Source organism: Microtus pennsylvanicus, chromosome 19 (assembly GCF_037038515.1).
Source record: "Microtus pennsylvanicus isolate mMicPen1 chromosome 19, mMicPen1.hap1, whole genome shotgun sequence".
Taxonomy (NCBI): Eukaryota; Metazoa; Chordata; class Mammalia; order Rodentia; family Cricetidae; genus Microtus; species Microtus pennsylvanicus.
In genome coordinates, this window is record NC_134597.1 from 9407866 (window position 1) to 9479954 (window position 72089).

The 72089-nt window shown below is 36.8% G+C and overlaps 1 protein-coding gene across 1 annotated transcript; it reads right to left on the reverse strand.

The window, feature by feature from the left end:
- Positions 1 to 648: 648 nt before the first annotated feature.
- On the reverse strand, positions 649 to 43629 carry Samtor (S-adenosylmethionine sensor upstream of mTORC1). The gene is made up of 5 exons (XM_075953593.1): positions 43338 to 43629; positions 30288 to 30429; positions 14915 to 15085; positions 5830 to 5944; positions 649 to 3806 (listed from the first exon to the last, which is right to left on the reverse strand). Exons 1-5 carry the CDS (start codon positions 43489 to 43491, stop codon positions 3177 to 3179), a joined length of 1212 nt encoding a protein of 403 aa, XP_075809708.1. The 5' UTR covers positions 43492 to 43629; the 3' UTR covers positions 649 to 3176.
- Positions 43630 to 72089: the final 28460 nt, after the last annotated feature.

The window sequence follows — 72089 nt, forward strand, 5'->3', positions numbered from 1 at the left end:
AACTCTAACCAGAAAACCTACAGGTTCAGTAAGCAATCATTCCCTACATACAAAGACAGAACAAGGGATGCTTGAATTTCCATTATAGTGTAAGTTCCAAGACAGCCAGAGACTATGATCATTCCCATGTCTGCGGTTTCCTCAGCATTCTGGACATGACAAAATACAAACAATTGTTCAATTAAAAATCTTTCATGAAAAAGCTGAATACTGCCCTACAGGGACAGATACACCTAACTCTAACAACTGCTATCACATTCATTTTCTTAGAGAATCAATTCTATATGGTTGACATACATGGAATGAGAATGTTGTTATTTGTTAAGAACCCGGCAGTGTTTGTTAACAGGAAGTCACTTGCACTCTCTGGATCTCTATTACACAAAGCGACTGGACTAGGTGAGATTCAAAATTCTAAGTCAAATTCTAAATTGCTTCCCAGCCTTCAAATTTGTTAGTGGAACACACCAAGGAGCAAAAGTTTTGCCAGGCAGTGGTGGCACACACCTTTTAATCCCAGCACATAGGAGGCTGAGGCAGGTGTTATCTCTGAGTTTGAGACCAGCTGATGCTAGGCTACACAGAGAAACACTGTCTCAAAAACAGTAAAAGAAAGCCTTTCAGTTTACAAGTAACAGACAAATAATATTAGAAAATTTAAATTTTTTAATAAATGTGCTTTGTTCACAAAATGTGAGAAAATACAACAAACACAGACGTACATTTTCAGATATACTACCTCCAACCACTTTGCAACTATGATAAAACCACATAATCTGTTCACAATCCTGATGAGCCCAACCAACAACACGATAGTCATGTTTTTGAAATACTGAATTATTTTTGAAAAATTGCTGTGAATGTAACGGGAAGGTCCTTAAATGATTTATATCCAAATGAAACCATTTTTAGCGTACCCATATAATATTGAAAGGACCTATCAACTTCACCGGTCATTACTTATATAATCTGGCGCCAACCACAGTGACTGCTCATATTTCAGCACTTACACCCTGAACTGGCCTTGTGGAATATGTATTGGTGTAAGTTCAAATTTGAATAAGCTAAGTTTACAGTAACAAATTATATAAAATCAAACATATTTATACTAAGTGGTAGTAGTTCTTATAAAGAGATATCTTTAAGTACTACTTAAAATACATCATGCACACCTTGGGAAAAAGCAGACTCAACATCAGTAAACAATCAAGAAAATTTATAGCACCAACATTTTTGCTGTAACACAAAAGCTGTCTTAAAGGTCATACCTAGATCAACCTTCCAAAGCACTGTTTTATTTACTTTCAAAGCAATTTCATTTGGTGTACTTTTCTTTGCTCTTAGAATTGTAACTAGTAAATAAAACAAACAATAGGTAAGAGGGATGCTATCAAAACATAGTTTTGTTTTATCCTGAAAATAGTGCCTTTTCAGTCTTTGTCTTTTCTTTAGAGGAAGCTGTAAGACATTATCCTGTAGTGCCTAAATGAAAAGAAATTATCAACTCTAATAATTATGGAACTGTATGCTATTGAAAGTAGATGAAAAATTTCAAGTTATTTATGGCATATTTGAACAACCAATGTTTATTGCATTTACACAACGAACTTTTCTAAAATTAGTTATAATCATATTACTTTCATTAATTTAGCATGTGAAACTGAACTTGAAATATTGGGTATACACAATGAACCTATCTTAAAGGGTAAGTTTTTGTATTTCTAAATAAAATTTGACATTCAAAGTTAACTATAACAATTCACAATAAGCACAAAAACATCAGTTTATCAGAGTAAAGAAGTGCAGTTTATGAAATTTAGGATTAATTATTGAAAATGCAAGTTTCCTTTAAAAATACACATACGCACCCACGTGCACGCACACACACACTCACACACACCATTAACCATGAAATCTGAAACTGTTATATTTCAGTGCAAAAACCTCAGTATGAGGTAATTTTAATGTAATAACCACTTGAAAAAAATCCACACAGTGGCACTCTTAAAAATGATAGTTTACATGACAATTGCTGGCTGACAAGACAACGTGGACCATGTTTTAACTCTTTAAACTTGTCTTGTTTGGACATATATTTCTTGTTAGTTATTTGCTTCTGATTCAGAAACACAGAAAGGGATATTTCCAGCAGCCAACTAATTGTTTATATAGTCACAGAAAAATTATCTGCTTGGGCTTAGAAAGAAATTAGGATACCAAAAAGTCAAGACCATTCTATGAGATTATCAGTAGAGGGTTAATTTCAAAAACGTTCATGTAATCCCAAACTTGTAGTGCAGCACCGCCTAATGGACAGGTAAGGACCCTATCAGCTGGTCTCAATAGAATATACTCTATAAGTGCAAACCCTTTCACAAAGGTGGTCTCAGTCAGCATTGAGTATTATATACCACTTCTTGCTTAAACAGAAAATTTTGTAAATGTTCTCTAAATTTTAAAAATAAAAACGAACTTTCACAGGTAAAACAGACTGAACACCAAAGCCTAAATCAGTAAGAAAGTCATAGGAATATTACTCTGGCAATGGTGTTTGCTGTACTGTGTTAATGAAATTAGAATACACTTTGGGCAATCTGTCTTTCAATGTCTAATGTTTCCAAACGAGCTTAATATTAAGAGTTGTCCTCAATTTCAAAAAGTTCAGGAATACTGCATCTTTAGATGAAACAGTGGAAAACGTGTTCTGTAACAGGTAACAATTTAAAGAAAAAGATAAGTGTACCACAAACAACTAAACCAACCTACGTGCGAAATGTTTAACTTGTGACTCATCAAAGTGCAATCTACAGCTTTCTACACATCTTAAGGTTCCTCATGACAATGGTGTACAGTCAACACTACACTGAAAGGAAAATACATAGTAAATCAGACTTCACATAGCACTAAAGAGAAAAGAGGTACCTTTTTAAATCTTAATGTAAAATGCTAAAGTAACAGTGGTTTCTGCTAAGACAAAGTCACTCTGCATGAAACTTTAAGCTTCCTATATAAGAATAAACTTTGAAATACAGAAGTAGAAAAAAATAGCGAACTCTGTAAACGTTTGCATTTCTCCTATGCAAACCAGGCTTTAAATACCGAGTTCCTGTTAGTATTCTGATTAGTGTAAGCAATTAGTTTAGGAGTCTGGAATGAAAGGGCCTTTTGCTTTTATATTAACTTAAAAGTAAGATGGGATCCTCTAGCTCATAGAATGGAATAGAGCTGGCTTGACTTTCTCCAGAATCTGAGTCATAAGGAGCATCAGGGAGCTCTGTGAAACCGTACGCTAATTGTTCATCTTCTATATCTGATCGGACATAGCAGGAAGGGCTAGAATACTCCTCATCTTCTACACTGTTGAAATCTTGAGGAATATATAACATCCCTGGATAGTTCCTACTAACCAAGTCACTTGTGGTCTTAAGGGAGGTTTTCCTAAAAGCCATGAGATGCATATGAGAAAATTTTGAATACTTGAAGCGCTTAAAGCCCAGGGATTCTATAGCAATCTTCCAGCTTTTCATCATCATAGCATGCCGGTTCTGATGGGAGGAATCAGGGGTGATGATGAGCAATAAGCCATTCAGCACTAACAGCTCATGGGCTTTCTTGCAGCAAATCCATCGCTGGTAGGGTGATGGAAAATAGGAAAGGAGGAGAGAGAAAACAACCACATGAAATAGTTCTCCAGGAAGAGAATCAATAGGATTTTTCAGCTGCTTCAGGAAAGCATCTATAGCATCTTGTGCAAGCTGGAGTGGCTGCTGAAGCTGCAGGTTCAGGAAGTCACACTTATAGACACTCTGTAGAAATAAAAACAACAACAAAGGCATATTAAGAATTTCAAAGGGGCTAGAGAGATGGCTCAGTGGTTAAGAGCATTGCCTGCTCTTCCAAAGGTCCTGAGTTCAATTCCCGGCAACCACATGGTGGCTCACAACCATCTGTACTGAGGTCTGGTGCCCTCTTCTGGCCTGCAAACATACACACAGACAGAATATTGTACCCATAATAAATAAATATTAAAAAAAAAAGAAAAAGAAAAAAAAGAATTTCAAAGAGTGCCTTATACATGCCTGTAATTTCAGGCGGTACTCAGGACTGCAAACGTTGGAATCAGCCTGGGTGACATAATTAGATCTTGTCTCAGAAAGGAAAAAAACAAAAACAATTTCAAGAATATGTCCATTATAAGTTTCACACCACAATATTTAACATCTCACTGCCTTTCAACAGAATTTAGTAATGACTATCTTTCTCTTCTAGCTCTACACAGATTTTCCTTTCTTTTTAGTATTTTCTATTTTTTTGAGACAGGGTCTCCTGTGGTCCAGGGTAGCCTCAAACTTCAAAGTCAAGGCAAACTTGGGGGTCCTGAACTTATCTCCTCCTTTCAAGTGCCGTGTTTGGATGTGTGCACTACCATACCCTGTTCTCAACTCATTTTAAAAATTCTGAGTAATTAAGTGCCCCTAATTTCTAAACACTTGAAATTATCAAGAATTTAAATCATCTATTTAAAACTGATGCTTATTTAGAATTTAATTTGGATAAGAACATACAGGAATGATTCATTTCTAATGTAAGCCACATTTATATTCAATTTATTATCACCAGTTAGCCAATAAGCAAAAAACAAAAACAAAACAACTCCCCCCAAAGCACAAAACAAAACAAAATTAAAAAAAACCTTTTAAGGAGATTATTAGAACTAGTAAATATTAAACAGTTTGTAAATGAAATGCCTGCCAAAGAGTGTGTGCAAAAATAAAGGCCTGCAAACCAGCTACTGGAACTCACATCCTAGATGGGAGGAGAGAAGGAGTCGCCAGAAACAAAAGCTAACCATGTTGCTGGACTGACTGGGTGATGGTTCCCAGGTGAATGGGCTACTGGGAGGTGAAGCTTAATTAAAGGCAATGGATGCTTTCTCTGTCTCCATTGCTATCTCTGCATCTGAGGATTGTCTGCCTTGCCTCAGGCTCAGAATGAATGAGCTAGTTTACGGCAACCTCTGACATCCTGAGACAAAAATAACTTTCCCTCCTAAATCTGACTTTGTCAAGTACTTTGTCACAATGACACAAAAGTAACTGGCAGGTTTGTAGGCACAGAATAATGCTAACACTCTTCAAAGATCAGTAAAAACTCTTAAAAAGTTAATTCCTGCCTTGAAGCAAATTGCACATTAAATTTAATTAACACCATCAAATGACTAAGGAAAATAGAACACACAAAGATATAAATATATCTTATTTGCCTGAACACTAAAATGCTACAAACACAGAATAGGAAAGAACTACGGGGTTTGGGAGATGAATCCATAGGTAAAAAACACTTGCAATGAAATCTTGCTGACCTGAATCTGAGCCCCTAGAACTCACATAGAAAGCAATGCACACACCTAGAATCTCAGCACCATAAAGTAAGATGGGAGGTTAAGATGGGAAACTTTGTGTAGATGTTGTTCCAAGGCAGACAACTATGGACCCTAAGCAGTACACTTATCTTTGTTGTTGTTTTACTTTTTGGAACAAAGACATTACAAAGACATCTTTGTAACCTACAGATTTTTAGATCACAGTGATTTTACTATAGTATGCCAAATCCTGGGAACAAAACAAATAAATATAATACGTTAATATTAGTTAGCTAAATGCTAAAAATTTTCAGAATATGTATTTAGTTTTGAATAAAAATAATTGACTACTTCCAGACAGGAAAGTATATGTTAGCTTTTTTTAAAGAATGTAAAGATAGTGATTTTTTTCTTTTTAAAGACACATGTAAAAAGAAAAAAAAATCAGGTCTTTAAAATTCACATACCTCTACAGCAGGTACAATATCTATCCCAACAGTTAGAAATTCTTCAAACTTCAAAAATGGATTAAAGCAGCTGCCAACATCAAGTAATCTGATCTTTTCTGAGGCTTGAAGCAACCTAAAAACAGACACACGTTTAAAAAGCAAACTGAAAATAACACAGGTAAAAATTTACCTACAAGAATAAATATTAGTGTATAGATTATCAGCTCTTGTCCTAGGAGGAGGGCTTGAAGAAATGCTGTTAATGTTAGTAACATCTATGCACTCTAGGGTAAAATAGAAATAATCTTAAATTAAAAATAGTTTTCAAGGCCGGGCGGTGGTGGCACACGCCTTTAATCCCAGCACTCGGGAGGCAGAGGCAGGCAGATCTCTGTGAGTTCGAGGCCAACTTGGTATAGAAGAGCTAGTTCCAGGACAGGAACCAAAAAGCTACGGAGAAACACTGTCTCGAAAATCAAAAAAAAAAAAAAAAATTTCAAAGTGGCTGTAAAACGCGAGCCTCTGTCTTCTATTTCCGAGCTGTGTCTGGTATCTGGCATGCAGTGGACTCCGGCAGCTATCTGAGCACTACTTAAGCTTCTGTAGTATTTCCTGGCATGAAGACAGGCTCTGAAAACACTACTCTCACAGAAAAAGCATAAAACATACACACAAAAACAAATGGCAACTTATTATTGTGAAAATAATTTTTCACTAGAAAAAGACTCCAAAAGTATCTTAAATCCATACAACACATTTTGAGAACTATTGTTGTACAAGACAAAATAAAATCAATTTAATTCTCAATAGTCAATAGAATCATATCTTTGGATTTAACTTTATCTCAATGACTTAAATGAACCAAAGGAATATAATGAAATAGAATTCTTATATCAGGGAAACTTCTTTATTATACACAAGCATTCCTCATTTCCAAAAATAGCAGAAAATGAATAGCAAATGTAATCATAATGAAGTTCAATATGGCTCTAGGCAGTAGACAATGGCCTTTATTTGTCCCAACCCTATAGTCTAAATAAAAACAATAATTAAAATAGTACAGCTTTTTCAACTTTGAACATATGCCACGTCAACTAACATTTCAATAATTTTCCCTACAAAGTTTATGAGCACACATTGGAAAAATAAAAGAAAGAGAACATAAATAATTGTGTAAGGACAGAATGTTGGTACTTTTTGAAGGCTAAAGTGTAGAGACTTGTCTAGCTTTTTCTAGCATTTACATTAGAGGGGTTCAGATTATATATCTAAAAGTGATGTTCTAGAGAAGAAATTTAATAAGGGGGTTATGTATTCAGCATATTTACTAATTCCTTTTGCTGATCTACTGGTACAAATTTTAAATTATACTTAATGAAGCATGCCTAAGTTTTTTCTTTGCATGTTAAAAGACTGTATTATAAAGGGCATTCAAAAATTTTCGCACTAATGCCAAGTTATGAGGCAGTGTGGGAAGGCAGTATCAGAACTTCAATTCACCTATGAAAATTGATCAAATACCAGTCTAGATATCATGAAGGTATTTCTTAAAGATAAAATTAATATTTATATCAGAAGTCTGAACAAAGCTGACTGCCCTCTACAAATGGGGAAGTTGCATCCAATCAGTTGTAAGCTATGAGAAAAAGAACAGACATGCCCAGCTGACCTGAGCTGGTGGAAACTCACTAACTCTGGAGTCTCCAGACTGACAATGGGGAAACCTTCATAGGCCCAAACTAGGCCCTCTGAATATGGGCGACAGCTGTGTTGCTGGGTCAGTCTGTAAGGCCACTGGCAGTGGGACCAAGATTTATTTGTTGTGCTTGAAGTGGCTTTTTGGAGCCTATTCTCTTTGAAGGGATACCTTGCTCAGTCTAGATATAGGCAGGAAGGTCTTGGTCCTGTCTCAAAGAGATGCACCAAACTTTGCTAACTCCCCATGGGAAACTTTACTGTCTCTGAGGAGTAGACGAGGAAGGGTGCAGTAGGTGCAAGGTGGGGAGAGCAGGAAGAGGGGAGGGAGAGGGAACTGGGATTGGTATGTAAAATAAGAAAAGATTGTTTTTTTAAAAAAATAAATAATGGGGGGAGGGAGGGAGGAAGGGAGGGAGGGAGGGAGGGAGAGAGAGAGAGAGAGAGAGAGAGAGAGAGAGAGAGAGAGAGAGAGTTGCCTAAGGAAAAATGAATTTTGCCTCCAGACTGATTCCAGACTCCAGCACCTCCAGTACTTCCTATTCCCAGGGTCCACAACATACTATTACAGACTGCAAACCAGGCAAACCCTATAGCCACGGGGGCCAGTTTCTTCACAATTCTTCTCACTGTGTGTATATATGCATATTCCATTGATCTTTTTAAAGAAACCCTGACTAAAATGCAATACCAACATAGTCTCTGTATGTGACAGTTCAACTTGTCTGTTATGTTGGGATTCCAAAGAGACAAAGGGGAATTCAAGCACAGAGGAATGATTGGGGAAGCCCACTGTTAGTTTCCTTGCAGTATACTGTAATGTGTTGTTTCCTTGCCCCAAAAGTAAGTCTGAAGAATGACTTAATGAACACGATTTCTTAAAAGGAGGCATAGTCATTAGGAATACTAGTAATTTTCATGGATGCATAGATCGGTCATTACCACTAATATGTCTACATTTTACTTCATTTCTCCTTTTATCCTGCCATATTTTAAAATTGACACACCTGAATTTCTGTCTTAAGGTTTCTAATATGCTAAACACAAAAATATTTTTCTTTGAGGCTGAATGTAGCTCACTTGTTTAGCATGCCCAATACCCAGGGTTTGGTTTGCAGAAAGAAGGGAAAGAAGTGTTTTCAATTTTAGTTTCAAAGCAATTACTTCAGTTGATCTTGTTTTCCCTCTGGTGGTTAAATGTAAGTCTAGAAAAGGTATACCTACTATCATATAACTAGGGAAAGGAGCTAAATCATAGATATTGATATTAGATCACCATTTTTAAAAAAATACAGACCTTTTTTAAAGGAGCGCATTTTGAGTAATTTATTCTTAAACATTTTAATCTAGCAATTTTTGGAGTTCCATCTTACTCTGCCAGCATTTCACTTTACTGAATGGTACACAGACTGAAAGATATTCTACGGTAACATGAAAATTAAGGGAAAAGAGCATTAATTTTTTCTGATTCTAGCCTCACCTGGTCTCCATGTTATAAAGTCAGACTTAACACAGTCCTGAGACTGACATAACTGGGAACTGCAGTATACTTTATTTCAAAATTTCTTCTAACAGAGATCTATTCACTGAATTACTGAGTTTCTTTATACATACGGTAACTAACTATGATAGACTTTGTTAGGCACAGCAGAATATCACACCACCTCTAACATCTCTGCTTCTAATGTCTAATACAGTGGTTACTTAGGAAGCCTACAATGGCCCTGGGCTAGGCACTAGGTTCACTAAGTCTCTCTTACCTTTGCAGCTCCTATGACGCTCTATGAAAAGTTTGGCATTACATAACAGTTCTCTTGTAGTTGAGAGAGTGGATAAACTTAGAATACTATGAATTATTTGAAAAAGAGGCTTTCCCACATTTTCAGAACTGCTATTACATTTGATGACTTGAACCTATAGCTAATCCATAATCGAAGAGAAATTTTTGAAGAAAGGTTTTTCCTATTGAGTGTTTTTAAGGCAAATAATATTATTTAGAAGTTTTGAAATTGAGGAAGACAATTCATCCTGAAAGACTCAATACTGTGACCACTATAATTGATGGCTGAAATAAAAAATGTATATAAGTAACAAACTTTTGTTAAAGTCCAAATGTCATTTCTCTATAGAACTGACAGAAAAATCCAGAACTCTTCATAGTTTGTATATTTCTACAAACACTTCACCTAAAGGTTCACATTTAATTTTGGTTAAGTTAATAATAACACTCCTAAGTTTAAAACATGGCATTTTCCAGAAATAACCATTCTCAAATCTTTATTTTATTCACTTATGCCCATGTTTATTCTCAGTTATTTAAATATTAGTGGATATTTATATGTTAGACATTTCATAGTTTTCAAAGATACAACAATGAGATAGTCACTGTCCTTCAATTACACAGCAGGAACTTATGGAATTGTTATATAAGCACACTGCTTTCTGAATAATTTTCACAAGCCCTTCTATACAAAGAGTCAAACTGATTGCAGATGAGAATTAAAAATAATAAATGCATGGGGACTATCATAAAGGATATTCTTGAAATTAAATGTATATATTCTTTTAGAAATATATCCTTATATACTTCCATACAGTTACTCAATCCTGAGAAATAGGCCATTATTTTTATAAGAAAAAATTGAATGCAGAATGTATTATAAAACTTGGTCAAGGAAAAAAATCTCACAATTCTGTGAAACACTATGGCTGAAGATGCCTGCTTTGACTTTGGCAAGTCCACAATCAGGTAGGGAGTCTTCACCAGCTAAGTAAAACACTGGGAAGCCACTGGGAAGGGAGAGGAAGGCTCTCCAGTAGCTTGGTAAAGCAAACAAGGGCAGATGGAGGGCGGAAAGTGCCAACGGGATGTTAACAATGTGCAGTGTCAGCTCCTACTCCAGCACTTTACACAGGGGCAGCTATCTCATAAGTTCATTGTAGAAGGCTTACACCCCAAAATGTATGAGTCATTGGCTAAAATTGGGTTATATACTACAGGTCTGATTCTGTATGAACCTGAATACTAGATCTCACAAGGATTTAAAAATTATCAAATGATCTCTTTTCAAGTGATCTCTTTCTAACACACACACACACACACACACACACACACACACACACACACACACACACATTAGTAGAAATTTTTGTAAGTATGTATGCTTTCCTTACTTGATTTTCCCTTCTTTTCAAACTTCTTTCAAATAATGTGAACACTGTATTTTTTCAAAACAGTAAGGCTGCAAGCAAAGCTGGGATCTTATTAGATTTAAAATTTTGAAGACTGGAGTTTATAAAGACAGTTTCTCATAACTGGACAAAGTGAGAGACCCTAGAAAACTCAGTTCTAAATGGGATGTCTTCATCTATTCCTTCCCCTCAGGGCTCAGGGATCTCTGCTGAAAATGAGGCAGAAAGACTGGTGTAGGAGACAGAAGAGATGATGAACTGTAGGAAACAAGGTCTTCTAGCTGTACCTATCACCAATTTTTAAGTACTTTCTCCAATGAAGTCTCACTGGGTATACAAACAACATTTAAGGAAAGCCCATGCCCAGCGGTAGATGGCTAACAAAAAATGAACTCAATAGCATTTCTGGAGGGATTTTGTGAGTCATAATCAGAAGCATAATGTTGTTACATATAGGGTAACAATTAAATTCTAGGCTATGTTATATGAAAAATAAATCCGATGTCCCACCTGGGTTCTATCTCTAAGCTATCTCATTTGTTGTGTATATAATCCCCCCAAATCAGAAATCTAAAGCACTGCTGTTCCCAACCATTTAGATATTCAACCTGCAATATACTTTTTACTGTGCATTATATCTTTTCAAAATAACATTGCAGAATGGTTGGCTTGTAAATCATGTAATAATACTCCTAAACTTTCATTTTTTTCTCTTGACTCAGCAGAAAAGAACTGCATTGAAATTTAAAATAAAAATGAGTTAGTTTTTCTATCAAGTCACCATTCTTACTATCTACAACAAAGAAGAAGTAGCTTTGCTTAGGGTTTTACATTTTTGCAATCAATTACATTTTTGTAGACTTGTCCAACACACACCCCAAAACAAAATACCTCTAACACACTGTTGACACTAGAAAAAAAATTAGCTTTGTACCTTGTATTCTCTTTCACAATTCTTGTCCTTTGGCCTGCATTTCATCCTCTGTCATTGCCTAATATTACCCTTTCCTGGTTTCTTTTCTAAATGTTACCTTACACCTACACTTACTAGCTGTTTACGTATAAATGATGATACACGTTGGGGAAAATCTGGTTATTTTCTTTGAATTTGGCTGACCTAACTTGATATACATTCTCAGTCCACTCATGTTCCAAAAATCTCATAATTTCATTTTTATTTTTGGCCAAACAGTATTCCATCTTACGTCCACACATTTTCATTATTGATTCTTCTATTGAGGAATGTCTACATTGTTCAATTTTCTTGCTATAGTAAATATAGGAGAAATAAACATAGATGTGCAAATACCTCTGTGGCAGGATATGGAATACTCTGTGGATATATCTAGGAGTAGAATAGCTGGGTTTTGTGGCAGTTAATTTTAAATAAATTTTTTGAGGAATTTCCATAATGACAATCTGCACATCCACCAACAGCGAATAAGGATTCTTTCTTCCCATGTCCCCTCTAACACTGGGGCAGATTATCTGATAATTTTCTATCTGGGATGAGGCAGAACCTCAAAGTAGTTTTCATTATCATCCCCTGACTACTGGGGAGTAGTTCTGAATAAATAAAATTCAGTCATTTTGGATCACCAGGATCCAAAACATAGCTCCAATCTCAAGTACACACAGATGACTCTGGTCAGTCCCAGCGGGACACGAAAAAAAACAAAAAAGACAGGAGAGACATGAATGTGGCGAAGAGAGTAACAGCAAGGGACAGCACCAGCAGGAAGAAGGGAGGAGAGTGGGGTGAAAGCAATTAGAATGTATCAGATACATGCATGAAATTATTAAAGAACAAATTTAATTAATAAAAATCATACAAAGGAAAGTGGTCCTCATGGGAAAATAGTAGGTGATGATTAAAATTCTAATGCTAAATATCTTACTCTTCAATCAACCTGATTCTGTAACCGACCTGTACATCTGGGCAGGAGTCTGAGGGCTACTCTCTGTCTTACAATTTTGTAAATATGATTATGCATTCAGCAAAGTAAATAAAAACCTTTACATTCAGGTCTAAGTGTACACTTTGTATTAATATTTTTATATATTAATACAAGGGATTGGCAATTTATTCCAATGTCAAAAGAGAAAACAAAAACATGAAAGCACTCAGTGCTGGTAGATTTGGGTAAGTGGACATTTACTGGACTCGATTCAACACTAACGTGCAAGAGCCTAGAGCCATCTACAAGGTCCTACATAGACAATCATACCATCTTCTCTCACATATGCTCTACTTAGTAATAGATAATCATATAGGACGTGTTTTTCTTAATATCTAGCAGATTTCGATCATTAGACTGAGACACACACACAGTGTGAAATTTTTATGAAGAATATTATGCAAAAGTGAATGTTTTATTGGCACAGAAAGAGTTTACAAAATTCTTTACGGGCATAGTGTTTACTGCACAAAAAGTCATAAGTGCCCTGCAAAAAACCTAGGAAGAAGTGCAATTAAAACGTAGCCATGACTGAGGGACCATTTCCCTTTCTTTTGTAATCTTTACAAGCAGAAGATGGGAGTCATCCTGGCCCAGCTTCTAATCTATCAGTGTTTAATCATTCAGCTGTGAAGATAGAGGTACAAACCCTAGAAAACTGACTTAAAATAATCAACTAAAAAAGAGGCAACACAGGCATCAGCATACACAAACCACATAACTTGAAGATGAATTACAATTAAATCTAGAGAAAAGAAAAAGAGACACAAGGAGGAAAGAGAAAAAGAAAGGAGGGAAGGAGGAAGGAAGGATGGAGAAAGGGACCCTATTCCTTGACCCCCTTCTTAGGAGAAAACCCCAAATGACAAGTTTTGTGGGAGATTAGGAACAATGTCCAATCCCAAACAGAACACTGTAAAACATGCAAAAAAATTATAAAAGTGTGATCCACTCAGAGTGAGTGAAAAGTATGAGATTTTGCAGATAAAAATTTCAAGACGATGAATGAAAAGGGGCCAAATGGGTATGAAGTATACATTTGCAGTCTCAGCTGCAGATGAGGCAACGATTGCTTGAACTCAGGAATTCAACTGAGTTACATAACAAGATCCCACCTCAAAAGCAAAATTTTTAAAGCATTTAGAGAATTAAAAGAAACTATGTCTAAAGAATCAATGAAAAATATGACAGAAATATAAAAAACAATCCTCAGAGACTGAAGCTAAAGAACCATATAGAAAATGCAGAGCTAAAGCTTTTCATAGCGACTTGTTTTGATGTAGCTATATAACTCCTTATTTTTATCAACATTTTATTTATTTGGCAGTATTGGGGATTGAACCTATGGCCTCACAGATGCTAGGATAGTACTCTACCATTAAGCTATAGCCTTAGTCAATAACTTAAAAATATTTTATATATTTCTTGACATCTAAGGTACAAGATGTTTAGTAAGTCATTATAAGCTTTGCAATAATTAAGGTAATGATTTATTCTTTCCTAGTGATGTAATCGATGATGTGTTGATTTTATTTATATAAAATTATTCATAACTAGGTAATACTTTTAACACAGTATTAAGGTCAGAATAACCAAAGATAATTCTATTCTGGCATCAACAGTTCTGAAATTGTTTGAGAATTTAATTTTGCTGTTATCAAATTTCAGCAATTATCAAGAATGTTTCTGTAACTCTCAAACAGTAAGTTATTTGACATCAAATTTATTCTGACAGTAATATGCATACATAATTTTAATACTAATGATTATTTGGACTATAATACTCATGTATGGTTTATACCTATATGCATATGCATACATATATCACCAACAGACACATTTTCAATTCAACAACATGATGATGGTTGGTTAGTATTAATATATTTTATTTGCAATTTCTTAGTAGCTAAATACTTTAAACAGTTTAATAGGTTTTTCACTGCTTTGGTTCTTTGACAAAATAGCATTTAATTGTCACAACATATAATTGTCATTATAACATTTAATAAACCACACTGTTTTCATTTTTATATGGACAACATATGCTATAGGAACACTAAGTTTTCCTATACTTAATATACTTAACATTATAAATTTTTGTTTCTGAAACTTACATATACCAGAGGAGAAAATAAATGGCCTGCTACTATGTATTGAGTATTACTCTATTTTATTCTATGTAAGCCACTCTATTGCATTATTCACATCAACACAGCTATCGGGGGAAATGTTGACTGCAACAGATAAAGTATACTTACTCAGTTATAAATTCAGGACTTGTGAAGCTGAGGTTTGTTAAACGACCTTCAAGTTTAGAAGACTCGTGCACGTTTAAGGCTGGAGTGGTCTTAGTGGCGAGTACAGCTCTTTTCTCATCTTTCTCAAGTGCTTTTCTCTTCCCACCATTTTGGAAATATTCTCTGCATATACTAGAAATCAAAATGAAGTTGTATTTTAAAACATTAGATGTGATGAAATAAAACAAACAAACAAGAAAACAAACAAAAACCCCACCATTCATTATTCAAGGTGGGAAACTTTCAAATAAAAAGGTCCCATTTTAAAAGGTCAAATATTACAGTGATGGCTATTCTTGTTTGTTAACTTGACTACATCTGGACAAGTGGCTGGGTACAACTGTGAGAGATTTTTCCTGACTGGATCATTGAGGTGAGAAGACCCACCCTAAATCCAGACCTCTGAGGTAGGAAGAAGCACCTTAAATCTGGGTCATGCCTTCTATTGGCAGCCTATATGAAGGACGGGAAAGAAAGAAGCACTTGTTCTTTGCCTGCTTGCCCCTGGGCTCTCTGGCTCATTCCTTCCTTGGTATTAAAGCCTACTGGATTTACAGTAAACTACTCTAATGAATTCTTTCTTTCTTTCTTTCTTTCTTTCTTTCTTTCTTTCTTTCTTTCTTTCTTTCCTTCCTTCCTTCCTTCTTTCTAGATAAGACTGATTGATTCAATCAGTTCTGTTCCTCTTGAAAACACTGATTAATACAATTACAATTTCAAAACATTATTGTATAAAAATGTTAAATAGGGTGGTTCTTAAGGCCACTCTCATTAGGTAAGTGACATCTCCATTTACTATCTTTCCCCATATATTTGCTATCTATATACAAGCATAGCTCAGACTGCAAGCTAAGATCCCTAACCCTTTCTTTCAAGTGCCACCTTTGCTGGGTGGATGAGCAGTTCTTTCTTATCCCATGATTCACCCTACCTGTTGTCATTTCCACACCCACAGCCCTAGTTCCAATCTGCTTGTTGGGCTTTGAGTCTGCTTTGTTCATGATCCATCTTTGACTGGTGAGATGTTCTTTAGCTATTCCAACCTTCTTTTTACTCACTGTAATCTCTACACCTACTATTGCAGCTCCAGATTTGTTGCCTGGTCCAGTTAAACAGCTCACCATCAGTTACTACAGTAGCCCAATTTAAGGCAGGCCCAATTCTTACATCAAAAACAAGAGTGTAGAAGAAAACTTCCCCAAACTAAGGAACGACATACCCATGCAAATAGAAGTGCACAGAGGAGCAAATAGACAAGACTAGAAAAGAAACACCTCATAACATATCATAGTTAAAACACTAAATACATGGAATAAAGAAAAATGTTGAAAGTTGTAAAACGAAAAAAGTTACATATAAAGGAAAAACCATCAGAATAACAGTTGATTTCTCAGTGGGAACTCTGAAAGCCTTCTGGAGCAAGATATTCCAAGTTCTAAAAGACTATGGCTGTCAACCTAAGCTACTGCAACCAGGAAAACTATTTGCCACAGTTGAAGTAGAAAAAAAAACTTTCCTTGACCCAAATAGTCTAAAAAACTTCATATCCAATCCAATAATAAAAACACTAAGCAGAATACTGGAAGCAATACTTCTAACAGAAGAGAGTCTAAACACAGCCAAGAGACTCTAGAAATAAACAAAAATGAAGCTGTAATTAAAGAACTACAAAGCACAACTAATGATTGCAATCTATACAAACCTTTCTGTAAGAACTTAAACATCCATCATCAAGACATAGGCTAGCTGAATGGATAAGAAACAAAATCCATCTTTTATTTTATACAAGAAACTCAGCTTGAAAAATAGGCAACATCTTAAAAGGAAAGGATGGAAAAAAGTATTCCAGGCAAATGGGATCAGGAACAAGCACACATAGTCAACTCAACATGTAACAAAATATACCTCAAACTAAAAGCAACGAAAAGAAACAAAGGGCACTTCACTACAATCAAAATACCAATTAATCAAGAAAATAACACAATACTAAACATAAATTCACCAAACACTGATGTACCCAATTTCATAAAAAGCATACAAATAGAAGTAAAGACACAAACCCCAATTATAGTAAGTGATTTCAACACTTTAATTCATCCAATAGACAGGGTATCTGGACAAAACAAACAAAATGAGAAATCTCAGAATTAAAAATATTATATCAAATGAACCTAAGAGATAACTACAAAATATTTCAACCAAACATCAAAGAATCTACATTCTACTCAGAAGCCCATGAAAACTTCTCTAACATAAACCACATGCTGGGACCCCAAACTAACCTAAAAAATACTGATAATTTCATGCATCCTATCTGACCAGCATGATGGAGGTGGGTCTTGTATCTTATCTGTTGCTTTCATTGGTTAACTAATGAAGAAAACTGCTTGGCCTGATAGGACAGAAAATTAGGTAGGCAGAGTAGACAGAACAGAATGCTGGGAGAAAGAAGCCGAGTCAGGCAGTCGCCATGATTCTCCCAGTCCAGACAGACGCAGGTTAAGATCTTTCCTGGTAAGCCAGCTCATGGAGCTACACAGAATATTAGAAATGGGTTAGACCAATATGTAAGAGCTAGCCAATAAGAGGCTGGAACTAATGGGCCAAGCAGTGTTTAAAAGAATACAGTTTCTGTGTAATTATTTCTGGGCATAAGCTAGCTGGCGGCCAGGAGCCGGGCGGCAGGAACGCGGCCCGCAGCTCCTTCAACACCAGTGCGCAAAAATAAATAAATAAATAAATAAATAAATAAATAAATAAATAAATAAATAAAATTGACAATGAATAAAACTTTAGTAAGTGTACAAATTCATGAAGACTAAACAACTCACTACTGAATGAGGAGGAATGGATCAAAGGGAAAAAGAATCAAGAAAAAATAATCAAACTATTCTAGAACTAAATCAAAATGAAAAACAACAAAACCTATGGGGCACATTAAAAGCAGCTCTGAAAGAAATATTTATAGCCCTAAGTACCTACATATTACATAGCTAGGAAGAGCACCAATAAATGACTTAATGGTTCAATTCAAAAATTTAGAAAAACGAGAAGAAAACTTAAACCCAGGAGACAACAAGCATTAAGAAAAATCAAAGTAAAAATTAATGAAATATAAACATACAATATAAGGAATTAATACATTTAAGAGCTGGTTCTTTAAAGAGATAAACAAGACATATACTCAGCCCAACGAACCCTACCCTTCCCAAAAGAAAAGAAATGATCAGGGAAACATTACAATAGCTCTCACACACACGCGCTGAGAAATTCAGAATGTGACAAGAGAATACTTGAAAAAAACCTGTACTCTGTTAAGTTGGAAAATCTAAATGAAATGGATAAATTTCCAAGCTACCAAACTTAAACCAATGACTGGTCAATAGTCTAAACAGATCCATAATAACACAGGAAATTCAGTTACAGAAAGTCTTTTGACTAAGAAACACTCAGGCCCAGATGGATTCACAACAGAACTTTACCAGACTTTCAAAGAACCACAACCAATCATTCTTACGTTACTCAAAAGAGTAGAAATAGGAGGAACATTCCTAAACTTATTCTATGAGTCAGTATTACTATACTACCCAAACCAAATAAAAAACAACAGCAATGAAACTAAAACAGACAAATGACAGGCCGATATGCCTGAGGAACACAGACACAAGCATTCTGAATGAAATACTGTTAAGCTTAGTACAGAGCAAGTCCAGGAGTAGTTGGACAATACAAAAGGGGCTCTATGTTTGTCTTTTGTAGACTTCTTGTTTCATTTTGTTGTTATTTTTTGGTCTTACTAGCTTTTTATTTGTTTTCATTTTCATTTTTTGTTTACTGTTTGTTTGGGATTTTTGGAGGGGTGGGGAAGGGAGAAGTTGAGGGAAGGGAAATAATATAATGAAAATATACAGTATCAAGATATATTTTAAATGAAAAGCAAAGATGATCATCCACGAAGATCAAGTTGGCTTTATCAAGAAAATGCTGGATGGTTCAACATACTTAATTATATATCAATAAATATAATAAATGAAATAAGAGAGCTTAAAGACAAAAACCCACAATCATCTCAATAGACACAGAAAAAGCATTTGACAAAATCCAAAGTATTTTCATGATATATGTCCTAGAGAGTAGGACTGGAAGGAACACAACTCAACAGTAACAAAGGTTCAGGATGACAAGCCCACAGTCAGGACTGCAAAATACCTTTTTTTTCAAACAATATTGGAGGCATGAGCTAGAGCAATATAGCAAGAGATGGAAATTAAAGGAATACTAATGGGGGAAAATTATCTGTATTTGTAGACAATATGGTATAATACACCAGTATAGTGGCTACTCTTGGTTGTCAACTTGACTACATCAGGAATCAACTAAAACCCAAGTGGGAGGGCACACCTGTGAGGGGTTTTCCTTAATTAAATCATTTTGAAGAGATAGACCTACTTTTAAAAGACTCCCAGTGTTCAAAGATTAGTAGAATTAATATTGTGAAAATGGCTATAACCAAAAGCAATTACAGATTCAACGAAATCCCAATAAAAGAAACCACAACATCCCACATAAAACCAGAAAAGATTGCATAGCCAAAGCAACCCTAAGCAGAAAAAAACAATATTGGAGGGATCACCATCCTAGATCCCAAAATATATTACAGAGTCACAGTAATAATAATAATAATAATAATACCACTATGGTACTGGCACAAAACCCAACATGGAATAAAAGCCAAATGGAATGAAACAGAAAATTTAAACAGGAGTACCCATAACTATAGCCATCTGGTAGTAGACAAAAGAGGCCAAAAACCATATCCTGGAGAAAAGATGGCATCTTTTGTTAAATATTAAAAATGCTTACAGGCCAAGCCTGGTCTCTGGATCTTTGGGTACAAGGAGTCATTTCCCAATAGTTATCTTCTGATCTCCCACTCTCACAAATATAAATAAAATAAAAACTGTGGGGGGCTGGAGAGATGGCTCAGAGGTTAAGAGCACTGACTGCTCTTCCAGAGGTCCTGAGTTCAATTCCCAGCAACCACATGGTGGCTCACAGCCATCTATGGTGAGATCTGGTGCCCTCTTCTGGCAAGCATACATGGAAGGAATGTTGTATACATAATAAATAAATCTTTAAAAAAAAAACTGTGGGTGGGGGAAAGCAAGGAATAAAAGAAATCTTACATAATAGGAACTAGGAAAAGCTGAAGCCTTGTTCCTTGTCTCCATCTCCTTTCCTGTTGCTGTGATAAAATCTTCTTGACAAAAGCAATTTAAGGAGAAGGGTTCATTCTGTGTCATAGTTCGTCAAGGAGCCTGACACAGTTGCTCGTATTGTGTCCATACTCAAGAAACAGACCCTAGAGCTGACAAGATGGTTCAGTGTGTAAAAACAAGGAGCTGGGTCAAAGGAACTGGAGAGGAAGGAATAAAACAATGTATTCAGATGGTACTGTGAATATCTGGGCAACCTAAGAGAATCAATCACACACAAGCAGTAATAAAATTATGTAAAATGGTGATATATATGAAACACAAAATGACAAGCATCCATAAACATGTTCAAAACAAATACATACCCTAGGCTGTTAGAATATGTAATGAAATGGAAGTTCATATTTATAACAGCAACAAAACTTAAGTTACTTAGCAATAAAGTAAGAGCTATGCATAACCACCATGGAGAAAATTTTGAAATACAGACTAAAAAGTAGAAAAAAAAAACAAATGAAATACATTTTTCATGGGCAAGATGATGCAACAATGTGAAAGCATCAGTTTTTACAATTTATAATTTCATCTCAAACACTTAAAAAATGAGTAAACCAGCTTATTCTAAGATAAGCATGGAAAAAACAAATAATCAAGAAATTCTGGGGCTGGAGAAATGGCTCAGAGGTTAAGAGCATTGCCTGCTTCTTCCAAAGGTCCTGAGTTCAACTCCCAGCAACCACATGGTGGCTCACAACCATCTGTAATGGGGTCTGGTGCCCTCCGCTGGCCTGCAGGCATACACACAGACAGAATATCGTATACACAATAAATAAATAAATAAATAAATAAATAAATATTTTTTTAAAAAAGAAATTCTGAAAAACTAAAAGGGTGGGTAGGATAAATGACAACCAATAATGTTAAGATATTATGTAAGTCTATAATTAAAATACTGACATTAGTCATAGATCAATAATATAGATCAGTAAGTGAAAAAATTGTAAAACAAAATCAACTGTCAGGTAGACAGTGAAACATGTGCCAAGTTATGATACTCACTGTGATTTAGTTTTCTGCTTAAGTGGTGTTGGGGAAATGGAAAAATCATATAGGGGAAAGTTAGGGAGAAAAAGGAGAGTGATGCTTCACAACATCTGATGAACCCCAAACAGGTGAATTACATAAATACAAAGCAATGAAGTTACAAAAGCCTAGTCTGCAACTCAAAAAACTTTTTCTAAATATATTTAATTGGCACTGTAAGGAAGAACATTTAAGACTATAGTATGACATTTCAATATACTAATACAATAAATATACGGTTCTCCTTTAACAGATTATGTAGTCCTAGCCAAAAAGCCCATAATCTCCAAAGCCGGAAAATCAGTTTAGTTTGATCCAGATGGCAGGAAAAGGTGGAGTTCTTTGAAGATAGGCAGGAGTTTCTAGTTATTTAAGGAAATTATTCTGTTTAGACTTTGGACTCGCTGGATTAAACCAGGAACAACCTGCTTTACTCATCTAACAGTTAAAACGAAGGTATTAGGATATATAAGACTTCCTAATTAAATGAGTCAGTTCTTTGTAGCCAATCTGTTACTATATACCCACACAGAAGTGCATAAATGAGTCGTGTACAAATACACACACATTGCTCCTATTTCTCCGGGAACATCTATCATAATAGCAAAGAGCATGATCTCCACTGTTAAGTAATAAAGGGTAGGAACCTACATATAACATGCTATTACCTACAGTTAATAAAGGATACTGGAAGGCAAATTAGTACAGGCACTAAGGAGATCAGTGTGGTGGCTACTCAATTAAGACAGGTACTACCAAATGAAAGGGCTGTATTTACCACATGCTCTTTCCTGCTCTATTCACAATAGCTAGGATGTGGAAATATCTAGGTGACCAACAACTAGTGACTAAGAAATGTGATAACTATATACAACCAACTTTTCTTCGTCTGTTAAAGTCAACTGTTGCTATGTGGGCTGCTGCAGGGGCAGGGGTGAGATCATCAACACTCTGAACTATAATAATAAGTGGTATGGCAAGTTATGACTATGGGTGCAATAGTAGAACAAATACTATGAGAGGAACCAACTACTTTCTGAATAAAGGATTTGAGACCTGTTCCACGGGAGGAAATATGCCTGGCAGTGCAAATCTGACCAAGAATCCATGCTTGGAGAGCACACAAGTCACAGGTGTAAACTTACTGTTATAATTCTGTTAAATGGACACAGGCTCACACTACTAATAGACAGTATCATAGACTGCTCTCTATTGTGATAAACACCAAGAACGGAAGCAACTTGGGGAGAAAAGGGTTTTCTTAAGCTTACATATTGCAATTGCAGTCCAGCGTGAAGGAAGTCAGGAAAGGAGTTAAAGGCGGAAATCTGAAGCAGGAACTGAAACAGAGGTCATGGAGCTGTGGTGCTTACTGGCTTGCAGACTCAACCCAGAAACACCTGCCTAGTGGTCGAACTGCCCTGTGGGCTGGGCCTTCCTACATCCATTACTAAACAGGAAAATGCCCTCCAGGCTTACCTACAGGCCAAACTGATGGAGGCATTTTCTCAGTTGATTTTCTCATTTGCTTTTTGCAGATAACCCTGACTTGTGTTAAACTGACAAAAGATAATAACCAACATGGCTATATAAATGGTAATTTTACATCGTACTTTAAAATTAATTTTTCACATTTTACCATGGCATTTCCTTACATTTTTACAATTACATTTTACTCTAATTTGCACTCCTTTTGTCTCCTGCCCTAGAAATAGAATGGGTGGATCACATGCGCATGCTTGTAATTTTAAATCTAGGTTGCGCATTGGAGAGAAATCTATCAGTATTTGTCTGAGTCTGGCTATTTCACTTACCATAATGACTTCCCAACTCCACCCATTCTCCTACAAACACCAATAGCAAAGTTTTTTTTTTTTAAAAGACCTCTCCACCACACGACAATAAGCCAAGGAAATTATAAGGAAACATCTTATTTGTTCTTTATACAACCAAATACCACTACCTGCATGAAGTAACCCAAAGGGTACTCAATGGACTAAAATCTAGCAGACGGATAGGTTCCATTTTGTAGAGTCTGGAAAACTAAAATATGTTCACCACACCATTAATACCTATTCAGGTTTTCAATGGGCAACTGCTTTGAGTTTGAAAAGGCTGATTCAATAATTACACATTTCCTAAAAGTTATGGCCATCATGGGTATACCTGTGAAAATAAAGACAGACAATGCTCCAGCATATGTCTCTAAGAAAATGAAACAAATTTTGCTTATGTACTATAAAGCATATTACAGGTATACCACACAATTCTATAGGGCAGGCAGTTATACAAAGATCAAATCGAAATCTAAAGGATATGTTAAAAAAAGAGAAAAGGATGATAAAGACACCAAGAGATAGATTAAATAATGCTTTATTAACTTTGAATTTTCTGAATGATAATGAGAAATGAACAACAGCCATGGAGGGACATTTGATTGTGGAAAAAAAACTACAGAATCAGCTGGTATACTTTAATGATGTGTTGACCTCAAATTGGAAACCAGCATATGTGTTATATTGGGGAAGAGGTTTTGCTTTTGTTTCCACAAAAGAAGAAAAGCTATGGATACCATACAAATTGATATTTGATTTGAACAAGACACCCCTCTTAATTAGAAGAGATAATAGTCCATCAAGCAGAATAGCAGTTCAATCTAAACTAACTTTAAAAACTAACAAATGCTTTTCATTTGATCAGATATAACTTGCCATAATGGAATGTCTGAAAATCTTTAAAGAACCAAACTACAGATATAATAATTCATATATTCTTTCTGATTCTTGGGCAGCAGCAGCATGAGAGACTGAGAATAGAATGAAAACTCAGAGAAGGATCTTAGTTCCTCTTCTCCAAGAGCTGTCTCTCTGCAAACACAGAGCATTCATCCCCTCACTCTTAAAGCACTGGAAACCAAATGGGAACTGACGCTTCCTAAAGAGGTAATTTAGCTCCATTCCAGATCAATTACTACTGATGGCTCTAAGTGTTCTTTCTTTCATCCTAGCTCCTGCATTAGAGAAAAACAAAGCTGTGTCCTTTCTGGGGAAAACAGTTATTCCAGTGTCTTTTAAGCACAACAGCAATATTTAACAAGCTGCCACACACACAATGAAGCAAGTTAAAAAAAAAAATGGGTTATAAAAGAAATAGACCTGCAGCTAAATTATGTTAAAGTAAATAGAGAAAGTCTTAACAACGTTAACAATTATAAATATAATAAGCAAAAGTAGAAAAAATAGTTAAGCAACTTTAAGAAATTTGGTGAAATTTATCTTATAACATTTCTCAGTAATTAATAAAATAAGACACCAAAAAAAGAAAAAAATCGGTGAATATATCTAAATATTTGAACAAGTCAATTTGCCACTTCTAAGCAACAATCAAAATTAAACTATGTGAGATTTTCTAAAAAGCTGACATTTTGGCAAAAACTCAATGTTATAAAAAACAAAGTAAGAACACAGAGATAACACTACCAAGGTCTCACTGTTTTTAGGAAAAAACCTTGGAATCTTGTCTTACTGTTCTACTGCCATAACAAAGCACCACAACCAAAGAAAACTAGAAAAGAAAGCATTTAATTTGGGACTCCTGGTTCCAGACTGTTAGCCCCCATGACCCTCGCAGCCAAGAGCAGGGCAACAGCAGGCAGGCATAGTGCTTACAGGAGACAACCATAGAGCTAACTGGGAATACATAGGCTTTTGAAATCTCCAAGTCCCACCCTCCCCCAGTGACACATTTACTCCAATAAGGCCACACCTCCTAGGCCTTTCCAAATAGTTCTACCAACTGTGGGGCAGTATTCAAAAGTATGAGCCTATGGGAGCTAGTCTAATTCAAAGCACCACAAAACCCTAAGATTCATTCTGGATACAGTAAGAAAAAGATCTGAATTTATGAACTAGATAAGTTTAGTAAATTGGAAGATTACTGATAATTGTCTTAATGATAATGGTGTTGCAGTTATACAACTCCTTAGGAGTTGTGAGTTCAGGGATAAAATGGCATGCTATTTGTGAACTAATTTCAAATTGTTCAGGAAAAAATGTGTTTATGTATCTTTGGTGATATACATAAAAATGCTTTACTTCATATTAAGTTTGAAATCTAATTATTTTTATAAAAGAAATAAAAAAATATTAAATGAAATTTATGCCCTGGAAATACTGAAGCATCATGGGCAGCCCATATATGGCAGTTCTGTTGAATACATCCATATTGGGTTTCATGGTCTAAGGACATTTGACCAGGTCTCTTCCTCAAAGGGGAACCAGATCTCATTATAGATGGTTGTGAGCCATCATGTGGTTGTTGGGAATTGAACTCAGAACGTTTGGAAGAACAGGCAGTGCTCTTAACTGCTGAGCCATCTCTCCAGCATATTACATTTGAAATCTAATTATTCTTCTAAAAGAAATCCAATACTTAATTATTCCTACTAAATGACCATTAAAAAATCTTAGCAGAGTAAATAAGTCAGTAAATAAGTAAATTTGACACCAAATTTCTTTAAAATTTTAAGTATAACTAAATGGAAGCAAACTTTTGACCAACTGGTATTTAATTCCATATTAGCTTTAAAAGAAATACTGATCTCTTATGCAAGAGGGAAAGAAATTATACATAATTTAAACTAAGATTATATATAACTGCAAATTTAATATTGTTTTGAAGGCTTGAGGTTCATAGACAAATACCGTTCAACCTCTCTTACAGACACGTTTTGTTTTGAATCAAGATCTCAGTGTATAGCCCAGGCATGTTCAAACTCACAACTCACTTGCCCTGCCTTCTAAGTGCTTTTCAAAGCATGTGTCATCATGCTAAGCTCAATCTTTTTGTTATTGTTATTTTCTAAAACCACATCTTCTACTTGACTATTGTTCTTCAGAAGTTTGAGTTAAATTCTTATCAACTATTTTTAGCAGTTTGACCTAAAAATAATTTCTTTCTGAACAAAGTCCGCTCAAAAACAGGAGGAGAGTTTGCCTCCTGGATTGTCCTGATAATTGAAAATCCAAGGCTGTGGAGTGGAACAGTGAGGTTCTGTTCCTGACTGGAGGGCACTGGAACCCGCCCCCCCCCCCCAGAGAGGGGTCTAGCCTAGTAGTATAGCTCTGTAGTTCTTAGTTGGGAGGGTGGGGTGAACTAGTCAACTCTATAAATATTTTCTCTATAGAGCTAAGCAAACAGAACCAAGCAGTTAATCACAAACACCCCATCATTCTTTTTGGGGGGATGAGGGAGAAAGGGGATCCTTCCTTTATTTCCCCAACTGTACAGTTCTTTGTTCCACAATCCATTGTTCTTATTTTCTCACTACTTTCACCTACCTCATATATGTATGAATGCATGTATGCACATAAATATATATATGACTCTCAAGTGAATTACACATAATTTAATATTAAATTATATATAACTGAAATTTTAATATTTGGTTGAGGCCGTTTTGGCCAAACTAGCTTTAGGTTTAAATAAAGACCTGTATAGCCACTCTTACATACACATTTTGCTCTGGATTACACACACAGACCACACACATACACATATAAACACACACACGCACACACAATTCTACTAATTATAGAACAAGTCATAAAATTGGCGGGGGGCAGGACATAGGAGGACTTGGAGTAGGAAGGAAATGGGGCAGAAAGGATGTAAACACGTATACAAGTCTCAAAAAACTAACAGATGATATCTCAAAGAATTAAGTTTGTATTTCCCTGATGGCTATGGATGTTGAGCTTCATTTAAGTGTTTCTCAACCATGTATATGTTCTTTTATAAATACTTCTAATTACAAACAAACAAAAACAAAAAATTACTACCAGCTTCATGACTGACATTTTAATTTTATTATTATTATTGTTATTATTATTATTATTTTGATGTCTTACCATAGTCAGAGTGCCTAGGATTAAAAAAAAGGAAGAAGAAGAAACAAACAACAAAAACAACATCCAAATGAAGGAGATAACGTAGAGGCTGTAGAGAAAAAGAATATTTACTCACTGATGGTGAGTGTGAAAACTGATCAGCCACTATGGAAATTAGTGTGGAGATTTCTCAAGAAGTTAAAAATAGGTTTACAACGAGATGTAGTTTTATCTTACTACAGAGATACTTGCTTACCCATGTTCATTGCCCTCTATTCACAATACCCTGGAAATAGAAAACAACCTAAATATCTACTAAGAATGGATAATACAAATGTGGTATGCATACGTAACAGAGCATTATTCAGTTGTTAAGGAAAAATAAAATTTACAGGCAAATGGATGAAACTGGAAACAACCATGATCAAGAAGGTAACCCTTTCAGTATGGTTAATTCAGAAGAACAAGCATTATAGGTTTCCTCTCATATGTCTCATATTTGCACTTAAGCTTTAAAATTTTATATTTCATTTGGAATACCCAGAGGTTAAGTAACTAGTAAAGACCACTGCGAAGGAGGGATCTTTCACGGAATGGGTAACAGAAAGAAGCACTGTTGGGTGAGAAAGTTGGGAACTGGAATAGGAAGGATTGGGTAAGGTGGGGAACAAGCAGGCAGGGTGAAAGAGAGAATATGGGTAGATAGCTAACACTGAAGGCTTTTTGCAAAAGCAATATAAAAACCTACTATGCAGAAACTTTCTAAAATGCATACACAATATAAAAAAGGTCCAAAGCAGGAGCCCTATAATGAGGGTGGGAGGCAGCATGGACACAATAACCCAAGTAGACACAATAGGCTACCAAACAAAAGCCTCAGTAATTGGAAAAGGATACCTCTTTTTGAGATGTTGGCCTATCGGGTCCCATAATTACCCCCGTGTCCCATCATGCCAAATACAGGCTACTGTCAATAATATTTGTTACCTCTAGAACTTGACAGTAAGATCTACAGCTTTAGTCAAGAGAACAAGGAAAACTCTAGCTAGTGCTGGCCTGGAAGATTCATCCTTACTAGCTAGTGTTCACAGGGCTAAAATATGCCATTCACATAACCAGAGGCAAAAAGTAATTGGTATCCTTCCTCAGCAGCTATGGATCCTGAACCCCGCATGTTGCACTAGGGATTTTTCTACAACAAATCCCCATTGGTATGATAGTGGCACAAACACTATAGGTGCTACCAGTTACTTTTTGATTGGCAGCAAAGCCCACTACAGGAGATGGAACCCATACATACCTGATAGTGCCAATGAAGCTAAAAGCCTGTGGCTAAATTCTAAATCACTCCTGAGTCCTAGGAGAAAAACCTATCACTATTACTGCTACATGGATAGAACAATATAATTACTCCTAAAAACTTACAAGGTTACCCTGTTATCAGTGCACAACTCTATCTTCATTGGAACAGTTGGGGTGGGGAAGAATAATCAGAATATATCTTACAAAACAATCTACTTTCAATAAAATACAAACATTTTAAGGGGTGGGGACTGATGGCTTCACTTAAGTGCCCTGGTTGATTGTACTTCCACAGGACTTGAGTTCAGTTTCCAATAGCCATTCACTCTTCCTTTCTCTACAGAAAAGGGCAGACCTCCCATGTGTAATGCCCAGCCATTCCATATCAAGTAGACGTAATAATAGACTTAAAGCCATATTTTATAAAATGCTTCGAAAAATTAAGCATGTGAAAGGTAAAACATTTCGATTAAGAAAAGGAAACTATAGTTTCTGAGATCAGATGAGATTGGGCGTGTTCATGGTGGTCCAATGAATCAAAGCCCTCAACATAAAGCCAGCCACACTGAACCTTACAGAAGAAAAAGTGGGAAGTACACTTGAACACATTGGCACAAGAGACCACTTCCTAAATATAACCCCAGCAGCACAGACACTGAGAGAAACATTTAATAAATGGGACCTCCTGAAACTGAAAAGCTTCTGTAAAACAAAGGACACGGTGAACAAGACAAAATGACAGCCTACAGAATGGGAAAAGATCTTCACTAACCCCACATCAGACAGAGATCTGATCTCCAAAATATACCAAGAACTCAAGAAATTGGTCATCAAAAGAACACATAATCCAATAAAAAAAAAAGGAGTACAGACCTAAACAGAGTACTCTCAACAGAGGAATCTACAATAGCTAAAAGACACTTAAGGAAATGTTCAGCAACCTTAGTCATCAGAGAAATGCAGATCAAACAACTCTGAGATTCCATCTTACACCTGTAAGGATGGCCAAGATCAAAAACACTGATGCTGGAGAGGGTGTGGGGAAAGGGGGACACTTTTGCATTGCTGGATGTCAGTGTGGTGATTTCTCAGAAAATTAGGAAACAACCTTCCTCAAGACCAAGTAATACCACTTTGGGGTATATATCCAAAGGATACTCAATTGTGCCACAAGGACATGTGCTCAACTAAGTTCATAGCAGCTTTGTTTGTTATAGCCAGAACCTGAAAACAACCTAAATTTCCCTCAACAGAAGAATGGATAAAGAAAATGCGGTACATTTATACAATGGAGCACTACACAGCAGAAAAAAAAATGACATCTTGAATTCTGCAGGAAAACGGATGGAGTTAGAAAACATTACTTTGAGTGAGTTAACCCAGACACAGAAAGACAATTATAGCATGTACTCACTCACAGGTGGTTTTTAAACATAAAGCAAAGAAAACCAGACTACAAGCCACAATCCCAGAGATCTTAGATAACAATGAGGATACTAAGACAGACTTACATAGATCTAATCTACATGGGAAGTATCTCCTGAGTAAATTGGGAGCACAGGGACCTTGGGGGAGGGTTGAGTGGGGAAAGGGGAGAGGGAGGAAGGAGAGCAGAGAAAAATGTAGAGATAAAAAAAAAAATCAATAAAAAAGAAAAAAAAAAGAAAAGCCAAGGAAACTGAAATAAACCTAGACAAAGTGAAACACAAAGGAAAAAGAGGATCTTAAAGACATCACTTAAGAGTATTTATAGTTTCCTCTGTGGTATAATAAATAGCATATCATTTTACACTTAAGTTAAAGAATATATTCGAGACCAAAAGTGCCTGTTTATGAAACACTCACCTACAACACCATTCAATGCGACCTTCACCCTCACAAGTTTTTGCCCAGTGATTATCTGCCAAATTTTTCATTGCAACAGCATATTCACAAAGTGTTTCCGCATCTTCACAGTGTTCTCTCCAGATCTTATCAAAGTCTCCCACTGTATACAAAGAAAAGATGATCTAAGTTAACTTTATTTTTATGTGTCAGCTAATTTTAGGAAAATAAAGATAGTTTATAAAACAAGAATAAAAAAATTATGAATTAAAACTTAATGAAGTTTTAAACACTGCTTTACAATTGATGATCTGACAATCAAAATTTACCCTTTCAAACAGACTTATTAAGTTGAACATCGCTAATTGTATGCACATACCCCCCCCCAGATATACATATATGACCTACCAATTCATAAAGTAAATGTGTGCTGGTAGGGTACAAGTATGGCTGGAAATTTGGCATTAGTTAAAAAATTACCATTATAAATGTGAGTGATTTGTATAAAAATTCTATTATCAAATGTATTTCAAAGAACCTATGTGTAATGAAAACTCATTTAATTCCTGCAAGACTTGATTTAGACTCTCCATGGTAGTAGGTTGATGTGGGAGTCCCTTCTGTATGCTGCAAATACCACTGGTTAATGAAAAAGCTGCTCTGGGTCTATGGCAGTGCAGAACAAGGCAAGGTGGGAATTTCAAGTAGATAGAGGAGGAGAGAGTATGGAGCCAAAGAGATGCCATGTAGCTGCCGGAGGAAACAGGTGCTGGAACTTTGCCTGGTAAGCTACAACCACATGATGATATACAGATTAATAAAAATAGTTTAATTTAAAATATAAGAGCTACCTAGCAATATGCTTAAGTGATTGGCCAAGCAGTGATTTAATTAATATAGTTTCTGAGTGATTATTTTAGGCTTGGGAGGCTGGAAAACAAACAAGCAGCCTCTGAAAACAGTAGGTAAAATTGAAAGACTTGAGTATTTGTACTTTATTTGGAAGAAAGCCCTAAGCAACAACAGTAAGGGGATGGGGGAAACCTAGGAGAAAAAAATTGACAAAGAGTACAGGGGTTGTTAGTGACATTGCTAGTGAAGACATCATATCCACAAGGTTAATGGACCTAAGAAGGGCAAGAAGCTTCAGCGCTAGCTTTCCTAATTCCCATTAACCAGGGAAAGTTATAAACCTTGGATTCTAGTATGTACTTATTAAGGACATATCAACCAAAGGCTCCAAGGTGCTGGAGAAAAGTAACAGAAAAACAGAACACACACAAAGTGGAACTCTTGTCACTAATGGTGACTCAGAGCTCAGTGTTTGCCCATTACAGCTGAGAATAAGGGGGTATGTGAGACACTACTGTCCTCTATTAAAACTTCTTAGTGTCCTTACTATGTCATATCAGACTCTGAAACTTGATTTACTCTGTAACTACTAGCTAGAAGGTGGAAAGATGACTGTACTATAGAGACCTGTTTCTGTATAGCCTCTGTATTCTTCACATTCAACAAAATTGTCTTTGAAAGTGCTTTTGGTGTAGTTTTGAGGTTTACTGCTTATCTGACATTTAAAGGATTCAAACATTTGTCTGTGTGTTTAATTGACTTTAACTGCAAACAACTTAATATTTTAGCATTTTTATTAACAGAAGAGTTTACATACCCTCAGAGTATGCTCACACTGAAAGTTAGTATGTGATTGTAAGCATAGTGCACTAAGCTATATACCTGAAACCAAACAATAAATTTTATTTATTTATTTTTATACCATATTTGCTGAAAAGGGTTTTGCCTTTTTGAAGATTATTTTAATGTGTGTGCGTAAAAACACTCATACACACACACACACAGGAACGAACACATGCATGCCATATGTGTGCGGATACCCATGGAAGACAAAAGAGGGTGTAAGATCAACTGAGCTGGAGTTTTTAGGCAGTTGTGAGCTGCTTTACATAAGAGCTGAGAAGCAAAGAAGGAATCTTGGAAGAGCAGCAACTTCTCTTAACTGCTAAGTCATCTCTCCAGACTCAGAAAAAAAAATACTGTTAAATGCAACTTGAAATAACAGTCAATAGGTAAGAGAGAGAGAGAGAGAGAGAGAGGGAGGGAGGGAGGGAGGGAGGGAGGGAGGGAGGGAGGGAGAGAGAGAGAGAGAGAGAGAGAGAGAGAGAGAGAGAGAGAGAGAGAAGAGTGCCAAACATACAAATAAAATGTGAGTGAGGAGGCTATAACAAAACAGACATGAATTTAATATACTCCTTATGGCCCTTGTACGTATCCTGAATCATAACATTAATTCAAGTCCTTACCCAACAAACATTTATCAAAGCCTATTAAATATGTATTACAGTAAATGTTTAATGGTTAAAAATGGACAAAACATAGTTGAGGTTTTGTTTTTCGTGTTTTTCAAGACAGGGTTTCTCTGTGTAACATCCACCGCTGTCCTGGAACTCTACTCTGTAGACCAAACTGGCCTTGAACTTACAGAGATCTGGCTGCCCCTGCTTCCTGAGTGCTGGGATTAAAGGTGAGTGCCACTACTGCCCTGACCCAGAGTTGATTTTTAATTTTGAGAAAAATTTACTCTCCATTATATTCCTGAAAGTTTATTGAGGGTGCTTGTTAAATAATTTATAGAGAAAAATGGGACAAGTTAATTTTTCATAGTGTTCTCTTTTATAGTGTTTAAAATACTAAATATTAACAAAATATTTAAGCACATTATAATGTGGGTTCTGAAAGCACTGCTCCTCAAATTGATTTTTTAAAAAAGTCAATAAATGCCCAGCATGTATACTCAAATTTCTTCTGCACACTCAAACTGTATATACATTAAACGTATATTAAAAATTAAAAGTTGATTCTAACGACTTTGTCAGCCACCTGGTTATTAGGCCAACCACAATTTTAACTACTGCTTTGTTTCAAAGGACAATACACTCTGCTTCCTGGCTGCCACTGAAATGTAAGCAAACCAAAAACCAGGGACAGGGATCGCCCCTTCCACATGAACTCTGCTACGCTTTCCCTGAAAGAAACTCTGAGCTTAAATAAACCTACTTCCTCAAAAATTACAGTAACTTGCAGCCTGGGGAAATGGCTTCATAGGTACAGTGCTTGCTCAGCACACAGTCAAAAGAAAAGCTCCAGTGTGTTTGCCTATAACACCACACCAATGGTCAGCATATAGGAGACTTGAGAAAGCTCACTGGCCAGCTAGTCTAGACAATCAGTGAGCTCCAGGTTCAGTCAGAGAGCCTGGCTTTTAAAAAAAACAATGGAAAGCAACCAAGAAAGACACCAAACTTTAATTCTTGGTCTTCACATGGGTACACTTGGGTGTGTGTGTGTGCACCTGCTTATACATGCATTCAGCATGTACAAAATAAATGATAATATTTTCATTATCAAAAGGCAAATCAGAAAGAAGAATTTAAGATCTGCTTAAAACTGTAGTTCATTATATCATAACAAATATTTTTAAAATATTCAAGACCAAAGTTGGCAATGAGCTTATCTTAGGATTTATTTCAATATAATGTCATTTATGAATAACTCAATACCACTGTGACTAACAACCCATTTATTTTTATTTGTTTTTATTCATTATTCATTGTTTGAGCACCTCATACATCATAACATCAATTTCACCCATTATTCTCTGTCCTACAGTTTCTCTATATCCTCCTCCCACCACTTATCTCTCTCAGGTTCAAGTGCTCCCTTAAAAAACTGGATTCTCCCTCCGTAATAGCCACTGACTGTCAATGGCTTTTCAGCTAGGGGTGAAACTTCATGAGCTTCTCCCCCACCCATGCTGGGGATGGAGCTGCCTTGGACTGTGTGCATGCAATCCCAGCCCCTGTGAGCACATGTGTGCAACAGCATTTTTATGTCCCTGGAAACAGTCACTATCTCTGGCTCTTAGAACCTTTCTGGCCTCCTCTCCCATGATGATCTCTGAACTGTCAGGGAGGAAATGTGACAGAGATGTCCTATTTGGAGCTAAACTCCCAACAGTCTCACTCTTTGCGTACTGATCAATTGCAGGTTTCTTTATTAAACTGCCATCTACTGTAAAAATTAGTTTATCTAATGATGACGGAAAGGGTCTCATGTGCCTGAGACTGTCCTCAAACTTGGATGAACTGAACACCCGGTACTCCTGCTTCCGGCATCAGTTCTGGGATTACAAGAGCGTGCCACCACGCTCTGCTTTATGTAGTTCTGGGAAGTGAACTCAGGACTTTGTGCATGCTCAGACAAGCACCGTATCACCGAGCTCCATGCCCCACACCTCGCTTGTAAAATTCATTGTCTACAGGCATCCTAGAAAACTGGATATACTTTAATATACAAATATACTTCACCTTTCCTATTACAAGGAATACAAAAACAACCTTTAGAAAGCATCATTACATACACACTTCATAATCAAACAAGAATAACAAACTTAGAGAATCAGTAACAATAACTTGTTTAACTACATATTTTAAAAATCAACTTAAAAGTCATATAAACTCTAGAACAAAGTTCACAACACCTTGACTTCTACTTTCTGTATTCTCTTGACATTTATATTTTTATATATCCACTAAAAATAAACAACTAATTTACCGTGGAAGTAGAATTACATCCATTGAGTTCACAGGTCTGTTTGAAAAACTTTAAGCTTAAGGAAAAGTAATTTTAGTAAAAATACTAGATTATAATGAATTTCTTATATTCAAGGAAAGTGAATCGCTTTATTTTACATGTTGGGATCATCTAATTATAAATGATATCATTTTTCTTACTATCCTAATTCTCATTCTTAAAAGGTATAAATATAAAGCAAAGATTTTAAAGTTTAATGAGGCTAACTCTATGACTAATTTATTTATAAACCACAAATGGTAAAATATTAATATAAAAATATCTAGGGACTCATAAGATTCAACCCCAAAATTATGCCAGCCTTTTAAAAAAGTGGGTAAAGGAACTGAAGCCATTTTTTTCCAAGACAATGATTACTAGGAACATGGAAAGATGGTTACCATTACTAGTAGTTAGGGAAATGCTAACCAAAACTACAGTGCAATGGCTAGCGTAACAAAGAACCACCTGCTATATGTGCAGAAAAGGGGGCCTATGTACTTTGTTCTGAGATTACAATACAGCCATTATGGAAAACAATCTAGAGGCTCCTCAAAACATCCAAAAGCTTTCACCTCCTCCCTCCCTTTCACCCTTCTGTTTCCCCTTCTTTATATATGAAAAACAAAATCAATATGTAAAGGAGACATCATGTTTACTGTTGTATTAGTTACAATACAGAAAAAAAAGTGTCCATCAATGGATAGTAGACAAATGAAGTATGGTATTTATATATATAATGAAACTCCATTCAATTTAAAAAAGAAAATCCTGCTACTCTTGATAATGTAAATAAACTCTGAGGTCATACACCAGTCACAGAAAGACATGCATCTCAGATCATTTATATGTAGACTCTAAAGCAAGGAGCTTAAAGAAATACAGAGTAGTGTGTGCTCATCAGAGGTTTAGGAAAAGGATGAAGAGATGAAAATGTAGATGTTGGTCAAAGTGTTAAACACTAAGTTGTAAAATGAATAAGCTTCAACGATGTAATGTACAGCACTGTGACTATCTTAGAATGTATATATTAAAAAAGAAGTAAATGTTTAGTCATTCACACACAGAGTAGCTGTTATGTGATGTCTACCAGTCTGACTGAGAAATCATTATGTAAGATATATTTTCATTAAATAGCAGGGTATATACCTAAAACTTACTCAATTATCATGATCTCTTCTTTATTTTATATATAATAAATGTATGTGCATGATATACTATTGAATCCGTGTAATGTTGCTCATATGTATGTATTTAGTGCTGACAACTTGAGATCACAACATATCAGAGGTTATTACCATTTATACATCAAAAATCAACCTGTTACAATTCTTGGTAGTTTAGCCTGTAATTCATAACACATTACTGGTTTTTAAAAGTCATAATTCAATACACTATACCATTCTAAGGATATAAAACTCTGAAAGGTAACGCTATAACAAAAGAGCCTAAATGGGGCAGTGAGTAGAAAGATAGCAAGGTGATAAAGGGAATTCTGGGAATAACGGAATGTTTTATATTATATGACAGCATTTTTATATGCGCATATAACTATTAACATTCATAGAATTCTGTACTTTAGAAGGTGTCGACTGCATATGAACTACACATACTTCAATAAACTTAAGCTTTAAAATGATGTCCAATGAGCATAGGAAATGCTACAAAATTAAAGCTTAATGTGGTAATTGTTAATCTACAGATCACAATATATATCCTTAATTTCGAGGCCAAATTCTAGATAACTAACACACCTCAGGGACCCAATACTATGCAAGTCTTAAACTTGTAGAAATCAGAGCAAGTTTCTGGCTGTGACTTACACATATTGTCAACATGGCCATAAGATGTTTTATATCTAGAAGTCTTTGAAATGCTATTGCAGAACATGGAGGAATGAAGCTGATGATGGGGAAAAAAGATACCTCAATCACCATACACCCTGCCTTTCTTCATGGGTTTTATGTTTATGAATGATCATGGACACGAACAAAGGTCTGCAAAACACAATTACAATGATTTCCTAACAACAAACAAATGGGCTTTTGTCAGTTAAATGCTGTATTTAATCTCTGTAACTGCATTATCTTTAATTTTCTGGTAGTTGTTTTCATCTCTGGTTGCCAATTCTCAGTGCACATTATAAACAACTATACCTTTTACTTAATGGATCTAGAGTGTGAACTGATCATTTATCCCAACACTTTACAAGTAAATTCACTGTATATTCATGGCTAAACATTCTAAGGAACTAGTCTAAATGATCATTTATAGCATTTTAAGAAGCCAAAAAATTTCTAATTTTAGACCGTAGCATTTGATAATATGACAGAGATTAACTGATTTATCTATTTAGTTTTTGTTGCTGTTATTGTTGGGATAGTGATGATTATTTTCTCTAGAGTTGAGTTATATAGTCCAGGCTGGTCTCCAACTCTTCATCTTTCTGCTTCAATTTCTTAAGTGCTGAGATTAAATGCTTATTCCACTACGCTTGACTAATAACTTAAATTTTAAACTGTCAAGAAAACAATACATGGCTAAATTTCTTGGGTATTACTATTCCTAGTTTCAAGATGGGGTAAGGGATAATACCCAAAATTCTACCAATTCTTAATGCTACCTTGGAAGTGTACAGGTAGGACAGCAACAAACAACATCTCTAACATTTATGTAATCTGAAGATAGTTGTGATCCCACTGATTTTAGAAATTAAAAAGAACTAATAAAAATGGGAGATCCAAAAGTAAGTTTCATAATAAAACAGGAACTTTTTAATACCACTGGTACTTAAATTTACAATTTGAGATTGCTCTTTCAACAGCACAGTATTACAAAAAAGGAAATTTTGTTATATGTGACAGTTTTTGATCTGTGTCAGAAAGGGTAGGTATTTCCAAGTACCAGACTGTCCTAAATTATTATAAATACTACAAAAGACTGGAATGGCAGAAACTATGTGAAGCACTTGCCTATATTACTTAGATATCAGCATAAGTGTGCTTATATTTACTACAGAAATGTGAAGATGCAACAAAAAGAATAAAGAGACAAACTAACATATGAAATCAATTTAAGCATTAAAACTATTAACAGGGAAATTTAAAGACAGAATGCTGATATGCATATTGTCCCTTAAAAATAAATAACTTTTTATAGCAGTATAGCAAAAACACCAAGAAGTTAATAGAGAAATCACTAACTTAGCTATCCCAAATGACAGTTCCCTCCTGCATATTATGATTTGTTATAGAAATGAAGCATCATATAAGGAGCCAAGGAATGAGCTTCATTTTTTTGCATCAAATTATCGAGTTTTACAACAAAATAACCTTAGTTTAGTATTGCCCTCCCCAACCAGGGTCCAACAGTCACCTGCACCAAAAGCATAAATGTGTCCTAATTTACAACTTACACAATTGCTTTCTGGGGGCCCAAGAATCAGCATTTTAAAATTAACCGAGTACTGGCACATACTAATGTATAAGAAACCTCACACTAGGTCCTGGAAGCTAAAAAGTGGATATACATGAAAGCACTGCCCTTAGGCTAATGCTGAGAATGTTTCAGAATCAAAGTCAATCACCTTTTCTTAAAGAACTTAAGAATTCTAATTTTGTCTTCTCTTGAAGACTATAAGTTGCCATTTTGTGTAAATGAAGCATAAATAGCAGGCAGAGTTCTTCAGCGCTACAACCTAGCACAGAAGAAACTCAACTTCTGAGAGTGGAGGCTCCAAGCACCTCCTAGCACATCTGCATCACTTCTCTGGGCAGTTTGCTGGTGCACACTAACCACTGTCTCCACTCCCGTCCTAAGGCGCTCTGCCTGTCTACCCAGCCCACAGCACTTTCACTCAGAGACACAGAATGCATTTCTAACCTGGGCTTCAATGGCTACTAATATTTCCCCAAAACCTTACAGTATTGTTGTCTTTTCCTCTTTACTTTTATGAAAACTGCTTATTCTACCTTTCAAATTATTCTTATTTTTCTCCATTTCACCACCATGACTAAATCAACTCTAAATCAGACGAACATCAACAGCCACCTAACTAGTTTCTTCTCTTCTGGATTACTTCCTTTGCAGTCTACTGTACTTTTGCTTCACTGTTCTGACTCTGGTCTACTGTATACTCCATGGAGTTCCAAAGAGAACACTTGTAAGGGGCCAAGGCTAAGAACAGGACTTCTGGGTTTATTTGTTTGTTTGTGGCCTGTGAAGTAACCAAAGGATTTAAATTAATACTTTTGTTCTTAGGTTATCCTTTAAAATATACCACAAAGACACACAATGATAAAATCAAACAGATAACACACACTGCACACTTAGTGTGTGCCCTTCACTCAATCAACTGCATTAGTGTTACTGATTATTACAATCTGTTCATATCTCCCCTTCAACACAAAAACAACCCCCCCACACAAAAAAAATGAAGCAGCAACAGCAACATCTTCTAGAACTAAGTTAACTAGATTTTTGGTGAAGAATCTATTACAGTGATAAAGCAAAGATTTTCTCAAAAGCGTGCGCTCATGCGCGCAAGCACACACACATGCACAGACTTTTCTTACTCTGTATCAGAATGGGTACTAATTAAGGGAAAATGTAAAATGAAACGTCACTTGAATAATAATAAAAGAGGAGAACCTTTCCAAAATCTCTTGGTGGCCATAGAATTGGCCAACTTATTAACACAGCTGTGGAGAAAGTCTACTAAAAGAAAAGTTGAAGATAAAATGAGTTCCCCACAATACTCTCATTTCGGGTGTTTGCTCGAAAAATAGCGACAGCTGAAAAGGTGGCTCAGTCACTAAAGCACTTGCCTTGCAAGCATGCCTAACACCATATAAAAGGCTCAGGCACAACATCGTGCCACTCTAATCCCACGATCTCTGGGGATTTCTGAATAGCCTGTCTGGCCTAGTTAGAGAGCTCTAGGTTCAGAAAAAGACCCTGTCTCAAAAAAATAACATGGATACAACCGAGGAAGACACTTGAAGTTGACCTCTGGGCTTCACAGGTAAAGGCACACATATACACATGTATCCACACAAGACATACACTCACATAACACGTATACCAAAACTACCAAAGAAAGCAAAAGCAAAACTGAAAATCCACATGGTTCCAGTTCAGTTCTAAATCAGATACACTGATCAAGTAAATCTGACCAATCAACCAAGTCCTTATTTAAAAAGCAAAACCAAACTAGTTATTTCCTCAAAATAAGCTGTCTATGCATGTTATCATCCATTTAAAATGTTTTAAGGTACTGTGGAAATCAAACTCTATAATTCTGTATAGCAAAGACAGAAAATACCCATTTCTGCCAGCATGATTTTCTTCACATAAACTCAATTTATAACAGTGTCTTATGTACAAGTGGCTGGACATCAAAGAATCTTTTCTGATTAGCAATGCTAGGAACTGTCCCCACATTTTCTTTCAGTAACTTATTCAGGTATATAGAACTATCTCAAACACTGCTCTTTACGGCCAATTCTCATTTTCCTTATACAAGCCAGAATACGATCTTTGGTGACACCGGCAGGCAATGAAGTGGAGCAGAGTCACAGTGGTCAGAGCGCATTAGCTATACCAAGCTGCCCTTGTAACACTATTCACGTTCCCAGCCCACGCCTGCTCATCACTGTCAACACTCACCAGTCGGACAGATTAGAGCAGGGGAGGAAAACACCTTTCCTCATCTCAGCAGGAAGGTCTCATTTTCACTTTTCTTTCTGTTGCATTTCAAATCCACTATCGGAGATAAAGGCAAGAAAAACTCCATTTTTCAACACTACATTCTTTACCCTTGCTTGTGTTCTTTTCAGTAACTGCTTTGTTTCCCTTTCCTTTCCAATCCAAACCATTTCTTTCATTACCAGCATATCCCTGAAAAAGCTGTACTTCACATTGCCCCAGGTCAACTACACACATGTCCTACAGCCCACAGCCACCAATGAATATCCTTCTTCCTTGCCCAGCCCAACTTGTAGTATTGCTTCCTGCTCTCCACTTTCTCTTATATTCTAACATGTAAATCACCAATATTAGTATAAGAGATGGGAGAGAAACTATTCTCTCCCATAATATAGTATGGCATTAATGGTGAGCATTCTTAGCTTGATGAAAGTTACTTTGATCTTCTTAGAGCCCACTCATCTATAAAAATGAAAGAATTAATTTAAGTTCTACACTAAATCTGGCTAATATGTTTCCTAATGATGGAGGTCCAGAAACTGTAGATATGAGATAAAATGTAGACAATTTAAGATCAACCATAGTTAAGACAACTATGGGTTCTTATAGTCTTACATTCCAAGATTTTAAGTGGGATTTTTCACTGCATTTCCAGGTGAGAAAACTGCTATGAGTTTATAGAATACAAAGTCTAGAGACCATCAGTACTCCAAAACTATGCTGTACTAATAAATACCAAGAATAATTTCTTAAGATTATATAGCCAGACTTCCTGGGCATTCAAACAACTGAGACTAAGGCCATACAAAAACGTGAACATTGGAAAGGACACACTCATTCAGATCATCTACTTTGCAAGTTAACTGATGGGGTATTATATATCACTGGAGCAAAACCTAGAGAAGCCTAGATGGGTGATGGAATTCAGGGTATTAAAATGCCCAAAGAATAGCTTATTCAAAGGCTTTTTACCTGCCCAACAGCTCTTCAGATCAATGACTTCGGAACTAGATGAACTGCTTTCAGTTCTGGTCCTTTCTAAGTACCCATCTTCATTATGAACTAAGTGTTCCCCTAGTTAGAGTTTGGGCTTCAAGACATGTTTAAACATGTGGAACTAAGCATGCATAAACAACAGCTTAAAGAGATAATGACACATTAGCAGTGTGTTAATTTAAGTGGAACCTATTCGTTCGTGAATAAATGAATAATGAATAACAATGAAATTATCACAAAAAGGTTAATAATAGAAACTGAATTATATACTAGTCATTTTCTTTTAAAAGATGTGTCTTAGATTTGTACAAAATGGCACTATAAATGGAAGAAATGTGGGTCCACTTATTTCCTCATTTCTGCAAACATAAAAACCAATAGAGAATGCCATTATGTAAGTGCATTTTGTGACTATCAAGAATGATGCAACTGTTGCTATGGTAACCACTCATTTTATTGAATTGCGGTTGGGAACTACAGCAATTTTAATAAAGAAAAATTTCAATACCTTAAAATGCTTGCCAAGGCTCTTCTATTGGTACCTATCAAACAATAGCTATAAACCATCTATGGGGATATCAAATGGTCTCTATTAAAAGCCAGGACTGAGTTGTCAAGGAAAGAAACTTTGAATACTTTAAAAATGAAACATAGCACCGACACTCAAAGGAAGAAGACTTGGACTGAACTTCTAGAGTAATTGGAAAGTGCATAAAACTGAAAAGCAACATGGTCTCACAGGTCTTTGTTCCTTCCCTGTCATAACTTCTCTTTTAACCTAAATTATTAACTAGCTAAAGAACTAACATCAGAACACTGCTGAGTTTTCATTTTGCAATTAAGTTAAAACAAAAATCTGCTAAAAGTATCCCATTTTAATACTTAAGAGATTTTTTGTTTTCCCCCTGAGCAAAAGAATAAAGCAAGTTTTCACCTTCGGAAATCTTACAAAGTTGCTTTGTTTGAGAGCCTCCATTTAAAAAATGCCAGGATAAGTCGTAAAACCCAACTACAGACACAGTTCTGGCATCAGCATAAGTCAGTAAAGCCGCTTCCATGGAGGGAGGGGGCTGCATCTATGGCCGGCTTCAATGGCATCCGTGTCTTTCAGAGTCTCTGTGGTTAGACACTATTCAAAACCGCACAGTATCTAAAGAACCTGCCCCAGATCCCTTTCTTGCCTGCCTCCACGAACTTGAAGATGGAGCTGCCTGCCATCCCTTCCTCCGGCTAAACAAGGTGAAGCACCTTGAGATCATCTCCTGGGCCTGCTGACTTCGCAGCCCTGGGAGACCAGGCAGGGGAGGCCTCGGCACGGCCTTGCCAGTGGGCGAAGAGGAAGAGGGGCTGTTGCCAAGCGAGCAGAACAACAGGCTGGTCCAGCGCAGCAATCTGGAGGGCAGCTTCTCTTCTGCCGGGCTCCTTTCCAGAGTGAATTTTCCCTTGTCTTCGGGTCTTACCTGAAAACCCCATCCCTGCGCGCTCCCTCCCTCCTTCCCAGTGTGTGCCCGGTGACAGCGGTCTCCGGCACACCGCTGGGGACAGGGCCTGGGCCGGTCGGTGGCCACTGCCCATGAGGGTTCCGGGAGGCGACAGCAGGAGGCCGGTGGCGGCCTGGGCAGACGTGCCGCCCCCGTGTGGGTCCATGGTGGCCTGTGGGGCTGGAAAGCGCTGACCCAGCCGGGGGACGCGCCTCCCCTCCCCCGCCCGCTGCCTGTTTACCTTCGCGGTACTTCTTGCGGAGCCGCCGGTGGACGCTCTTCACCACCCCGGACAGCTTCTCCTGCTCGAGCTTCCGCTCCTGCTCGCGGGGCTGCGCGGCGCTCGAGGGCCGCTGGCCGCGCGCTGAGCCTCGGCCGCCCGACCCGGGCTCCATCGCGCCGCTGCCGCCGCCGCCGCCGCCGCCCCTCGGGCCCCGCGGTCTCTCCCCGGCCGGAGGAGCTGGGGGAAGGAGGAGGCAGCAGCGGAGGCAGCAGCCGGAGGACGAGGCCGAGCAGCCCCAGCCAAGGCCTCGGGGGCGGCGTCTTCCCGAGAGCGCCGGGTGATTGGTGGACGGCGGAGGGCTGGGCGGAAATGGAAGGGGCCAAGGGCCAATGGGCGGAGGGCAGCGGCGGAGCGCCGGGTTGTTTGGGAAGAAGCAGCTGGTGGGGGCGGAGGGAGCATCGGGCCTCTTGCCAGGCCCCGCCCCGGATGCTGTGCGGAGGAGCCAAGCGGGCCTGGGGGGTGGGGGTGAGGGGTTGATGGGGGGGGGGGGGAGGCTGGTGGTGCGAGGTGCGCTTGCGCCTTCGAGTTTGCTGAGTTTGGGCTTCATTGTCAGGTCTAGCTTTGGCACGTCTCCCAACTTTCCGCTGAGTGTTATGAGATGATGCCACCATCTGAGTTCCCGTTGCACCTTTGTAGAGTCCTATCAACTAGATACCCATTGAAGACTTGATTGCACAGGGTTTTACACTTTAAGGAGGAGTCCAAACTTGCCTGCTTTTTTGGGGGGGTCAAGAGGAGGTCAAGCTACCAAATCCGGCTTTAATTCTGCAGGCATGCTGCTGCTGCACGAAAGACACCTAAATGGGCAAAGGAAAGGTAATAAAAAACAATAGGAGATGTGGAAAAACCAAGCTGGAAACATTAAAAGGCCACATTGTCTTCCTGTAGAACTTTTGTAGAAACCATGGGGTTTCTGGAAAACCTACATTGATTGTAGGTTGTCTCCGAACTCAGAAAAGTCTGCTCAGGTGGTCTGTCTCACATGGGTTTGGAGAGTTAGTCTACTAATGCCTACAGAGTACAGTAATCAGCTTTCCCTTTCCTAACTTTTTAGGCCCGGCATGGTGGCACAGTCGTGGCCAATGCTTTTAATTCCAGCGCGCTGGGCACAGAGACAGGACAATCTCTGTGAGTTCAAGGCCAGCCTGGTCTACAGCGTAAGGTCCAGGACAGAGCTACACAGAGAAACCTGTCTGGAAGAAAAGAAACCTGGAAGAGTATTCTCCAAAAGAAGACCTTATTAGCTCTGTACTGGTACCTAGACTGCTGGAGCTTCTGCAGGCCAGGAATGAATTGTATCCAATTGTGGACTACCTCCACATTGTAGCTGTTGGTTACATTACATTGTATAGACATTGTTACATTGAAAGTTTCAGATCAATGATTTTGTAGTACTAGTAACATTCTCCTTTTGTAACTGTTAGGTGCAAAGGAAACTCCATTTCCCCAGATTCTGGGATTAAACAAAAGCCAGCATCCCTCAGGAACGGGTGAAGCTGGTTCCCATCTACCAAAAGAACTATTTCCCTTACCATTGGCAGAAAAGACTAACGGTTATCTGTGGTCCCTATTAGCACACCGAAGTACATGCTGGCCTCCAGGCTCCCTCAGCATTTTAGAGTTCCTACTGTCATCCTGGCTCTTCTCACACGCTCCCTCCAACTCCTCTAACTCAGGAGCTTCCCTCCCCCAGTTTCTCATTCTCTTTATAATGCTGTATTGGCTATGTGTCTTCCTCTCACCTCTCTTTGACCTTTCTACCCCAACCCACCCCTACCCCCTTCTCCCATCTCCCGTGTACCCACCATGGGTCCTCTCCTCTCTCTGCCTACTCTGCTCCTCCTTCTCTCCTGGTCAGGCCCACTCTCCTGGCCATGTTTATTATAGTACTTTCTCTCTAGACTCTTCCAGATCCCTCTAGCTGTTCATATCTAGCAAAAAAGCTTTCCCCTCAGCCATGCAATAGAGTGGTCGTGTAGTCAGTTTATAACAGTAACTATTGCATGTTCCCTCCTAGGTTCAGATTAGCCTGCAGAACAAAGCATTACCCATGCTTTCCAGATTACAGGAGCAGAAATATCACAGTGATGATCGGACACAGACAGAGATAAATAAACTTCAAAACAACTAACAAAGAAACATGTAGTGTGGTCTTACAAAGGGAAAATTCTTTTGGAAAGAAAGGAGAGCTTAGATGGTTTGTGGTGTTTTGTTTTGTTTGTTTATTTGTTTCTATTTTCCCCCATATGAAAGGCAAATAAAGTTGAAAATATTTGAAAGCTACATAGTAGTTGGTAGTAAAGAAAGGAACATTTATACTGAATATTAGATATTCAGTTTTTTGTTTATTTGTTTTAATCGTAACTTTTTCTTTTTCCATCTAAGAAAGTAAGTCTAATGATGTGATTTTATTTAAATATTTTTATTTCAATTATTTGTACATGTGTAGACTTGTGCATGTACATGTCATGCCCTGTGGTGCTGGAAGAATGCCTTGGGACAGCTGGAGCTAGAGTTGGCTATAGGTAGTCGTGAGTCATCAACAGGAGCTGGGAACTCATTGTGGGCTCTCTGCAAGAGCAGTAAACTATTAGCTGCTGAGATAACTCTTCAGCCAAGGATGTGTTTGTTTCTTTGTTTTGCTTTATTAAACTTTCATACTACTAGCAGATGAATTTTTAAGACCTTTATAAAAAGGTTAAAAACAGTGGAGTGAATGTGGGAATTTAAGAAAAGGCATTCACTGAAGCATGTAGGTTTCATGTCAGACTGAACAAGCATACCAGCACTCTTCCCTTATCTAGTGAAGGTTTTAATTTATTAGAAATGTATTATTTTAAAACTTCTTCCACTATTAATTTGGATGTCTTCCAGAGATAAATGTTGTTGGCACTAAACACTATACACTGGGAAAGAAAAAGCAGTCTTGGAAAAGTGCCATTTCTTAAGACTGTACTCAACCCTGGTCACTAATTTCTCATCTTCACTTCTTGCCTTATCTGACCACTTTCTACACTCTCTTCTAGGCCTGTTATTGCAAGGTTCACCTGTTGAAAAATAATCATCTCATATAGCAGTAAGGAAATGCCTTGTCCTTTTTGCTTATAAGAAAAACAAAATACTATTGTGATGAAGAGAGTATAACAATGTGGAAACTATAATAATAATAATATACTCAATGTTGAAAGCAAATTTTAGAAGTCCACATCACAGGTTCTGGGTGCCTTGTCAGGGTCTAGTCCCTTTCATTCTGCCTTTATTGAGCATCCTTGTGAAACAGAGAACTACTAATGGAAATTAGGAATCTCTGAATGACTTAGACCATTTATATTTCATTTTTCTTTGATTCTGGTGGTGCTATCCACTTCATTTTGGCCTTCTTTATTGCCAAACTTTAAAAACATATTTTAATATTAGATAATAAAATCCCTATGTTAAATTTATATGAATAACTCATGCAAAAATACTGCAAAAAGATTTGATCAACCTCCTCATTACTGATACTAGAGCTATTATTATATTCCAAGTCAGAAAAAACTTCAGCTCCTGACTTTAAGAAATACAATTAAAAGGAAGACTAGATGTGTGGCAGTTTCCTCTAAGGTTAAAAGTCCTTCTGTTTCTGAGGGAAACATATTAAGACATAGATATAAAAGAAAAGTAAAACAATAAGGTATTTTATGATACAATGTTATAAGAAGGTGAAACGGTGAAACAACAGATCGATCAGAAAGTTATATACTCCATCCTACAGGGAAGCCTTTAAGACAGGGAGGAAACAACTCAAGATAGCTTCAGGAAGTCCCTGAAAATAACCAGATTCATGAGGTTCCCTCCTTCCCCAAAAGTAAATAAACAGTCGTGACTGCTGAGAGTTACTTTCAGGCAAGTCCAATCACCTGAACGAATTGACAAGCAAAACTGCCCACGAGAAGAAAAAGCTCAATCCCTGAAAGACACACAAGCCAACTATGCTACCTGAAAAGGATAGTTTTCAATCTGTTGAGCTGTGAACGTATGTTGCGGACTATTACTTTAAGTAGAGCTATGCTACACTTGTTTATATTGCATATGTATTATATTACATAATAATGTAAAGATGTGTTACATTTGTTTATGCAGTATTTGTTTAATTGTGTAAAGATGTGTTGCTGTTTCTCTTTGCCTGCCCAAGGCACCTGATTGGTCTAATCAAATGCTGAATGTCCAATAACTAGGCAGTAGAGATATAGGTGGGAATGACAGGCAGAGAGAGATTAAGTAGGAGAAGGAATCTAGGCTGGGGAGAATGAGGAGAACAAGAGATGGAGATTGAGGCTAGCCAGGAAGCTACCAGTCAGACAGACATGGAGTAGGCTGTACAGAATGAAAGAAAGGTAAAATGCCCTGAGACAAAATCTAGATAAAGAGAAACAGGTTAAATTAAGTTATAAGAGCTACTAGGAATGAGCATAAGATAAGGCTAAGCATTTATAACTAATCATAAGTCTCCATGTCATGATTTGGGAGCTGGTTGGTGGCCCCAAAGAAAGCCTGTTATAGGCAGGTAGCTGTATATTCTAGGTTTCCAGATTTTGTGAACTTTCACCCAGACTGAGGTGTGCTTTGGTGATACAACTGTTTTTTAGTCATTTCTGCTCCTATAAGTAACCCCAATAAAATTCGCTGCTTTACCCAACTGGACTCTGGTGGTTATCGTTAGGGTTACTTTTGCTGTTATGAAACACTATCACTGAAAGCTAGATTAGAACCTGGAGTCAGGAGATGATGCAGAGTCTATTGAGAGGTGCTTCTTACTGGTTTGCTCCTCATTGCCTTCTCAGTCGGCTTTCTTATAGAACCAAGGACCAATGGCCCAGGGATGGCCACACCCACAAAGGGCTCTGTCCTCCTCCTCCAATCACTTACTAAAAATGCCCGACAGGGTTGGCTACAGCCCCACCTTATTTTTCTCAACTGAGGTTTTCTCTTCTCAAGTGACTCTAGCTTGTGTCAAGTTGACATAAAACTAGCCAGCGCAGATGGTGTCCACACACTGGTATGTCATCAGTTTCCTAATTGGGGTGAGCCACATGTCTGTTGTATCTCCCCAGGAAAAGTCTGTCACACAACACCAAAATGTAAAATTTATATCCTCTTGGAAATAACTACCTATTATTTGGAAAGTTGTTAACCATTCACACAAAAATACCAATACGTATAAATTTTTTGTTTAATTTTACATTGTAGAAGCATCATTAGTTGGGATAGAAAAACTAATTTTTTTGTATTTTATTTCAACTTATAGAAGCTTTCTTTGGAAAAAATACACTTAGTGTTTTTTTTTTAAAACTTTATACTTTGATAGAAACAAACAGAATGAAAGGACATTCAGGCAAAGAAAATACTGTTATATTTTTATTTAGTAAGGCAGATTACAACTTTAAAGTCCTATTGAAATATGAATATTTTCTTTAATGATTATGTTTATAATTTATTCAATTACCTCTTTTGCAATTTATATTGTAAAGAATCCTTTTTTATTATTTTAAATTATGGGTATGTATAGAGACCAGAGGTCTTTGATCTCCCAGCGCTGAAGTTGTAATCCACCTGACGTGGTGGCTAGGAACTGAACTTGGGTCCTTTGGAAGAGCAGTAGTCTCTTAACTACTGAGCCTTATCTCCAGACTCACTTCTTCAGTTCTTAATATAGGCTCAAAATCGCTGGAGTCTACAAGATACCAAAACAAAATAACACAGATTTCTTGTTTCTCCAGGGTTCACATACCAAACAGTATTAAGACTAGCTTTAAGTACAGGTGATATCTAATAATACCTCATTCTGTATACTTCTATTAAGTTTATAACACTTTGTGACATACTAATTCATTAAATACATTCAATAATCACATTGAAATAATATAGAAATAGGTCTACATAGAAAAATAGCAACAGCTTATGCCCATAAAATGAAGGAAAAGACTGAGCGATCAGTACTAGGCCTGGTGGTACATGCCTGGAAATTCAGCTATGCAGGAGGCTGAAGCAGAAGACTCACAAATTCAAGGCCTACAGAGTGAACTCAGAGATAACCTGAGAAACTTAGTAACACTCTGTCTCAAACTAACAAGATGAAATATTAAAGGAGCTGTCTATAGTGCAGCAGTAGACCACTTGTCTAATGTGAGAAAACCCACAACTTTCAAACACTCCAGAGATGAGACCAGGAGCTGAATGGGTGTGAGAAAGACATACATTTATTGTGTTTTGACCTCTTTCCATTATACTTTACTTTTTCCCCCCTCTATTAAATGTCAAGTGAAGAGTCTATATTTGAATAGTTTACATATTTACAATTTACATCTCTACTATTATTTTCATCATGAGTCAAGAAACAAATGCATTTTGCTTTGGGACCCAGGGCATTTAAAAGCATGGTACATGTACATACAATCTCCATGGATGTGTGATGAAGCGAAACTTTCTACTAAACAGTTCTTAACTTGCCTAAGTGAAAGGCATCGATAAATTTTCAATGTAGTTTTTATTTTTAATACTGTAGAGAAGACTATATTAATTTCATGTTCTCCTAATGAGTAGTAAAATAAAGTTTAGAATACACTTCCAAATAAAATTTGAAAGATCTCTTTTAGCTCCCATTCTACAATGGTTCTGTGGCTGACATTGACCTAGACTGTCCCTTGAGGAATATTGTATCCCTGCTGCTCAGTTCCTTTTGGGCAACATCTTTATTTTGGGGGAACTTTCAACATAGGGAACACTGTAAGAAGCCTCCACTGTTCTTATAAACCCTCTTGAAAAAAAAAAAACCACCTGTTTGGAGGAATGGAACACAAAAGAGCAGAAAGTCGAGTGACTAGTTTGGTTTGTTGAGGAAGACTGTGAAAGGGTAAGTCTCTTGGGTTGCAGTGATGGAGTTCCGTCTCTCACTACTTGACATGCCCTCTATAAGCCAAACAGAGGCAGCCAGGCATTCCCCGAGTCGTTGCTGTGTCTCTTAAATGCTCATTGAAGATGGAGGTCTGGGGAGACAGTCTAGATTTGCCTCCTTGTTTCTTTGGGATATGTGGAGCTACTTAACATATTGTAGTAAATGACATTTCAAAATATGAAATAGAACAAATTCTACGTCTTGTATAGAGAGTTCTAGTGGAGAATTCTACTTCTTGTATAGAGGGGTCCAGGGAAGAAAATCATGTGAACTTGAAGCTTTTCCTGTAACTTCAGGGGGATTGTTGTCTGCTGGGTTTTATCAGCTGATGCAAATACGTGTGGTTAAGAAGTGACCTTTGGCTGTGATTGCATTGAAAAGTCAAAATGTTCTAATAGTTAAAAATGGATAGAAACAAATGTCTCAAGGAGCCTGAGAAACTAAAATTTTCCTGGCTGCAGGAAGCTAATTTATACTTTCCCTTATTAAGCATGTATCAATTTACTTTTAGAACTTAGTGTTTGCCACTGAAGCATTTCTGTCTTATCCTAAGAGTAAAATTTGTTCCCCAAATCTCATACTACCTCAGAAATTACAAGGTTTCATATGTCAAATTTAATCCCCATGCTTTTCTTAAACTTGGCTGCTATTGTTAAAATTTTTTCTTGTAAAATAATTAGAATTTATTTTACTATGCCAGGAAACATGATATTTCCAACTTACTTAGTGGTTCCATAAAATTCTTGATTTCAAAATCAAACTCCCAACAAATATATTTTAGTCAATAAAAATGTATTTAATCATGGTCAGAATCCCCAATGTTAACAATTTCAGTTCCTTACAATCTATCTAAAGATTCAGGAAATCCTATTTTTTTTTTTAAAAAAAAAAAGCTAGTTAGGTTAGGCTTAATAGATGGTTCATCAGTTACGAGCACCTGTTTTTTCAAAAGCTCAAATACAAAAACAATAGAAAGTCCAAAACAGTTTTGGCAAAGCAGAACAAAGCAGAACATTTAAATATTTAGTACACAAGCACATTGATTAATTAATTAACTAATTAATTAGGGAAGTGTGGCATTGGCACAAATGTAAGCAAATAGATCAATAGAACAGGAGAGGAAGTTCGGGAATAATGCGTATACACAGATAATTTCCTGGATTTCCCACTAAAATGTAAAATTTTCTATTTTGAAAAAAGCTAAGACAAGCTAGATGGACAACCATTTGAAAAAATACTTCAATTCGTACCCCACGTATGAAAGAGAAAGTATTCACAACAAAGCACAGGTTCGCGTATAACACCTCAAATTACAAAAAATCAAGAAGAAAAATCTTAGTACCTCACTGTCATGTGAATAGTACTTCTGTATATAATGTATGTAAAATTCATAAAAGGGAGCAAATTGGTGAGGCATTGAGTGAGAGAAAATGATTTATGTCATATATACCTTACAAGTACTTGTATCTAGGTTATAGAACGAATTCTTGCATACAGTCATAAAAAATAGTCACATTAGCCTGAGAAATCGGTTATGCATTTGGGCTTTGTTTGTTTATTGATTTAATTTATATTTTTATTAACTTTTTTGCATGTGGGGGGTATAGACATTGTTATATATCTTTGGCTGACATCTATCTTGCTATGTAGAATGGTCTGGCCTTGAACTTGCAGTACTGCTCCTGCCTTTGGCCCCAGGTGCTGAGATTACAAGCACATGCTACTATGCCCAGCCTTAGTTCTTTGTAGATGTTTTTCAATTGAAGTGATGTACTTCTTGAGCTTAAGTAGACTATTAGTGAAAATGTTTATCTGGGTTACCAAAGAAGAATTTAACTTAATCGTTAAGCATAATGGATTCTGAACACTTCTTTTATTACATCTTTAATTTTTACCCCCCAAAACTTTATGACTCTTGGACTTTTTCACTTAACAAAAGAAACAAAAACTTTTAAGGATGCTTAAAATCAGTGAGATCAGCCTATAAAACGGAAAGATAAGACGAGTGAGCATGGACAATGAGTAGAAATGTTTGTTGAGATAATTGTCTTTATCTGAAAAGAGAACTCTAGGAATCTTAATAGAATTCCTTTTCTAAAGAGCATTATTACAGGTAGAACTGTAACCAGAACATTCGCTGATCTTGTCCTCAATAAAAACCCATGCTTAACAGCCACTGTTATGACTTAAGAAGTAGGAAATGTGCCCCTGTAGTGGGGGAGGAAAAGGGTACAAATAGGAACCAGATCAGACAACGTTAGGTTTGTCCATCAGCAAATCCAATTTAAAAATGCTTAGTTTACACATAGACTTGCATCTTCAAAAGATAGTTTCTTTCCAGGACACTGCAGTGAATTCAGTTTGAGAAAGTGTCTGAACTTTTAACTTAAGGTAATGAGCTAGGTAATGGAAGACTGAGTTTCATGTAGGAAGCAATTACCCAGATTGATAGGAAACTTGAGAAAATGAGCGCAGGCTTTAATGAGATTGGCAAAAAGGTCATGTGTCTGAGAGTTGAGATGGAAGAAAAAGGAATGGTAGTGAGAGAAATCGTTAGAGACACAGAAACCAGTAGAAATAAAGGTGAGAAATTACACCATTGAATATACTTTTTGTAAAAGGCCACAACATTAATTTGCCTAAACATAAGGTGAACTCTGGAAATTTGTGAGTCAGTAGTCTGTGGTTTAATTGGAGCTTTACCATTGATCTACTTTATTCCTATCAATACAGAGATAGAAATAGATTTGAAAAGAACAAATCATTATAAACTGATTGACAGTTATTTTTGAGTTAGGGCACAGTTTTTGCAAAGAGCATGCCCTAGGCTCTGCTTCCACTTCTCTCCCAGTTACGTCTCAACTCCCAATGTGACCTGACTTCCAACCCAGGCATTCTTCTTACAGCGTTCTGAGAAAGGTCAGCAATGATGTGTTGTTGGAGAAGGCTGCTTGTTCGTTCTGGGCTGCTCAGACCCAAAATAATTACACAAAACTGTTTTAATTAAAACACTGCTTGGCCAATCGCTTAAGCATATTGCTAGATATCTCTTACATCTTAAATTACCCATTTCTATTATTTTATATTTTACTGCAAGGCTGATGGCCTTTTGGCAAGGTTCCAATTGAAGACGTGTAGCTTTCTCCTCTGGCAGCTCCATGGCATCTCGTTGACTCTGCCTTCTCTCACCCAGCATTCATTTTAGTCATTTAGTCTTGCTAACTATTTAACACAACTGCTGCCCCCACTCTCTCTCTTTCACTTACGCTGGGGACCTCTTTCCACACTGGCAATCTGTTAAGAGCCTTTATTGTGTCTTGGCCAAAGGCTGGAAAGGGATGGAACAGACGATGGGAGAAAAGAAGGACAGAACAAAAGGAAAATGGACAGGAGACTGAAAGCTTCCCTTCCTAAGATGATGAATTTGTTTCTGTATTATCACATAACTCATTCATGGTGTCAGTGCTCTGGTGACATGATCATTATTTTGACTGCTGCAATGGTTTCTTAACCTCTATCACATGCTCTTTCCGAAACACTAAAACTGGAGTCTCCCTGTGTCTATTGCCGTTCATTTTCTAGGATGCTTCTTCCTCAGAAAATGATTCGTCATTCCTCTTGGACTTTCTGGCTGCTGCTTCATATACCTGTGACTGTATTTCCACCCCTGCTGTGTTCTCTCCTCTCTGTCTTTAGTTTGCCTTGTACTGGCTTTCAATCTTTTGAGAATATCCTCATTTACCAGGCTGCTTTCTGACTCTTTTGTTATTATACCTTCACTTCCTGGACTATCAGTCTCTTGATTACAGCAGAGTACCTCCACCAAACTACAGCTATGTTTCAAGGTCTCCACTTGACACAGGATCTCCTCCATATCTTATTTCATTTTCTGCTTTTCTTCAAAACAAAACCTAAAAGACTTGTTTGCTACTGTTTCCTCAGCAGCCTCATTTTCCCTTCAAGGATAAGTTTTTTTCAGTCTGAGTTTTAGTCCCCAAACTCTACTGGAATTGCTTAGCCAAAATGACTAGCAACTTTCACTTTGCTGTGCTCTGTGACTATTTACTTTTGGGTCCCATTTCAGTATTTTCTCACTTCTCTTTCTTTCCAGGATCCTTCTCTACTCAGCTATACATATTGAAACTGATCGATTTTTCGCATCCATACAGCTATTTCCTCAGACTTTCTATCTTGTACAGTAGAAGGCGTTGGTCAATACTGACTTCTTTTCCTTCACACATGGTACCTCAGCAAAGCCTCTTCACCTATACTGGAAGCTCTTCACTACCCCATGTTCACAACCACTGCTTCAAAGCACTGCCCATCGTCAATGTCTATCTCCTAAACTGTGAACGTGCCTTTACTAGGTCCCAAACCTCTGCTTGGATCCCTAGTCTATTCAAAAATGGAATAACCTTTTTAATATACAAAGTGCATCATGCCATCCTCCCGCTCAAATCCATTAAAACTGTATTCCAAATAGTACAAACTCTATTCTTTCCAATTATGAGTGTATGTATGTATAAAATACTTTACCCACTTATACTGCTTTCCAAGCTGTGGATTTTATAATCCTACCTATGATTCTATCTTCAAGTTTTTTTTTCCATTTATGATCCAGTCATTGAATTTTTTTCCTCAGGTCCGTAAACATGTTAAGTTCTTTTCCACCTTAAGTATTTTGAACACATTATTTTTTTTCTGCTTGGAGTTCTCCACAATTAGCACTTTTATCTTAGCGTTATTTTTTTATTGTTAATATCTCAGTGTAAATCCTTCCTCCCTGCTGGGGAATTTTCTAGTCTCATAATATAAAGCAGTGGCCTCAAAAAAAAAAAAAACCTAAAAGTCCCCATTCGTAGGACAATCATTTCCTCATAGCATATATATTATATAATAATATAACTATATTGTTATAGTTGACTCTCGTTCCATCACCTGTTATCTTTATCCTTCACCAGAGAGTAGAGACTTTTTTTTTTCAAGACAGGGTTTCTCTGTGGCTTTGAAGCCTGTCCTGGAACTAGCTCTGTAGACTAGGCTGGTCTCGAACTCACAGAGATCCGCCTGCCTCTGCCTCCCGTGTGCTGGGATTAAAGGCGTGTGCCACCATCGCCCGGCGAGAGTAGAGACTTAAGGATGTTTTGTTTCTTTATTTTTGCAGCAGTATATCCTGGTATATACTTTTATGACACACAATGAGTGTTTACTAAATGTTGAGGAATGGAAAATATTTGTCTTTTAATAAACAAATATTCAACACTTGCTAGTAGATTGTATTCTAATAGCCTAGAGCACAAAATTGTTTCAAATTCAGGGCCACTAGGAAGTCACATGTGTGTGCCATCCTCTGACTACAGGATCTGAACCATAGGAGGGCTACATAAAGATGGAAAAACAAGTTGCAGTCCAATTGAGTGCAAATTATCAAACACTTCTCTAAAATAAGTGTTTGTTACTACTGTTTTCCACATCTGTAAGAATTTTGGAGGGTTGTCAAGGAATCTCAGTGGGTAAAGATATTTGCTGTCAATCCCGATGAACTGAGTTTCATACCCAGAGCCCATGTAGTGGAAAGAGAGAACAGACTACTGTAAGTTCTCTGACCTCCGCACACATGCCATGTGGAGCTGTATGTACAAAAACAATAAATACAATCTAATAGAGAAAGTCGGCCACTATATATAAAACCTACATGTATAATTAGTTTATCATAGTTTATCCCATAATTATTCATTTATCCATCGTATTTTTAATTAGTAGTCAAACATATAAAAAGTAAAACGAATTATCTTTCCGGAAATTCATAGTTCAATAAGGTTAATAACTTTCAAAGTTCAGGCTTAAACATTATTCTACAATATTTTAAAAGCACTTTTGGTGATTCTAATATACAGCGAGAGGTGAGAATATCTTTAATGACTTACTTATTTTTAACCATGAAATTCTAATGTGAGTTATCTTTTAAAACGCACAGCTTGTTTTTAATTGCCATACAGTAGGCAGAGCTGAACGTGAAATGTGAACTCTTATGTTATAGCGATATTCTTTTTCTTGCTAGAATCCACTTGATCCAAAATCATTTGAAGGAGGGGACCAGTTAGAGTTTTCTTCCACTTAAAACACAAACTTGAAAATTGAAGGCAAAAAAGAAAATTAAGAAGGAACAGAAAGTATCCTTGTAGTTTCCCCTTTTCAAAGTAAGTGATATACTGTAAGATTGAAAAATTCCTTGTTCCTTTTGTATTCTCATTGCTTTCTATTTTTAGCGTTTGGTATTTATGGCATCTGATTGCATGGATATATATAGTAATATATATTACTATATATAGTAATGGCTTTTCATACAGAATGATCATATATTCTCTAATGCTCCTAGATAACTTAAATTCTATGTGAATATAATTCATATTTATTCCTACACCTTTTCTCATGATAAAATATAAATAGAACTGTTTAACAGCAATGGATGAATACAGACATTTGATCATTAATTTAGATAAAATATGGAACATTTCATCACTCCTTAAAGTTACATAGTCCCCTTTTTGCCAATCTTTACTCTTTACATAGTAAACATTCTAATTGAATGTGTATAGCAATAACTTACCTATTAAACAAGCCCTAGTCTGTGTGCGTGTGCGTATGTGTGGCGTCTGGCTTCTTTCAGGAAACACGTTTTCATTAGTTATCATGCAATACAGAACTACATCTTCTTTCTGTATGGTTGGGCAGTACTTCATTCCATAAAGAGATCTCAGTTGATAAATGCCACATTGATAGGCATTTGATTTATTTGGCTTTAACATTTGTGTGCAAATACAAGTGTGGACTTACATGTTCACTTCTCTTGAAAATATCCTTAGAGAAGTCAGTCCTAGAACAGATTCATATTTTACTTGATAAAGACTTAAACTTCCACTCCCACTGCCGCTGCCTTCCTACCATTTCACACATGTCCTGGTAACTTAGGACAGCACCTGTGGCCCTGCATCTCCTCCTCCATTCAATATTAGGACTTGGAACTTGAAGGGATTCTAAAGGCGTCTTCCACAGTGTCTCTGTCTCATATTTTCCTGATTACAAATGAATTGGAAATACCCTTTCATAATGCCCATAGCACTTTTTAGATCTACAGTTTCTACTTTATTATTTTATAAAATTTCACTTTTCTTCTGAGGTTTGTGCACTTATTCACTCATTTTGATCGCCTTTGATCATGAACACCAACCTGTATCATTATCTCTTTTAAAGTACTTGCCTGATAATTTTTATCATCTAGGCCAGCTTGGGATCTTTCATTGGCACCTTTATCTTTTGACTAGGGGTTATACGGTTTTGTTTCTTGGCATTTCTAGTACTTTTTAAATTGCATAGTAGATATTTTGAATGATGCATTGTTGAGAATCTAAATTTTTGACTATTTTTTCCCCTGAGAATTGTTGATTTGTATGTGAGCAGACAGTTAAATTACCAGCAATTTCCTTAAATATATGCAGGTTCAACTTTCATTTTAATTTACACATTGTTATGTAAATTTTTACCCACAATTTTAAGGCTTAATTTTTAGTTTCATCTTGGAATACTAATGGATTCAAGAATCTCAGTCTAATACTAGCTAGTTTATCGTCCTTATTAAAAGGAAAACTTTCTCTTTGCATGAAATTTTTTGTACAGTGCTTTAAAAACATCAAGAATTTATAAAATGTTGGTGTTACAATTGATAGAAATTCTTTTAAAATGGGATCAGTCAGGTTCTTGTTTCAACATTGATTTTCTGGCTAGCTTTGCATTTTCATCTTGAGAGGAAGAAATAAAATACTAGTAATATGAGAATACTGAGACTTAGGAAATATGTAGACTATTGCTAGTTTGACCTAAATAAAGGTTTGATCAATATTTGGTGTACTTCAATATACTCCTGGTGTTACAACTGAATAGTCTCCTGCCCCATCATTAATAAGATGACGTCCTTAATTTCCAGTCTGGCTATTTGGAGAGCCGTCTTTAAGTGGGTAGTGAAAGTTATGTCAGGCCATAATGGCAGAGTTCTCATCCAACTGTACTGAAGTTCTTCAAAGATGAAGAGACACAGCTCATTGCTCTAGTGTGTCGTCTCCTCCCCCTCTTCCCTTCTCCTTCTGCCTTCCTCTCCTCCTTTCTCTCTCCATCTCTTCTTACACTATGCACAGAGGAAAGACAATGTGAAGAGGAAACTGAGAAAATGGCCTTCTGCAGGCCAAGAAGAAGCCCTCAGTGTAAATTGAATTTAGTAGCACTTCTTTTCCATTCATGTGTGTGTGTGTGTGTGTGTGTGTGTGTAAATGTGTGTACCTGTGAATGTGTGTGTATGAATGTGTGTGTGTGTGTGTGTGTGTGTGTGTGTGTGACATTTTAAGTGTGGAGGCCAGAAAACAGCAAGGAGGAACTGGTTCTTTCATTTTGCCATGTGGGTTCTGGGCATTGAAATCAAGACACCAGGCTTGGCAGCTTATTTCGTTACCCACTGAGCCATCTGGCCAAACCTGTTTCTGTTCTTCAAGCCACCCATGCTAAGCTAGTTTTATCTGGAATTCTCAGCTATTCAATATACCATATTTTAACTTTGTGATAATTTATTATTGAATTCATTATGCTAATAACTAAGATTGGTAAATTATTGCTATTCTAGACTCTGATTAAAAAAATCTCCCAAAACAAACAAAAAATAAATAAACCTTTGAAAACAGCGAACTAATGCTGTTTTCAAACTTGGATTTTCTCTTTATTTACTTTTTAACCATCTGTATTCACAAGTTTAAGCAAAGAAGGTAGCTTTAGGATCACATCTAGAGGAGCCAGTTCTTTAGATTTCTCAGTTGAGGGATGACACCAGTGACGTCACTCATGCTTGTCTCCTGGGTAGGGAAGATGCCAGTGACGTCATTCAAGCCTGTCTCCTGGATAGGGAAGACAACAGTGACATCAGACATCTACACCTTAGCCAGACACGGTAGCACGCTTTCATCATCACGGCTGCTTTTCACTTTTATAAAAGTGAGCAGGAAGCTTCATTTTCTGATGCAGTTCCTAGAACCAGACAAAAGTACACAGAAGTAAAAGGGATGCCGTCATATGAATCTATATAACCTAATTCTGAAATAGATACAATTTTCTTTTTAGTTTTTGAGATTATAATCACATCACTTTCTCCTTCCCTTTCCTCTTTGCAAGCCCTCCTGTATACCCCTCTTTGCTCTCTTTCAATTTAATGTCCTTATATTTAATTAATTGTTATTACATGTATGCATGTTGTGTGTATTAATATTGCTGTGTGGTAGTCTCCTTATTCAGTATTCAGTTGCACAGTGTAGGGCAATACTGATTTAAGTTATTCTTTATTCTGTGTTAGCAGTTTCTTTAAAAAGTAAAATGGAAAAAGGGCATTTTAACATAATAGAAAACAAAAATTTCAAGGAATGTCCCCTCCTTTTATCTTTCAAATCCTGAGCCCTACTCACAGCAAGCTAATTGAATTTATCATTGTGCCTGTCATATCATGTGCTATCATTTTAGAATTAGGGGGACTCTGACAGCCTGAGTCTTTTGTGGATCTACTACCAGGGTAAGAAAACTTCATTCTTAAACCATAATGGACCTTCCAGAAATGTATGCCCAGTCTAAATATGAATGTTGGTGTGCATCATAAAGAGTAGATGCGTTTACGAGTGGATTTTTACACGATTATATATTACTGTTGTTTGGTCTTAGATTATGTATGTATTTTAGAATTATTATATTATAGATAAGAAAGGAAAAAGTCCATGGGAATGACCCCAGCTAGGACCCTGGGCAGTGGAGGAGAGGGTGCCTGAACTGGCCTTGTCCCAGAGTCAGACTGATGACTATCTTGAGTATCACTATAGAACCTTCGTCCAGTGACAGATGAAGACAGAGACAGAGACCCACATTGGAGCACTGGACTGCGCTCCCAAGGTCCAGTTGAAGCAGGGAAGGAGGGAGACTATGAGCAAGGAAGTCAGGACCACGAGGGGTTGGTTCACCCACTGAAACAGTGTGCCTGATCTAATGGGAGTTCACCAAATCCAGCTGGACTGGGAATGAATGAGCATAGGATCAAACTGGACCCTCTGAATGTGGTTGACAATTAGGGAAGACTTAGGAGCCAATGATAATGGCACTGGGATTTGTCTCTACTGCATGTACTGGCTTTTTGGGATCTTATTCTCTTTGGATGCATACCTTCCTAAGCCTGTATGTAGCGGGGAGGGCCTTAGACTTTCCACAGGGCAGGGTGCCTTGCTCTCTCTTAGAACTGGAGGGGATGGGGGGCAGGGTGTGTGGAGGAGTGGAAGGGAAGTGGGAGGAGGGGAGGAAGTGGGAAATTTGATCAGTATTATTCATAAAGTAATAAAAAAAACAACAAAAAAAGTAGGTTCCCAGCAGCTGAACACAGAGGTAAATCATCAAAGAAGTAAAAACATTTAAAAACTGAGTTTTGTATTACCCCCATGTAGAGTTCAGTTCTAAAAATGCTTCTTTAATAGCCATTTCTCTAAGCATATCATGTCTCATGCATATAGGAAAATAAGAAGACCTTCCTGTTAGCAAATGTTACATTTTACTGACACTTGAAAGAAAAGGGAACTAGCCTCTGAAAGTAAGAAATGAGATGTGCAGAAGGAGAAATGAGACTGCATTTACAATGCAGATTAAATGCCAAAAGCACCTCAGAGTTTCTCAGAGACAGGACCAGAAAACTCAGTGCAAAGCATGCAGTCAAAGCCAGCAGGAGAATGCCAAGGTAAAACTTAAAAATGTAATCAAAAATATTCGACAGTAGTGAGGCATTGCCAAGTATTCCATTCTAAGTTGAGTTTTAAAAAGATCTTTTAAACCCTATTTTAAATAGGTTTTGTGCATAATTTGCCGGATGTAAAATCCCTGGATTTCCTGGGTGGCATGCTGCCCTAGTTGTTAGCACGATGTGGTGAAGTCAGATGTTCAGTACCATGTATGTTCCCATATGTTCATGGCCAATTGTCAGAAAGCATTAAGCATATATAGTTGAAACATAGCAGCAGCCCCTTGAATGGGATTTGGGATACAAAATAATCAACCATGTGGAAACACAGATGTTGTGGTGTTTTCTGTTTTTTAATTAAAAAAGTAATTCATACTATATCTTTTGCTCCTATTGTGATACCTGGTTATCGCACAGGTTTAAGGCCTTCACACAATCCTGAGAGAAAACTTTTAAAATATGTACCAAAGGCCAACGAGCAAAGGACACAGGTAATTCATAAAATTATTAAATGTGGTTTGTCTAAGAACCTGTAGAAGTTTTAATAGTAATCAAAAAGCTGAAAATTAAAAGTTTGATTGTTAATGTAATCTTTATAATCACATAATTAAAATAATATTCAATATCATTTAATTGAAATGAAATGAGATTCTCATCTACTAATGTAAATATACTTTAGAAAAAATTATAAATAAGCAACAGGAGCCTTAAAAACATATGCACATGCCCTTTCCTGTGTTTAGGATGCTTTAATCAGGACATAATCCAAAGGATAATCAATTTTAAAAAGTCATATAAGTTAAATATGAGAGTCTCATAGATACCTAACATTAGGGAAATTAATCTGGTATTCAGTGAAATATACCACTTTTAAATTATACTAATAAATAAATGGTTTATAATACTAAAAATGTCTATAATGAAAATACTGGAAAGTATATGGGACTGATTTTAATGATACCAGTATCATAGAAAATGCATTTCATAAAGGTTTGTATTATTTTTAATTGTGACTGTGTGTGGGGAGTGTGTATCACATGAGGGCAGTTGTGGGAGACCAGGGGACTGGGAGTCCCCTAAAGCTGGTTCTTGAGAGTCATCTGTGATAGGTTCTGGGAACTGAACTTGAGTCCTCTGCAAAAGCAGAAAGTTCTCTTAATTGCTGAACAAGCTCTCCAACCCATGGAAGCAGTTATATTAATGTTTTTGGGCTTTATAAACTATGTTGTGCTAAAGAGGAGACTGTATATGCACATATGTCCGCATAATGCCTGTACATCATATACTTGCATAATATATACACAACTTATAGTACTGTATGGATATACACAGCCCAGATATTGTTTGTATATGTGTAAATATATGAAAATATCTAAGTTGTAATAAAGTCCTCAATCTGAGTTTAACTATTGATTTTGCTTTAGTAAATTCATTTGACACTGACCTAGAGGGCTGATTATAATTTCATAATTGGAAATACTAGCAAAAAGCACTAAGAATTCCCCACACATTTCTTTGATGATAAAACATTTTAAAAGCAGAAGATTGCACAGGGCAAGAAAGACTGTCAATAAGTTTACTAAATGCAGAAGAACTAAAGATATTTTACTAAAAAAAATGGAAGATAGTTCTTTTGGTATTCTTGGAGTGTAAAATACTCTCTAAATAATATGGCTAGAGATTGAATTTTTTAGTTTTACAATGGTGGGAAAAGTTTTCATAAACCCATTCTGTTTTTCATGTTCAATATAGTTTTCAATAACATACACAAAAAAAATCAATGTTTTTATAAAGCAAAATAGGCGAGTCTTAGGTACTTTGCCAACTGTAGTCCAGTGTAAGTATCTGAAGTATACTCAAGATAAGTTAAGCTAAACTGACTATGTCCAGCAGGTAAAGTTTATTACATGTATTTTCATTTAATGATATTTTTAAGTTACAAAGAACTTTTAATATCTAACTCTATCACAAATCACAGATCATTCTTCTCTTTGAGTATATGAAGTATTCACTTTATTGATTTAGATAAACATCTTTCAGAATGAAAAGTTTAAATTAATCTGATTTAAGACATTAATAAAAGATTTCTGGGTGTCACAAATTTGTTTTCCAGAAGAACTGAATTAAGAAAATATTAGAGGCTCACAAAGGTGCACAGCAGATAAATATGCCTTTTGTACAAACCTGAATTCAGTCTCTGGATCCCACTGTGAAAGCAGAGAACTGCTTGAAACGTTAAAACTGATCGAACTGATTGAAAAGATGAAAGTTGTTTTCAGACATGCAAACACACATGCACATATGACACACTCACACACCACACAATGCATAAGATACACATAAATACAAGATGCACACTCACACACACAAACACCACACACACACACACACACACACACACACACACACACACACACACACACAGAGTCTGTATTATTCTCTGCCTTGTTTTCTCTTGAGACTGGGTCTCTCAGTGAACTGGAGCTAGGCTGGCTGCCAAGCCACAGGAGCCCTCTTGCATTTGTCCTCTGTAGCATTGGGGTTAAAGTCACCAGTGACCGTGTTCAATGGTTTGTTTTTTTTAAATTAATGCTGGGAATCAATGCTCTCTATGACATTTTTACACCTTTAAAACAATTTGAATTTACATACCAAGCTATTGTTTTCATAATTGCTGTTAATATTTATAGTATATCTTAAAAGCAAGATTCATTCTTCAAATGAAATGTTGTCACTCATTCTGCACACTACTGAAACCTTGATTCAATCAGTATAAAAGATCAGTGTCAGCAATGATACTTTATTTTTATGTAACATCAGATTCATTTTTATGCTTAAAATTATTAAACCTGTCACACTTCAAGGTAAAATTTCAAGTTTTAGATGTCAAAGAAATAGTCCCTGTGCAAGATTTTAAAGAACACATGGGGAATCTTCTCTGCTTCCTTAGCAAGAGCTAGCCTACCTTCTTAATCCCATTCTTCTCTTCCCTATTGTTCGATTATGGGGCAGAATGTGGCAGATGTTTTTCACAATATTATGATACGCTGAGTTCTTGTGTCCCCAGGTTTATTTTTGGAACTTCATCATTTTGAAATGCAAGACTGATCCCTAGCAAAGAAAATATGGATTCCAGGCCATACTGACTTAGGAGGAGAATTCACTTAAGTTCCTATGACTGTCACTTGTTTGGCTGTGGCATCTGGAAAACAGAAGGGTTCAAGTTTGGTTGCTTGGCTTGGCGGAGAATCTGCCCTTATTTTGACCTTTCTGTCTATAGCTCCCAGATTGAAGACATAATTCTTTTTCTTGGCTGAAGTCCAAGGTGTGAGGCTTGAAGAGTAGGTTGGGTTGAGATGCACAGTGTATATACACTATTAATAGTTTGGAGTTTTGCAATAGAAGACTGTGCCTGCCTTGGCTGGGGAGTTTCTTATTTTAAGGAATAAGTTTTTGGTAATAAATTAGAGTTTTGTCATCTACAACCGTCTTTCCCCTCTCTATTAAGCCTCCTTTTTTGGGCGAGAGCAGTTCCTGACTGAAAAGAGTAAAAATTGCCTGTGTTTTCTCACCACAAGAAGTATGATACTTATTCCATGCCTCCCAAAGAATTCAAGTTCATAATGTCAAGAAACTTAAAACATGCACTTTTCTCCATTATGTTATCTAATACATTAATGTTACAGAAAGAAGAAAAATAGCCTTAAATTTATTCCACATAAAAAGTGATTGAGTTCTCTTATCTGCTCGTCTTAGTAAACAAAAACTACTGATAAATGTTCAGATTCTGGGAGGATATATATATATATATATATATATATATATATATATATTTCCCTTAGGACAATTTTTCTGGTATTATTTTTAGTTTTCTAATTATTTCTTTTAGTTTTGTGGTTATGATATAGTTACATCATGTCCCTAATCCCTTCATCACCTCAAACTCTCTCATGTACCCCTCCTTGCTCTCTTTGAAATTCATGGTGTGTTTTTCAATAATTGTAGCTACATGTGTATATGTATTTTGTGCATATACATACGTATGTATATATACATATATACACATACATATTCCCAAATGTAACCTGCTCAGTCTGTATAATGTTACTTGTATGTATATTTTCAGGGCTGACCGCTTGTTGCTGCATAGACAGCTAGTGTGCTCTTCTTAGGAAAGACTATTTTTTTCCATTCTCAGCATTATTTAATTGCCTGTATTTTTTTTGTGTAGGGTTGAAATGTTGTATCTTTCCCTGTCTGCTGTTGTTATCCCTGTTCCACACACGTTTTGGCAGCCATGTTAAGAGACTTAAGGGGTAGCTTCTGAGATTACTTGTTAGAGTCTGTTCCTTTGGCTCCTACAGTCTTTCTGGTCCCTCTACCACAATTTTTAAAATGGAATAATCTTATGATTTACTTAGTTCATTATTAAGATAAGACCTTTCTGTGTATTCTTTGCTGTCCTGGAACTTGTTATGGATTCTTCTGCATCAACATCTTGAGAGCTAGGATTACAGGTTTATGTTATCACACTCTATAAACCTTTACATTTATAGCAGGCTATTAGGACAAAGGAAAAACAGAAATGTATTACAAAGACAATTCTTATGTTAGTAATTGAGTTGGGGGAAACTGCTATATTATACAAAGAGGCAGAAGGAGATTTAAAAGACAAATACTAACTTTATGTCTCATGAGCAGCAGGTTAAAACACACCTGATTCTTTCATATAATGGGGTGTCAGAGGAACCTTGTTAATAATGCATCATGCAAAGCACTGATCAGGGTATAGCAATAACCTGAAATCTTTCTACCTGCCAAACATCAGAGTATCACAGCTCCTGAGCACTTTCTATGTAGCAGATGTTGAATTCCCTATTTGAAATACTGATTTGTTCCGAAGAACCACTGATATTGGTGAAAATAACACTGCCATGCAACCTAGACATAAAATTGAATGTAAGAAGTAATTATTGAAATAAATTCCAGATGTAGAAAAAAAAAGATTGTTAAATACTGTGAATATGTTTTGGGTGTCCAGGAGGATTTCCTTGATATATGTTGCTAAGGGATTCTGAAAACAGCTTATGAATTAACAGTAAATATTATTTATGCTGAGGCTTACTTCTGTCGGGTGTGTATGTGTGGGCGGGGGTGGTATGTGTTTGTGGTGTTAAATCTAATTTCCATCTCAGGCTTTGAAAGGCTGTCTCCATAGTGATGACCAATGAGAAGCAAGCATTTCACAGGTTTCTCTCTCACAATACGTGGCACAGTCTTCCCTTTTTATGTCCTGTTTGTTCTCCACACACCGTTATTACCAGCCTCCTTGGCAACAGCCAATGGGCTCTTGAACACACCTCTCTGCACCCTCTATGTGTGTTTTTTTCTGTGTGCCCTTATGCACACAGTGACGTCATAAAACATCTGAGATCCTACATACCCAGGCAATTGGCTTACGCCTCTGGCAACCATCTTATTCTTTGTGTCTTCAGAAAAACACTAATTGAAGTTGTCTTAAAATATCTTTTACCTCCCCCAACTTGATCATTCCTAAATATACATGTGTCTTCTCTGATATATGAGCTCCATAGATATATTTTAAAATGAAAGCTTCTTGGTGTCATAGCCAGTTATTGGCCAAGAGCCCTAACTGCTGAATCAATTGTCTGAGTATGGATGAGCGTTTTAAACCTCACAGAATGTTTTCATTAAAAAGATTTAATTTTGTTCATACATTTTGATATCATGCTATTTCTTACTAGAATCTAAAACACTGTAGTTTTGGATTTCACCGCTTCAGAAACGGTAACTATTTAAGTGATTTCTTTATTAGTGGCATTGAATTTTCCCCCTAAGGATGAAAGAAAACATTAAATGTAAAATCTGTTCCCACAAAGCTTGATTATTTTGGGAAATTATCTTTTGCTGCACCCACCTTGATGTGATAATGTTAAATGAAAAGGAATTGAAGGAAATCTAAAAAATATTTGTACCTAAAATTTAACAGGGCCATTTTTTAACATTCTAAGCATCAGAAAATATAGCTAAAAATGCATATTTATGTGTATCTTTCTCTCTCCCCTTCTTTCTTTAGTAAAGAAGAATAGAAAAATGAATAAAAGTTTGTTCTAGTATATTTATGAAAGTATAAAACTGTTATCAGAATCTTGGATAATTACTGCTGTTCTTTAACATATTCAGGAAATGTATAGTTTGGATCCATGTTTTTTGTACTACTCTAAATTATTAATGTTTTAAGTTCAATTGCTAAAATGTCTTATATTTCTATTTTATTACTAGCCAACTCTTACATTTTAAATTAACCCATATTGCTTTTCTATCCTCTGCCACGTGGGGGGTACCTTCTTTCAACAAGGCACCTTCATCTTGCTTCTGAGTCTCGGGTGACTTTCAAGACCCCTCCCTTCTTCCTCCCAGTGCCCTCTGTGTCCCACCTCTATCCACTGCCTAGCTACTGGCCAGTCAGTTTTTTTTTTAAAACCAATCAGAAGCACCATGGCAAAGACACATCTTCACAGTGTACAAAAAGATTATTCCATAACAATTGATATCTTAATTTCATTGACTCATCAGTTTTTTCATTGTGTTTATAAAACTAAATAATTAGAACACCTTTAATGAGTCCCATCCACAAATTTATAAAAATAACACAACAATTAATTTCATTGCAGTACTATTGGTCAAATTTATTTAGAGCTTTCTGTAGTCTAGACAGTGTCCTAAGTGCTTATATACACTTATTCCATTGATCTAGTCCTACTGGGCCTGCCATTGCCGTGTGTGATGTAGAAATGTAAAGTAATTTCTTCAGTCATGTCTTTAATGAGAGAAAGAATTGTATTTTAATCTTGATAGTTTGGCCTTGAGTGACTTCGACATATCTGTGAACTTCAAATATTCTTTTTATCTCCTTCCACTGCAGAACACAAGGTATCATTCCCCCTTCATTAGAATATAGTAGATGGAGAATAATATTTCTCAACAGTAGCATTAATTAAGGTATAAAAATTGGGATATAAATAGAAAGTCCTGCAGGGGAAATGAAAATGCTCTCCAAAACAACTGGACAGTTCTCGTCTGAATCATCTGTATTTGGGTTTTTAAGAGCTACCACCTAGGACAAGACTTTCACTGTTTGCTTTGGAGAGGTGGTTATGTACTGCTTTCCTTGAGGACTGCTTCCTATGTGTCCCCATGATCTACAGCACTGGGAAACCAAGATGAAAACTCTAATAAATGTCATACCTTTATTTAGCTGGTGTCCTTTGCCATTTGGGGTGTTTCTTTACCTCATGCTTTCCTGCTAGAATTTCATAGTCATGGTTTTACAGTGCAATGCTATCTGTTTGTGCCGACTTGCTTTGTCTATAAGACACACAAAAGGTAATGTAGGTATCCACAGGCCTATCTGAGGAACCTCTATGTTCTAGACAACCCCCTCTCCATCTCTCCCCACCATTCTCCCTCTCTTATGCTCTTGTTCTCTCTAGGTCTGACCTTTTTCTCTCTGTCTTCTTTAATTTCTCTTCAACTACTCGCTAACACATATACTTGACTTCAATCTTTTTATCTTGAAAAATATAATTTAAGTATTTCTCCAGTACATCATGGCAATATTTATGAAAATCATAATTAACTGAAATTATCACTTTGTAACCAGCACAAGTATTTTTACATAATTAAGTAGAATATTGGAGCCGCCAAAAAGTCTTTGTTTTACCCTAAATGTATGTACCCCCATTGAATGGTGTAAGTTATAAGTATATTAAAATGAACTCCAAAAAAAGAGTACCAAATATAAATTAAACAAACAAATAAATAAAATCATAAAAGAAACAGGTATTTTCCTGAAAATTTTGTAAGGATTGGGAAGAGTACTCAGATTGCAAGATTCTTTTTTCGTTTGTCTGTTCCATTTGTTTTTGTTATTATTTTTGTTTTGTGCCTTTGTTTTGTTTGACTTTTATTTTAAATTTGGTTTTGTTTAGAGGGGGCATAGGGATGAGGCAAGGGGGGTAGGGAGATAAGTGGGATAGGAATACGTGAGGTGGAATTCACGAAACATCAATAAAATAAAATAACCAGCCATCTGATATTTGTCAGGTATGGCTCCCTAGAGTGTAATTTCATCCTTTCCACTGTAGATTTCACAGGTGACAAAATACATTTACATGCTTTAGTCGGCTGTTTCTCCAAACTTGCTCTGGGTAGGAACTGAGGGTTTTGCGCATAGGTTACTAGAGGTAGTGGGAAGTCTTTAGGGGAAAGACTTGGATTTAAAAAGAGAACACCTAACCCATGTTTGTTCTGGCCATTATGTATAACTGAGCTATAGTACATCCATGCCCTCTTATCCATGGAGGACCGTTGTCAAGAACCCTATGGAAGTTGAAAGTGCAGCTACTAAGATCCCTAAGTGTACTGTGGTGTTCCCTGGCAGACTAACATGATCACCTGAACAGCAATGTTTCACCTTGGCCAGACGAAGAGGAGTGGTATGAGATTTCATCACACCTTTCCAAAAGACAGGAAACTTCTGGGTTTTTTATTTCTAGAACGTTTCTCTTAGTAATTTAAGAAGGTGATTGGTTGTGGGTTACTGAACCATAAGAAAGCAAACTGTGCAGACTAATATTTCAGAATGTGAAGTAAAAGAGAAGGAAGGAAAGAAGAAAAAGAGGAAAAGTTAGTTTATTTTTTTCTGAGTACTTTGTAGAAAGCAAAGACCACAGAAGCACAACCTTTCTTTATGGCTGCCATTTTCCTCTCCCTCCCCTCCTTCTGCTCCCTCTACCTCCCCCATCCCATCTCCCATTTACTCCTCAGAGAAGGTAAGTCAACAAAGTCTAGCACATTGCTTTGAGGCAGGACTAAGGTCCTCCCACTATATCTAGGCTGAACAAGGTATATCTCCCGAGAGAATGGGTTCCAAAAAGACAGTACAAACAGTAGGGATAAATGCTGGTCTCACTGCCAGTGGCCCCAAAGTCTGCCCCAGCCATACAACTGTCACCCACATTCAGAGGGCCAAGTTTGGTCCTATGCCGGCTCCCTTGCTGTCAGGCTGGCATTGGTGAGCTCCCATTAGTTTAGGTAAGTTGTTTCAGTGGTTGTCCCATTATGGTCTTGACCTCTTTGCTCTTATTCTCACTCCTCCCTCTCTTTGACTGGACTTTGGGAACTTAGCTCCACGTCCAACTGTGATTCTCTGCATCTGCTTCCATCAGTTGCTGGATGTAGGTTCTATGATGGCATCTGAGATAGTCAATCTGAATACAAATTGCCGTTTCTTATTCAAAGGATCTCTTAAGGTAGCTCCTAGAATCATAGCTCTTCATCTCTGCACTAAACAGTTCTCTTTTCCTTCCTTTAGCAATGATAATTCAATTGGGATGTTATCAGGACACACAGAAAACTGAAACCTATATGTAATGGATAATATTCTACTTTTTCAATCTTGTATTCCGAAGACAAATGTGATCTGCAGGTTTTGGGTGTTTGTGTGTAAACTTAAGGAACATAACAACTGAAGTACAAAATATGAAATAAAATAAAATCAAGGATTGTTTAATTTTGTCCCGAGCCCAGTTTGGGAATTGGCATTACATTTCTGGTTAGTTCACCCTTTCTACCACTTGCCTCACTCTCTCATTTAAATGCACATATTCATAGGTTCTTTAAATATTATTCTATCTTCCGAGATTCATCTTTTTTCCTACCTTATATAGCCCAACAGGTCACAAATCTGAGATTTTTTTTCTGTGAGTATGGAGGTGTTGTTAATCCCAAAGATGGGAGGAGAAAGAACACTGACCCATCATCATGGCTAAATTAATTAAAACAAACAAATAATTAAGCATTTTTAAAAATTCTTGTGCATCAGTTGCTTCATCCTTAGGCAGGGTTTGAGAGGTCAGTGTTGGATGTGAAGAAGATACCGGTTTTATAACTCAGGGGTAGGGGGTTTCCAAAGGGGGGATTGGGTGGGCAAAATAGGCAGGGTTACAGGGGCCTAACATAAGCATAACAATTACTCCTAACAATTTCATGAAACAAAGACATGGTTGCAAGGTGGGTATAACTAGGTAGTCATAGCAACAGGCAATCATAACAAGGTGGCCATAGGTGGCCGTATAACCTTTTGAAACAAAGGTAGAGTTTCAAAATTGTTATAAACAGTTTTTTGAAATAGTGCTGTGATTGACATTCCTGAACCATGCAGTACAGAACCATTTGTAGTTAAGGTTACAGCGGGGCATGATCTGTGTTTGAAGAACATGTTTAATCATAAAATGAATGAATCTAGCTAATCTTTACTAAGATAGTGTTTAAGTTTAAGATGGAGGCAGGCTGGTTGTTCATCACCACCACCCCCTTGTCATGTGTCGCTGTTAAAACCTTAATAGGGTCTTAGACTTCTCTATTTTGGGGGATACAAAATTTTTAATGCATCCAAAGATGCATTGGTCCATAAACTGTACATGTTTGGTTAGTGTAGACGGAACTTAAAGGGAACATTTGCATTATAGCTTCTCACTTAAGAGGAGACTTTAGGCAAGAAAGCCTAGGCTGCTGATTAACAAAAGTACTTATCTGGAGTCTATTTGTTCTTGAGAAGTGGGTGCAAGTTTAGGATTCTTTTTCCTCATTCCTTGAAGTTTCCATAACCAATGTTTGTAATTTGTATAGAAATCCATAATGTGGAAAAAGCAGCTATCAGGTGTGTATGAAAGAGCTGGAGTATGTCTTTGAGTCACAGTAAAAGCTACAACTTTGAGTTTAAAAGTATGAATATTTTTTTATCTAGAGAATTTGATATATAAATTGGACAGAGGTATTTTCTACATGATGAGAAACATCTATAAGACTATATCTAGAAGACAACCGGAGGAATTTTGTCTTGAGCTTGTGACTGATAAGAGTAGTCAGTGCTTTACCAGTTTATCAG

What these genes read in the sequence shown, in the direction of transcription:
- Samtor (XM_075953593.1), bottom strand. Translation starts at nt 43,491, where the DNA reads ATGGAGCCCGGGTCGGGCGGCCGAGGCTCAGCGCGCGGCCAGCGGCCC. An exon ending in AGTCCTGAATTTATAACTGA is followed by an intron (nt 5,945 to 14,914) that starts GTAAGTATACTT and finishes GTCTGTTTTTAG; the next exon opens with GTTGCTTCAAGCCTCAGAAA. An exon ending in ATATTGTACCTGCTGTAGAG is followed by an intron (nt 3,807 to 5,829) that starts GTATGTGAATTT and finishes TTATTTCTACAG; the next exon opens with AGTGTCTATAAGTGTGACTT.